Source organism: Lampetra planeri, chromosome 26 (genome assembly GCF_965212315.1).
Source record: "Lampetra planeri chromosome 26, kcLamPlan1.2.h2, whole genome shotgun sequence".
Lineage (NCBI taxonomy): Eukaryota > Metazoa > Chordata > Hyperoartia > Petromyzontiformes > Petromyzontidae > Lampetra > Lampetra planeri.
In genome coordinates, this window is record NC_136132.1 from 1,456,040 (window position 1) to 1,528,128 (window position 72,089).

Sequence of the window (72,089 nt, forward strand, 5' to 3'; positions counted from 1 at the left end):
ATCAATTCCATTCGTGTTCGATGTTGTGACTACTCATATTGCACGAGTGTGCTGTATTTCAAGTCTCAAGTCAAAGCTGTTACTTTGTTAACGTCATTAAACTTTCCCAGAGCACCACAATGCAAAGTGCTACCACCAACGACAATCAAATCAACTCCCCCCCACCCCCCCCCCCCGTCTTGAAATAGGATCGTTGGTCGAATCGTTATCTCGCTCTACGTCGTAATCGATCGTTATTCGTGCACGTGGTTTTGTTCTGTCTGATTCGTAGACATTGCAGGGACAACATTGACGGTAGCGAGGAGGGTAACGACCATGTATGTGCTGTTTGTTGAACTTCTTCCACACCGTACGTAACCAACCGTGCTAATCGGAGGTGGAACAACACACTAACCACAAAAAGCCGTTCTCAAGACATACGTTTTCAATCTAGATTATTCAAAAGTGCATAGCTCGAGTGGCTTCCTGATATCGGAAGGAAGAGCGTTCCAGACGGCCACAGAAGCGCATCTGAAAGGGCGCGATGCAGTGCTAATCCACGTGTTGATTCATTATTACGATTGTGCGAGTTTACATTATTTCCACTCAGGGTGAATGATGCAATCCAATCGAGTTGTACACGGGCATCTGTGTATCATGATAAATCCCAGGTGCTGGTGTAAAGTACCCAGACAAGATAGAGGTACGGCCTCGCAATGACTTGCTTACGGCACTGCTGGCGGAAGGGCTTCCACGAGAGAGCCCTCGAAGTCGACCCCTTTGGAAGGTATCGGGCTCACGATGGCCAGGACTCTTGGACGATGTGGAAATACCCACACGCTTCACCTCACCAAACACCACCTGGGGATCCACCAAACTGCGATGTACCCCACTCTTTGGTTCTTTCGGTAAAGTCGCGTAGGTAGAAATAGAATAAAACAAATCACGACGTTTCGATCGCAACACAAGCGGTCGTCATCAGGCGATGTAGCCGTTTACACTGCCGGGTGGATATAAACGAGTAAGATAAAAAACGGCGTGGCCATGATACTGGCATACTGATGTGGCCATCATCAACCAGGGTCAATCCACTGCTGGATGAAGGCCTCCTCAAGCCGCCGGCGGGATTCTGCGATGTGATAACAATCCAGCGAGCAACTCCACACCGATCTCATCGCTCCATCTCAGCGGCGTGCGCACTCTCCCCTCTCCGACGTGATGCGCTCATTGGCTGTCACTCAGTGATTATTCTTGACCATCGGTCATCATCCCGTCACGTGTCCTTCCCAAAGCCCACATAAATGTGCTTAACAATTTGAACCCAGCGTACGTTCGCTCAATCCACGCGCTCTTCTTCGCGTCTCTCAGTGTAAGTCCAAGTGCTGCACTCGCTCCCAATGCTTCTTCGGGGACCTCTCCCGCCGGTTTGTTCTACACGCGTCGCATCCATGACCCCGTTCCTCCGCCGCCTGTCACAGCCGCGAGGCGAGTACGCACACACTCACAGCGCTGTCAAATCCCGCATTCGAGTGATGCGACTCGGCCCATTCTGTCATCGGAGTGATTGTTCGGAAATGCCCCTCCCTTTGCGGACCGGTGCGGGGGGTGTGTAGGAGGAGAGGGGGTGGGTGGGTGGGTGGGGGGGCGTTCGGGGTATTCCTGTGGAGGTGTCGGCTGCGCGGGGTTACGTGTCAACACGTATTAGCGCCCGATTTGTTTCCCTTGTCAGCTCGCAACCTTTACCACCTCGGGAACTGTGAGCCGACGCTAAAAATAGCCGCGCGCTTATACATACGTGCTACATAGCAGCACGCTCTGCGCCATGCATATATCATTACACGTATGTGCACACGTATGAATGCACTGCGTGTGACCAATGCGTGTGTGTGTTTGGCGGGTTGCGTGTAGCGGTGGTGCAGAGGTTAGCGCACTGTGCTATGAACTCGGTTCCCAGAGTTCTATTCCCGCTCACGGCCAACACCGGGGACGCTTATCTCTGAACCAGTCCTGGGCCTCCCCTAGATCTACTCAGGCTCCAATGAGCACCCGATGCGATGTGTACAAATCGTCACTCTGCATATGGAGGCGGCTGGACGTGGTGTTGGCCTCCCATCCCTTCGTGTGCCATGCCGGCTTTTAGAAGCGCTCCCGAACAGCACTTGCCCCAACAGTATGTTCAGGCTCGATATATATACAGTATACGGATGAATGGCCTCCCCATTATGCGTCAACGATTGAGAGGGTTGGATGGAACATGCTTCACATCGCTGGTCACGTGCGGTTTGGGGAAGCGAGTGGGATACCCATGAGGACCGATCCAGGTATCACTCGCCACTGGTGTCAAATGTGGCCGGGAATCAAACGTGGGTAGTGTGAGCTGCAAGGGTTAATAGCGCAGTGCGCTAACCACCGCACCACCGCTCTCCGCTTTTAAAATGTACAGGTGAGAGCATTCATTTAAGTATGAGGATCTGCATTAAGCATTTAAATGCGCAATCACCTCAGAGCATTGTGGATATTACGTGGACATACAGATATGTAGTGTATACTCAAGAGTGCAGTGGCGCAGTGGTGAACCGACGATTGAAAGCCACGGCTAACATCAGTGATAAGTGATATCTGAACCGGTCCTGGGCTTCTTCCCCAACCATCCGTCCCCTTTCATAACCCCACACTGAATATCGCGGTGAAGTATGGTCAAACAAACCACACCCATAAGACGTGGAGAGATCTTCATCCAGCCGTGGATTGCCAAGGACTTGTATACATCACATGAGTTATCAACCGCCACTAGTATATATTCCCTAATGTTACATTACATCATCGAGCGGCTGATGCACGTGTGCCGTGCCGTGCCGGACCAGGACCGAAGCGTCCCTCGCCCCTGCGTGGAACAACTCGCCGTGCGCGCGAGGCACGCTGGTAGGGCACGGCGCCTTTGCTGCTGTAGGAGAAGCGCAGATGTGAAAGCATTCACTCTTTAAACGTCTGTAACAATTCCACAAAGACACACACACGAACACTCGAGCCTCCCATCTCACATACAGGACCAGACCCCCTCTTCCTCCCCTTATCCCTCCCTCCTTTCCTCCTTCCCCACCTCACCTTTGGAGCTCAACAGCCTCTGCGCTGGGCGAATGCTCTGACACTCTGACGAGTAACACCTCGTGACCGCCCCGCACGGCAGAGAAACCACGGGCCGGATCCACGTGAGGATGGACCGACGCGGCACCCGAGTGATCCCCCCTCGCACATTGTAATTGCAGTTGCACGGTCATCGATGCACGACTGCATCTGCACGCTACTTTATCTTCGCCATATGCGGCTCTGGCCACGTTCTATAAAATATAAATGAGCATATCCCGACTAATTCTGTTCTTTCTCATAGCCCACGAGTGAACGAGTCTCAATGCACACGCGCTCCGGTGACATATGCATGCGTAAATGATAACGGCCAAGTGCCTCACTGCCCCGAATTCTCAGTGTTCCGCCGACTGGGAACGCACGGTCTCGACCGATAGATACCTCGACCCCCCCCCCCCCCGCCACGTCCCTCGCTTATCTGAGTACTCGTGTCCAGTCTGGAGGCGTTAATAGCCCCCATTGCAAATTGGCTGCTGTGAAGGGAAAAAAAACCCCACACAGACACGCACGCGCGTGCAGTCACCGCGCGCAGTCACGGGCGGCTGCTGCAAATTCAGAGCAGCTGTATTTAGTTTTCTGTAGCTCATTTTGCCCCCTTGAACATCGCGCAGCAAGGCGTGCGAAGAAAACAAGCTGCAGCTAAAGGGACGGAGAGAGAGAGAGGGGAGCGAGAGAGAGCGAGAGGGGAGCGCGCACCGGCAGATCTGCGAAATTCGCGTCGCGTGCTTCAGCAATCGCCGTCGTCATCACTGATGATGTGGGCACGCCACGTGTGTTCGTTATTATGCGATGCTGACAGTGATGATGATGACAATTGCTACGTTGGTGTCGTGTACACATTTTGGACAATCATCCGAATACCCGCGCGTACGATGTAACGTATGCAGTACATTTGCCGTTGCGTGTGTGCGTGTGTGCGTGCGTAAAGCACAGTACCTCTGTTGCGAAATATACGAAAAAAAAATGTGCGAACTGCGCTCTGCTAATTGGAGAGCTGAATATTTGTCTCGGCGCAGCGCAAATCTTCTGTTACTAAGCGTTGGGTGAACACCGCGCGGGTGGTGTTCACTTCCCTCCTGGCGGTGTGACCGCCGCGAGTTCATCCGCTGCGTGCGGCGATCGACGAATGCGCTCGGCGTGACTCGCCCAGCATGAAGGCCGAGCGAGCTTCGTGGCTTTAACGGCGCCGTTGCGTCCACCACCACCGCCGCTACAACCGCCGCCGTCGCCGCCACCGCCATCATCATCATCGTCGTCGTCGTCGGGGTTTGCGCAGTCTTTCGTAGTCGTTGTCTTTGTTGCTATTGTGCCGGGGGTAACGCGTGCGAAGCTGTATCATTGTTTGTGTTGTTGTTGATGTTGTTGTTATTATTATTGTTGTCTTTGTTGTTTTAATCGCTTACCGCCGGCCGGCAAGTTGGTGTCTCTTGAATGCGCACTCCATCCCGTGTGTGTGCGTGTGTGTGCGTGTGTGTGTGCGTGTGTGTGTGTGCGTGCGTGTGTGTGCGTGCGCGTGTGTGTGCGTGCATGTGCGTGTACGTGTGTGTGTGTGCGTGCGTGTGTGTGTGTGCGCGTGTGCGTGCGTGTGTGTGCGTGCGTGTGCGTGCGTGTGTGTGCGTGTGTGTGCGTGCATGTGTGTGTGTGCGTGCGTGTGTGTGTGCGTGTGTGTGCGTGCGCGCATGTGGCGGCGCGTGTGCCCATGGATGGAAACGGGGTCGTGCGTTCGCACACAATACGCCAAGTGGGCGTTCAATGGGGCCGGCAATGCGGAAAGCACCGTTTTGTTCCGACACAAGGCTTCGGCCGTCTCGCATTGTCATCATCCGCCACGTGAGAACTGCGCTTTCTATTCGGCTCCAGTAAGCCATTTTATTGACCCTTAACAGCTTCCGACCCTTCATAGTTCACCCCCCACTTGTAGACTCCATCACCTTTTCTACCCCCCTCCACAACATCTGCATGCCCCCCCCCCGCCACCTCGGCCCCCATCAAACCACCACCCGCGCAACAATCCACCCACTCACGCACCCCCCCCCCCCAAGATAATAAACACTGACGCTTCGTCTTCCTCCTCATTGCGCACAAAGCTCCGGGTTCCATGCCGTGTGCGCGAAGTCGAGCTACCGTAGCGAGTTAACGCGTGCCGCGCGTAACCAGATGGCGTCATCACGACTGTGCCGTCAGCGTGCGCTCCGGGTTCTTGTGATGACCGCAAGCGGACACACGTTGTGTGGTCGCGTTCGTTGGTCTAAATTGTTGTTTTCGTGTCGCAGTTTTGTGTCCGCAGTTTCCCGCGTGCGTTGGTGCGTCGGCGGTGGTGACAGTGGCGTTTGAGTGCTGTCTAAATGTGTATCAGCTCTTGTAAATGTAAATACACTTGCATTTTGCTGATAAAGTCAGGCCTGTAAAACGTATCGCTCACGACAATTCCGCAACTCTCTTGTATACATTCGAATTAAACCTACATCTACACATACGGTATAGGCTACGTGAGCAAAGGCGGCCGAGCAATTGAGAAGTATTTATGTAATCCTGATTTGAAGCTTTCGTGACTGCAGGAATCCATACTCTTTTATTTATATTACATTGACAAATTTGATTAATACTTGTATTATTTGATATTCATAAAATAGCAACACAATCATAATCTCATACGGTCTGAACACACCATTGAATTCAAAGAAGCGAATCAAATATATTGGTGTAACGCTCATCTCTCATATATTAATATTCTGAAAAATGTTGCTTTGTATATAATAAAAGTACTCTTAACGTTAATAATAAGACATCGTGTAACCCATTGAGATGAATCGCGATGTTTATAATCATTCCATGTTTTATTTATAATATTACACACGAGTACATATTTGCTAAAACTCATAAACATTATATATATAGTTTTATTAATATTTAACGCCTAAGCGGATTAAACATCATTAAACAATTTAAGTTTGCATTTTTTCTCATTTTCGGCAACAAAGGTTTCAGACTTGTTTCTGCTATACTGCACGAGAGTACTGTAGTATACATTGTGGGTGTAAGTCATACATTTATTAAGCAATGCTTCTATACTTCTATGTTTGTGTATACGCGTAAGTAAACATAAATAAGCCTGTTGTGTATACAATCACACGAGAGATAATCAAAACCGGAATGTGATCAAGACACAAAATAATGAATGAAAATTAAAAGCAGCTTTTTCTTGCAATTCAACTTAATGGTTTAATTATATCATTGTAAGAGTACTCTTACAAATAACTGTTCAGGAAGACGACTGCAAAATGAAGTAGACTCATGATGAAAGCAATGTAATGTGTGCGAATCTATATACTCGATATCCTTATATACGTACACAGGTCAGAATGTATGTATGTGTGTGTGTATGTTGAACTTCTTCTGCACCGTACGCAGATAGCCGTTCTCATAGGAAGTGCGGGAGACAGACAAGACACTAAACACAAAGAACAACTCTAACAGCAGCAGAAAGCAGAATGTGGACGTGTTCTTTTTCAGCGGGTAAATACGAGAGCTCTTGAATCTGGAACATTACGAAAGATTCGTGTGTACGCTGATTTTAGTCATGGGTTTCCGAACACGAGCGCATGCGACAAGACGTTTAATATTTTATAACACGCACGCCAGATATCGATCCAGAATACAATAGCTGACGAACCCAAAAACAAACTAATTATGAATCTCAATATTGGTGGTGACATTCGACCGATAGAATTATCTTACAAAACATTAAACGAGTCGCCGTATTCACCACCGGGGGAGGGGGAGGGGTGTGGGGGCAATGTGGAGTGGTGGCGAAGTGGTGAGCGCCCTCCGTTGCGCTTCGAAGCCCGCAACACGAGTTCGATTCCCGACCACGGCTAACATCCGTGGCGAATAATACCTTAACGGGCCCTGTTCTTCACTCGGCACCCTTCGCCAACCCGCACTGGCCAGAGCAGAGTGAGTGAAATGTGCTCATTTAACCCCCAGGAACCCGCACGGCGTTCGTGTGGAGACCCCTCATGCAGCAGTGGATTGATACCCAGACTGTGCATGTGCATTCTCATGACAGATAGATTACCTTGTCCAAATATTTCGGAATTCCTTGAACTTAATTCGCAATTGTATATACTTTACTGATGTGCGTATCAAATTATATACTGTATATACATGACGTTTAAAACAATGCACGCTATATTTTTAAATGATTGCCGTGAGTTCAGGTATGTTTAAGATTATAAATATATATGTTTAACACCCGTGCAAATATTTACACATAAGACACAACTTCTAGGCAAGCCCTGGGAAGAACAGCCCTTGAAGATAACACACACGCGAGAGTTGGTGATACTGTCGTTATCTGAACCGGTCATGGGCCTCCCCTAGGTCGACTCAGCTTCAAATGAGTACGTTGTGCGCTGTGTAAACATCGCCACCAGGGGAGACAAAGGCGGTCGGGCGTGGGGCTGGCCACCAATCCCCTCGTGTACCGTTCGGGCCTTCATAGGTGCTCGCTAACAGCACTTGCCCCAACAGTCTATCGCAGGCTATACGGGGGATCTTTGTCTTTGTTGGCAAGTGGTGCACAAGCACAAATAACAACACAACCACGCATCACATCCTTCACTAACACTGCCCTAACATTCATATACATCTAAAATAGAATTATCCACGTGTAGGGCATTGGAACCTTCCTCATAGCACAGAGCCACATATATGTAGACACGCACACACATGTTAGCCGCGAGTTCCGGGGCCGTCTTGCAGGTTGAGTCTCCGTCGAGACAGAGAATCGTGAAGATTTGAAACCTTCCCGAGGGATGGCGTAGCCGTCGTGACGTCACCGCGGGGTGGTTTTGACGCTCCCCGCGAGCGCCGTCGTCACCGGAGCTCCCGTGATGGCTTTGAGAATCTCTCTCTCTCTCTCGTTTTTTAGGCTTCTCATGAACGGAGATCCCAATGATCGTTGTTACAGCCCCGGACATACAGCCTCTCTACACGTTTCCTACAGGATGAAGGTTGTTTGTTGGTGCCCGTGTTGAGTTGTGCACGTGATGTAAACATGTATATAACGTTTACCGCAGGCACAAAAGGGCCAGAACTCCAAAGCGGCCAGCAACACCCAGCACGAGTTAACGTGTAGCAGACACGGTCGTATTGACGTCTTTTTAATCGAGTCGTGTTAATAAGAGGGACTTGGACACGGTTCATGCGCTGCGAGTGAATTCCACAAGTCAGGCAGCGCCAGGGTATCTGCAGTGCGGTGGTTGAACGCGGCCGTGGATGGGGAGAAACAGCAGCCCGGCACGCCGAGTCCTCGACGTGGGCAGATAGATCATGGGACGAAGTTCATGGGGAAGAGTAAACCGTGATGGTGAAGGAGTTGTAATGGATACGAGCAATGGAACGGACACAAGAGGAGACGCCGCAGATGGAAAGGGGAGGAGAAGACGCGAGGCATGTGCGCATTGCGTGTGGCGTTTACATTCCGATTTGTTTTGATTTTCAGATCGGAAGATTGAAGATCCAGCATCGCGCACAAGCAAGGGACGAGACGAATTGACGCACCTTCAAATACTCAAGCCTTCGCAAAACAAATTAATTACAAAGTCCTCGAGGAGTGAGTGAGAGGGGGGGGGTTATCTGCTTTTGTTTATCCGAAGAGCGGACAAGTCCACGAGACGGATCGTGACATCTCATGGTCGTGAGAGAGACTGCGGCGAATTGGGGGATGCCTTCATCCAGCAGTGAATTGAGGGTTGCTGATACTGTTGATGATAATTCCACAAGTTGGCAAGAGGGCGTGGGGGGGGTTACTTTGGTTCCACGACTTCTACCCCTGGCATACATCGACTCGTTTCTTATTGCCAGATCCTCTTTGTCGTGTGCGTGAATTGAGGTCCTTCACGCGGACGATGAGCGCACCTATTCTAAGCCGTAAATGTTGCAGCCACTATCGATAACAATGCAATAGCATGCACACAGATGCGTGTACAATGGTATTGCATTGATAGCCGTCTTATAATTCAGCAACAACAAAAACGAATTGTTACCAAAGACAAGTTACCAAAAGCATCACACTCAACGTCGCACGTGGTGGCCAAGAGGGGGAAATTCGGCAGCTCACAAAAACCGAAACGTCTCTTCTCTTGCAAGGTAGCCCGCTATCTATAACATTCGCACCTCCGCTTAGCTTGGTTGGCTACGCACGGTGGCAAAGAGGTTATACACAAACTCGGCTGTGTCGCGGGTAGCTGCGTGGCACCCGTTCGAAGCGCCCTTCATCGTCGCCAAGAAGTCATGGTCATCTTCTTGGTTCTTTCGGTAAAGTCACGTAAAATGTAAATAATAAAATAATAAAAATAAAACATAATAAAATAATTCTCACGACGTTTCGGCCACAACGCAAGCAGCAGTCCTCAGGTGAACAACAGGTCTGTCAGAAAGAAAGAAAGACAGACCTGTTCTTCACCGGAGGACGGCTGCTTGCGTTGTGGCCGAAACGTCGTGATAATTATTTTATTATGTTTTATTTGTATTATTTTATTATTTCCATTCTACGTGATGTTTACCGAAAGAACCAAGAAGATGCATCTCTGCAGTCACGAAAGCTTTAAATCGAAATTTAAGTCATGGTCAACCCACTGCTGGATGAAGTCCTCCCCGAGTGTACTGGGAGACACAGATACAGCCCGCACGAGTTGTGTTTGTGTTGTTATCGCGACATCGCGCAGACGCCGCTCTTGCCCCGCGGCGTCGTCTCTTCATTGGCGTCGCGAGAGGAGCCACGCCTCGCCACACGGGGAGGGGAGCGCAGTCGCGCCGGACAGCTCTCGGCGTTGTTCCGAACGATATCTCCGAACTTTCTCTCTCTCTGTCTCTCTGTCTGTCTCACGGCCTCTGCAGGTGCAACCCGAGTGTACGTCGCAGAGCCTTGCACGCAAATCGCACGCGAGAACGGCGTCTTTCAATTGCGCTCCAATCGTGGTGAGTCTCACTGGGAGGCGGGGTGGAGACGGGGTCTTGGGTTGGCAGCACGGTCCATCAATCGGGGTGGGGGAGGGGGGTGAGCAGGCACAGAGCCAGAGAGAAAAACGTCGTTTTGATAGGGACGGACAAAACGACAACCAACGTTTGCCACCTTCCACACCGAGCGGTGCTCAGGTCACACAGCAAGCAAGCAGAGGGGTGTGTTTCTCTCCCGTGCTGTGTGTGTGTACTGTCTCGCGTGACAGTGGTGGCCTCGGCGTCTGCCAAGGGGGCTCCGATGAATGCCCTCGATGCGCAGTCATGAGGAAGAGGGATGAGCAAGAGGGATTGCTGCCTGGACTCCGAACGCATTTCCTTCCAACTCATCCTCCCCCCCCTACCCACTCAGCCGGCCTCTCCCCTCCCTGCCACGCGCCGGGTGCCGACTGGCGGCATCCCGACACGGACGAGCTCCGTGCCTCGCCGTGTTGTGTTCAGGTCGCTGTTGTCGAGTACGTGCAGACCCAGTACGCCATCACGGCCAGCGACACACGGCACCACCGAAGGTGCAATAGATGCGTCAATGCGTGTGTTGAGCTGGGGAAGATGATACGAAGTTGGTGACAGAGACGATGGGGGGATTATAAAGACGAGCAAATGCGAGGAAAAGAACAAAGCGAGAAGTGTTGTGACCCAAATTGAAAACTCATGTATTTCGTACCGATGTTTGTGTTCAGTTTGTTGTCCTTCCCCCGCACCTCCGAATTAGCACGGGTGGCTATGTGCGGTGCGAAAGAAGTTCTACGACCTCGTGTGGCGAGTAGACACTGTGGATGAGACGACACAATCCCTCCACACGGGTGGGGAGAGGGAAGCTCACGTTGAACGCGAACGAGGGCAGCAGCGACAGACGAGTGGCAGGGAGTCAACTGACCGCCGGGCAGCTATTGACCGGGGTGAGCCAGCGAGTGCGGGGTCATCACTCGACTGCTTGACGTTGCACGCATGCGTGCGTGCATGTCGACTTCTTTCGCACCGTACGTAGCCAACCGTGATCATCGGAGGTGCCAGGAAACCTGATCGTGGCAGCCTGCCCCATTGAGAAAGCCCCCTCCCCCCTAATGAGGCAACACGTGTGCACCTCACGCACGATTTGGAACAGAATGGATATGCCGCCGTCGAAACCCAATATCCATTTTCGCGTACAGGTATTAGAGAACGCGGCGCAGTTTCGTGAGCCACTCCCTCCGCGATGGCGCCCTTCTCGATGTCACAACGCTCAGGAGAGAACGCCTCTCGGTGCCGCGATGTGTCACGGAGCGGCCGAGGGTCCCTTACAAGCTTGCATTACCTTATCAAGGAAGTCTTGAGACTGGTGTGTCGATCAGCCTCCACCACGCGGCCCCGCCATGTGTAGTTACGCGATTAAGAACGGGTTTGTCTTGGGAGTTGGGTCTCCCTCGAAGCAACAAACACACGTGGACATTTCGGCCTTTGCATAATTTGATTGAATTGGTTCAGGGACATTGTGTGTGTGTGTGTATATGTGGCTTGATTGCAGACAATTCGACCTGAGCATTTGCATATGCTTCATTAACCGAGGTGCACGCGATGTGCATTCCAAGTTAACGTAACGCATGACACAGGGAGAGATGTTGGGTCGGTATGTTGGTTAAAAAATAAAATAACATTGCACATCCCATGAAAGTTACGAATACTGGACTGTAACCGTCAGTCAAGGCAACATTTTCACAAATCCGTAATTATAAATATTGTTAAATAAACGCACCATACCATTGGTACAGTACAATATTATTTGCGAGTATCATTTCAACAATTATAACGAAACCCGAACCTTTCTATCTTTACAAAATCACATGCACACAGATTACTAAAAGATGCAAATATTTATTTTACATTAAAAACAGAAGCATCTACACTAAACCATCGCTTGCATCTATAACCATACATGTCGAATGCGCACTTATTTTTTACAAACATTGACATGGGTTTATGGGGGGGGGGGCGGGGGACAGGAAGAACACGACACAAAACAACACAAAGATCAGCAAAAAAAAACTTGTCCATGGTCTAATGCCCCACACACATAGTCGACCAATGAGTAAATACAAAAATAATATGCATTGTATTCCGATGGAGAAACAAAAACAAAAAGCTCAACTAAGTCCAAACAACAGCACGATGTTGGTTGTTAGTGTGTGACATCTGTGTTTTTTTTTGTTTTGCCGAGATATTTACACGCGCCACGTAGGGTCAAACGCACGCAACATTCGCAGGGCGGCCCCAAACGGTGACTCCTGCGACAAGTGCACGCCCTGACCTGCGCGCCAAGAATTTGAACCACGGATTTAAAAAATAAAAGCGGTCGCAACATTAACCAGACCTCGCTGGAACATTGACGGCCTAAACACTCAACAGGAAGACATGCCATGCCAGCAGCGGAATAGTATTAAGGAAGAATGCGAATTGTAATTACAACCAAATAAAGATATTAAAAAAACACGACACGGCAGCACATGTGAAAGAAAAAATAACTTGATCAACAATTTACCTTTTTTTTTACTTTATCTACAGGGAGCCACCGGCCAGTTATGGGGGGGGGGGGAGGGGGTAAGGGGGCCACACCACGGAAGGGTTCGCGTGTGTGTGTGTAAGGTGGGGGGCAGGGTGAAGCCTTTATTATTACTCGTTGGTCAGCACCGGCCGTAATGGCCCAAAAAAAGTGACAGGTCAATTTACTTGTCTTCATGTAAGCTATGGTCAATACGTAATGAGCAAAGAGGCAGCTTTCCCACTTGCATCATCACTGGAATGTCCCCCCCCCAAACCCCCAAGCCTACCAACCCCGGCCCGACAATCCAGGATTTGACATTGATGGCAGTCCAGCTTGGGCCTCTCCCACCATGGGCATCATCACAAAATGAGGTAGAGTGACATCTCCATCGATACGCTACGAGAAGGGCCTGGCACATCCCAAAAACGAGACCCCCCCCCCTCCTAACCCTTCCCACCCACGCCCGCCCTTCGCCCACCCCCATCCCAACCGCTTTCATTTACATCTCGGACGGGTTAATGGAAAAAAAAGTGCCAAGCTGTACGATCAGAAATGTGTTTAATAATGTAGAACTGCAAAGGGCAATGGATGCAAGGGGGAAGGGGAGTTTCACGCATTACTCTTTCAATAATAAATTACATTTGTGCGGCATTCTAGAGCGGTAATTTAATACACAATTACACCTCCAAAACATTCACACACAAAGCTCTTAAGCCTCCTCCTGCTGCTGCTGCTGCTGCAAGCTTGCAAGGATATAAAAAGCAAAGGAAATTGAATGGCCTTGTTTGGCGTAAGTTTATGTGGAGAAGACAAATCAATCGGCCAGAAAGCACTGTCAATATGGTTAAAAATTGAGGTAATTTATATCCGTTTATGACTCTCTCTCCCTAAGCCCAATCTATAACCAGCAATAGAATTTCTCAGATGAGTTTACCTATTTAAAAAACGCATACAATTTTTCATTTGCTGGAAGGAAGCGCGCACACATTTTAAGACACGCACCGTATTGGGCAATTTACATGATCTGAAACCCTCATTACGATTCTGGCACCAATCTCTTTGCTAATTATCGACAAGAAGACGCCTAATGTCTGCTAAAGCATTCGATATTCCAAAATTTACATCAAGCGTTTTGACTGCCCGCTTTTGTCGGTGTCATCTAAAGTGTCCCAAGGACATTTTTATGTACCTCATATTTTAAATTAATGTATTGAAACTAATAACCTTGTATTGATGTCCACCGATTGCCGGGTCAGATAAATTAAGCTTGGTTCATCAGGTTTACATTTGTGCTGTTCTTTGCAATATCCTGCATCATTTGTTCAACGAGGAGTACGAGTTTCGTGTACTCGAGGGAGAACTTTTATTCCGCTAAAACAATAAACGCCTTGGGAGTTGTTGTTTTTCACCGTAGAATGAAACAAAATTAAATATACTAATGTGACTTGTCCAAACTCTCACACGTGTATATGAAGATTTGAATCTCTTCTTTAATTTGATTTTTTTTTTACTGGATCACATAAAAAAATATCACCAAAAGAGAGCAACACTTAAAAACATTCACTAGGAGTCAGATATACCGCCTATGTAAAATGGGACCCACAAAACAGCTCTTTGTGTAAGAACCACAACGTTATCAAACAAGTTCATTTTTTTCAGTTTTTTTCTTCATATTTTTTGATAAACAACAGACAAGTACGTGGTATGCTTGTTCCAATGACCAAGCATGCAATGGTACCGTATTAGGCATAAGACAGGTGTAGAAACAAATGTAATGCAGCTAAGTTACGCTAAATGTTAGGAAATTACAAAATAAGCCACAAATCCAGTTTTTTACGCAGCAATTTTAAGCCTCCTACAGTTGTGGTCTAAACTGCAGTTTCGTCAGCACCGTGGTACAAGTCTTCGGGTTACATCAAGTTCTGACTTTTACAGTGACACACACCATAATCGAATGGGCATGCTGTTCAGCGTAGACTGATTACCTAAAAACACTATCAAATTTGATGCATATTATACCTTTTACAAAACTCCTTCAGTAAAGCAGGCATAAAACTAACAAATAACGTACTACATATATTAAGACAAATATTTTAATTAATAAATTACCACCATGTTATATATGTTGGTACTGTTAATTTGTCTGGATAAGGGGGGACGGGCACAGGGGAAGAGCGGTGGGGGGGGGGGGTCAAGGGTCAAAGGGCAAGGGTGGGTCGAATGTGCCGAGGCCGAAAATAATCAGAATTCACACACATTCACAAAGGGAGTATAAGAAGTAACCTTCTTAAATATTTACAGTAATTCAAGCCTGAATTTCACAATAGGACTGCTGCCACTTCTGCACAGACTCGTCAATGAATGTTGCTAATGCCATTCTGAGGAACCAGTTCAGGAGCAAGTTACTGGAGTGTTTCCATTGTTTTTGTTTAATATACTTTTAAAAATCTTATTTTCATTTCTTTAATCATGACGAGATCTTCTTCTCAGTTGACTCCAAGCTCTTTATTGTCCTCCATAAAGCGGGCAAAGTGATGGTTTTGTTCGTTCTCTACTACGTTGGCCATCTTCTCGGACGCTGGAAGAACGGGACTTTCAGGTGGGCAAGCCTTCTCCATGACGCCAATGACGCCCGCCACCTGGGGGCTTCGGGGGCTCCGACCGCCCCCCACGCCCCCCCCTCCGAGAATCACGGGGATGGGCGGGATGCCGCCGTTCTGAATGACGGAGATCTCATTGGTCTTCATGGAGAGGCTATTAGTGAAAGCCACGGCATAGCGGTTCCAGAAGGCCGGATCGGAGTTCATGACACGGGCCGCTAGGTCCTTCTGAAAGACCTCTGAGAACTTGAGGGGGTCACCGCCCAAAAGGGCCATGGGGTTTTCCACAGAGAGGCGACGTCCCCGCCTAGCGGGTGCATTGTTCCACATGTGAGTGCCCATGTGCACCTGCAATGTGCGATAGACAAGAATAAACAGCAACAGCTCAGTACCCGCATGCAGTTGACTCGTGACCAATCTCTACAAATAGAAATATGTTTATAATGCGATGAACTATGCTTAATATCACAGCGGTGTGCTATCGCTGCCAGTCACATTTTTTATTTATTTAGGGAGATAATAAAAATGGGAGAAAAAGAGGCCTCGCTGTTGGGTTAAACTGTGGGGTTTTTTTTGCGCTGTTTTTTTTTTTGCGGTGGTTGTGCTGAACACAGCGCTCTCCGATGTGTTTTCAAGTCACCATCGCGTGCTGTCTCGGCACGATGTCCGACGTTTCACTCCATGCGCCCGGGAGCTTCTTCAGGATCTCATATTCTTGTTATGTTACCCGTATTGAATATTCAGTTGCGTTCGTCAATTCCACCAGAAGCTCCCAGAGCGTGCAGCAAAGCGGCAGACGTTGTGGCGATCACCACGCGGTAGAACCCAATCGCAAATCTTTGTGATGTTTATTATCTATACCACGCACTGGCCGCTCATTTAACACAGCTCAGTTATGTCCCACGTGCCAATTATTGTCACAGAACAGTGAAATATTGGTATGTAGCAATGTTGGTCTTATATCACGAAAGACAAACAGTGCAAGTTAAGTTATGAAACTGTGACGCATCATCCGTGCGATATTAAGCAAGTTCAACTTCGTTGTGTTTTACCAAGAATAAAAATCACAGCAATCAAAAGAACACACCTGCTAACCTAGCTAATAAAAATGAACTTGTTTGACTTTTTTTTTCTTTCACAAAGGTACAATAACCGGCAGGCACAAACATATGCTCAAGTTGCCACACGATAATTGTTTTCAGGGGAATTGTTTAAATTTAAGCTGTTTGAACACAAGTAGCCTCTTATCCAAACACCATCAGACCAAAACATGTTTTGGGCTGAATCTACACTTAAGGTTTATATCCAGTGGGATCAAACAATAACTGTTTGCGTCAAGAGAGTCAACAGTACCAAAAGCTGTAGGATATTTAATTGTTTTTGCTGGGCATTTGACAGAATAAGCAGAGCACAGTCATTAAAGTAAATTGTACTATTGATAGAGCGCTATTCATGCAAACGTGTTCTGTACACATCGGACGCTACGGCACTTAAAACAAATTCACATTTTACAGCAACGTGGGAAAGCCTTCAGCAACACTTCTAAGTATCTTTAACACACTTAAACACATTATATGTAAGGACATCCTAAGCGTAATACCACTTACGTTTGAATGGATTAATTAAATGCACTAATAATACAAAATCCGAATACATATATATTTCCTTTGTGGTTATAAATATTTGCATTTTACCAGAACTTAGTGGATTTTCTTTTTCGCTCTAAATGCCAGCAAATCACATTCTTCCCTTACATCCAGTAGCCTGGCCATTTGTTATAGCAGTGCTTACACTTTAGGACGCTCACCTTCAGGTTTCCTTTAGTGGTGAAGGCGCGGCCACAGATGTTGCAAGCAAAGGGTTTCTCTCCCGTGTGGGTCCTCTCGTGGATCTGCAGCGCGCTCGCCGACGAGAACGTCTTCCCACACGTGTGGCAAATGTGCTGCTTGGGCGTGCGCCGCGGTGGCGGCGGGGGCGGCTGCTGCTGGCTCAGGATCGACGGAAGAACGGGCATGGCGCTGAGCGAGGAGCCCACCGGCAAGCTGGCTCGCATCTCCGGGCGCTCGTTGGAGGAAATAAACTTGTTCCCGTCGAGCTCCGGCTTAATAAGGGGCATCACCGTGCCGGGCACCAAGCCAGGCATGTTGGGGTTCGGTCCCACGGCCGGGCCGCTCTCGAACATCTGATTGGGAAAGTCTATCTTGTGGGTCATCATGTGCTGCTTCAGATTGCCCCTGGTCGTGCACCTCCGGTTGCAGACGGAGCAGCTGTAAGGACGTTCTTTGGTGTGGCTACGATAATGGATCTCCAAGGCACTCTGGCACGCAAACATCTTGCCGCAGATATCACAAGTGGTCGTCTTCATCCGTTCACGCTCCCTGCTGGCAAAGAGCAGACTCATTTCTTCCAGTCTCAAGCCCACGGGACCATTATAAGGAGACGTCAGATCAAGCGCACCTCTGTTTTCTGGGTTCATAAACCTGTGATCTATGGGTTCGGTTTTAAAGTGTCCACCGTGCAACTCGTCGTAAGCAGCCTGCTCCGGGGACTTCAATTTGAGCTTATCGGAGTTCATGTTGTTGGGAGAAGGAATCTGCTGCATAGAGGAAGTTGACTCGGACATGGCAGGGCTTCCAACGCTCTGATTTTCCAAGTCGCCCGCAGACATGGAGTCATTTGTCATCTGGTCGGTTTCGCTCGAGCCGTGCTCACTGGACTTCAAGCTGGCCTGCAGCTGCTGACTCAAGCCAGAGTCGATCATTTTCATCTGGTTCTCTAGGGCTGCCAAGCTGGACATAGCCGACGGTGGGGGGGACATCTGCTGCTTGTCCTGATCGAGGATATGGTCTGCCTGTGGCATTACAGAGTCAGTGCTTTCGTTTTCCGGAGTTTCATTGTCGTCCATTTCATCGTCCATTTGGTCGTCCATCAGCTCATTCGCCATCGACTCCATGCTGTTCTCATCGAACATGCTTCCGTCCGAATCCATGGCTTCGGCGTCGGACGGCGGAGCGTTGGAGATCTGACCTCCCATGTGCATGCGGATGTGCTGCTGCAGCACGATCGCGTTCGTGAACTTCTTCTGGCAAATGGGGCACGAGTGCTGCACCCTCAGTGGCTGCATGGCGCGGTGGACCCCGAAGTGGGTCTTCAGGTTCCCCTTAGTGGTGAATGCGCGGCCGCACACCTTGCACTTGAACGGGCGCTCCCCCGTGTGGATGCGGTAGTGCATCTTGAGCGCGCTGTGGCAGCTTAGGATGCGGTGGCAGATACCGCACTCGTTGGGGTCCGTCGGCTTCCTGTCGATGCTCTCCACGAGCTGCTGCAGCTTGGACGTCTCGGACGTCTGCACGTTGTCGGGCAGGCCGCCGAACGGGAACTTGGCCTTCATCGACTCGCTCATCAGCGGGTGCAGCGGGCTCACGTCCGGCAAGTTTTCAAAGTGCAGCAAGTTGGGCGGCGCGCTGTTGGCCGAGCTCTCCGCCGTAGCCGGACCTTCCCGCTCGTCCCGCTGGGCATCCGGCTGGATGTCTTCCGGCTTGGGGTCCGGTTCCGGAGGCCCACAGTCATCCTCCTGCTTCTCTGGTGGCGGCAGCGACGGCGGCGGTGGCGGCGGGCTGCCCGCTTGGTTTGTGGGCAGGTTGCCGGTCGGGGTCGAGCTGCTCTTGGTGGAGCTTGGCGAGAGGGTGGGGCACTCGCTCATGGGGGCGGACAGGGGCTGTGGGGAGCTGTCGTAGAGAGACAGGCTGGAGACGGTCGGAGGGAGGTGGAATCCCGAGGACGACGTCAGAGTAGGGAGAACGGGTTTGCTGTCGAGCCAGGATGTCGCGGGCTTCTCCAGAGGGAGGGACATCCCATATGGAATTCCGGAGCTCGTGGGAACTCGGTCCAGGTGTTCTGGCACCGGGTAGGGATTCATTTGAATGTGGGGGTACTTATCCTTGTGGCGCTGGAAGTGGACCTTGAGGTTGCCCTTCGTGGAGAAGCGGTTGCCGCAGATGTTGCACTTGAACGGCCGCTCGCCCGTGTGGGATCGCAGGTGGATCTGAAGTGCGCTGTCGCTGCCAAACACCTTGGCGCAAAACCTGCACTTATGCTTGAAGAAGGTTTCTTCGGAGTTGCTTCTGCCGTCGGTCGAGGAGACGTTGGGAGGCTTGCCCTTCTTCTGCCTGGAAAGCGCAGAGAAAGGATCGACGGCTTCCGTGGTGGCGGCGATGCTCGCGAGCGGGTTTGGGAAGATAACGCTGCTGGAAGTGGATGATTGAGGTAAGAGTGGACTGTTCATGTTCGATCCACAGCCGAGCAGGCTGCTGACACTTGTGATGTTGGACGAAATCGGAAGTGGGAGGCTGACAGGTTCGGAGGCCTTTGTGTTGGTGTTAGATGATGAGCTTTCAGGAGCCTGAAGAGTAACTGGAGTAGAGTTAACAGGTGGTGGTTCACTGTTAACAGATGGGATTGGAGTGCTTTGGCTGATTTGAGGTAGTTTCTCTTGTTTCAAGCTGTTCAAACTGTTGTGCTGGCCCAGCACCGGAGCCGAGAGCCTTGGCACCGAGCAAACGGCCGTGATGGGAGGGAGCTGCGCGGGGCAAATTGGGTTGGGCAGCAAGCCGATGCCACGCGGATTAGCCGGGGAGTGGAATGTCGGAAAGAGAGACGAGTGCGGTGCTATCAGCAGAAGCTGACCCCGGATCTGCTCGATGAGCTGAAGCTGGTGGAGCTGCTGCTGCTGCAGCGCCGCGAGCTGCTCCATGATCATGGGCAGCGAGCTGGGGCCCAGCGTCATGTTGCTGCCAAATCCAGGGATGCCAAAGTTGCAGCCGCCAATGCCGCCAATACCGCCAATGCCGCCAATGCCGCCAATGCCGTGGCTGGTGGGTAGCTGCGAGAACTGAGCAACGGCCACCGTGGTGCTCTGCAGCGTCTCCAGCGTGACGTTGGTGTTTGGCATGCTGGTGCCGATGGTGGAAGCGATGGACTTCAAGTGAGGAGGTAGGCTGTTTGCGGTCGTCTCGCCGTTGTTCGAGGTACCTAGATCACTGCAGGATTCTTTTTCTGGAAGCTCTTCATCCATCTCGGGTTCCCCTCCCGGTTCTTCATCGAGCCTCCTCACCTTCGGAGAGGTGGGGCGTTCGGTGTCTTCCGGGGTGCCCGAGTTCTCCTCTCGAACGCCTGGTTCCTCCGTGCCCTCGCCGGGCGAGGCCGCGCTCGGGTACTCCTCCGGAGGGCTTGCCTCTTCGTCCTTGACGATCAAGACGACTCTCTTCTCCAGGCAGCACTTTTTGTGCTGGAGGAAGTCGCAGAGGTCGAAGAATTCAGCACAGCAATGGTCGCAAACGAGCCCTCCTCCATTCTGTCCACCTCCTTTATCCTGGTCTTGTTCCGGAGAGCCTGGGATGGAAGAGAGCGCAGGACAACAACAAAATAACTCGTCAGCTCCGAAAAGGCGCACAGAACAGACCCATTACAAACAGATGCACCTCTAATCAGCTACCACTTTCACTTACCAAGCTTGTTTGTGTCAAAAGATCAATTATTTCACAGTGGTCAAATTGCTCCAGTTAAGGCTCTCTCATGTCCCGTGCATGACTCCCTGTCGTTTTCTCTCCCAGAGCTAATCATTCCCTTTGCACTTTTCATCGAATTATGAGCCCACATCAACTGCAGATGTCACAGGCTAATGAAATTCTGCAGACACCATTGATTTCCAATATTTTCATACCGCTCACCGCAGCCTGGCCTGAAAGACACAAATCAAGGCTCCAAGTCATTAAGCGCCACATTTTACCAGCGGCTCTCTTCATTTCCTGATAAATTACGGTTGTCTCAGCAAGTTTACCTGGCAGCCCCAAAGTGACAGCCTTTCAGGGCCTAATCAGCAGTTGATGGTTTTAACGCAGAGTGCCTTCCACATCCCTGCAGCTTCCAAACAAACTGCATTTGTGACCTCTACCCCCGGATCTGCCACTTCCAATTGTACGGAAGCCCGAATTCACACTTTTGTTGAAACACGTGTTTAGTCTGTAACCGTTCCGAACGATGTTAATTGTGCACCGAGTCAATGACGAAGCTCGCTCAGAAAGTGGGGAAATCAACGTACGACGATGATATCAAAATGATCCCTTGATGGAGGCGTGGGCTGTCGTGCTGTAGTTACGTTGTGGGTTGCAGTGTCTTTAAGTTACTGTGAAAATACCGAACGGCCCGACAGTTTCGACACGTGAGCGCCACGGAATGTAAATCTCGACTACAAAAAAGCATATATTGGAGAAGCGTAAAAAGAGCACACGTGTGCGCTTGCCAAGGCTGTTGTATTAAGGATAGTCACCTGTTATTGAAGGCTCATGCTATTTTTGCGTTTCTTCTTGCTTTCTCATCACGTAAAAAGCTACTCTCATGAGTGTAGTTGTATAAAGATAGAATTTTTACAATAATGAATGCTTATATAAAATATATATTTGAGTGTGTGCCTCATGCACGCCACGAACACATTTACTATTAGAAAACTAAAAATCACTTAACAATTATTTCTCGCCACTGATATCACCGCGACGGTGATCTGTTGCACAGTTCGAGTAATTGGAATTCATGGAGATAAATCCGCGCGAGATGTAACAACGGCGCCGATTTGTGCGCCGTAAAAATGCTCGCAGTCTCACTAAAAGACATCTTAATTTTCACGTTTTTTGGGCAATGTGGAGATGGGGGTGGGACTATGGTAGTGGGGGTGGGGTGAGGCATGGGGGTTGGAAAACAGAATCAAATCTGCACCTGCTCAAACAAACGACAAGGTCCGGATGAATAAATCAATACAGCCTGTCATTCATCTCCCGGGGCATGCACATCCTCTCCCGTCGTCCAGGGGTACACTGGCCACAGATGTCACAATCCCATGTGTACGGTGGATAGATTTAGCGGCCTGCATTTCCAATCACATATACAACGGAGCTTCGCCTTTCATTCTTCATTAGCTTCCTATCTCCGCGCCGATTCCGACCGAATGTGTGAACGAGGGCCAATCTAAACTCTTCCCACCCCTAAACAGATGACGCAGCCTTGTGCCTGATACCAGCGGCGCGCCCGGAAAGCAACAAAAAAATATATAAATTTGGGAAGATTCGCTTCGACCAATACAAAGTCGCTCGCAGAAGGGTGGACAAACTGAATTGCGTGTAAATAACGTTTTATTTTTGTTCTTGTAATTATCTATTTGTAATTTTACGTTCATGAAAAAATAAGGTACATGCATGGTATTTGACGCAGCAGAAATTCACAACAGGGGGCAGTTGCCACTACCCCCCCTCCCCCTTTCTGGTAGCGCCTCTGCCCAATACGCCCAGAAACATCTCAACAAATACCCTTGGCACTCATTTGTTTTCAAGATTTGTTAATGTGGTTCTGCCAAAACGATAAATACAAATGATCCCTCTACACATTGCTTCAAGGGTAACCTTTATCTTTTGCAACATGCACTGCGTGTGCACATCGGCTCTTGGTTGATCACCGCCACAGTTTTCCTACTGTGGGCTTCCAACAACATGCCCGAATATATCTGATGAAACCATGTGTGTGTGTGCGCGCGCTGTCGCTGTTGCTCACAAAACACACCACACGTCTCTCGTGGTACAAGGCCAATTGCAAAATAACTATGAGCGGACAGTGTAATGGAGGGGAGCCGGTCAAACAGACACAATTTCTTTTTTACTTTTGTCAATCGAGGATTATGGCCTATTCACAGTGTGAGTCGGTCATGGAAGGTTGCGGTGGCCATACTTCACCGCGCCGGTTGATGTGGGTTTGTGAAGAAGGATTTCCAGAACCGGTACATATATTACCACTTGCCACTGATGCTAGCTGTGACCTGGAATCAAACCGAGATCACTGGATTCATAGTGCAGTTTGTTAACCATAGTTTGCTAACCACTGCACCATCAACCACCTCTACCCCCACTCCCTCCAACAGCCCACAGTTAATTGTTTACATTTTGGCAAATTCTGCAATGTGGATCCCAGTCATATCTCACGATAACTGAATTTCCAAACAACGCAATCGCAGCTCTCCCGGGGGCATGGACTGCAACGCATTTAAATATTAAAGTGGCAGATAAAAGCAACGCTAACAATGTCCCATACAAATCCCGGTTTTGTTCCTAAACCTGCAGCTATAATTTTTTTTCCTGGAACAAATTATTGTATCAGATGGTACATCATTACTCGCCCAGAGCCATTCAGCTGTGTCAAAAAAAATTGAAAACCCCGGATCTCTGATGATTCCAGGCTGTTTGGTACGATGGAGAAGTGGGGGTGGGTGGGTGGGGGGGGCACGGGGAGGGGCATCAACCCATGGTGGGCAATGCCTCTGACTCCTGATGTAGTGTTGTGTGCTTATGCTGCCCAGAGGATGAAAGCTGGGCGAGTGTCCGTGCGGTCCAGCTGGCCAGCTTAATCCCCACATTCCCAAGTGCTTGACTCATACCCTTACAAGCCGCCACCCGTGTACATACATTCCTTTAAAAATAAAAAAATTACACAAAAACATCTTGCTATTGGTTAACAATGCAACAGGAATTATTGTTATTATAGTAGGTATTATAATTATCGTACAGGTATTATTTGGTGAAGATTATAGCAATTGGCAAGAAGCTGGGGTAGAGTGGTGGCGGGGTGGTCAGGCACGCCGCTAACATCAGCGCCGAGTGACATCCACAAACCGGTCCCGGCTCCCGGCTCCACTTCATCGCCAATACGCAAATCGACCCGGCGTGGTGAAATATGGTCAAGCAACCGCCGCCGCCGCCGCACAGCTGACACACGGCGTTGGGGAGGCAGTCGTCCGGGAGTGGAGCGTATTATAATTATCATTACGTTTGACTGTAAAGACCACTTGCCTGTCTCGCAGGGAGAAACGAAAAATGCGGCTTGGTCTTCAGCACAATGAAGAACCGAGTGAATTCCTAATAGAGGCGGCACAGACTGTAATAAGTAACTACTCTGCAAAACTCTTACTTTCAAAGGCGCATCAACCATACATTCAGCCAGCTCGGAAGATCGAGGGGTCATCGCGTTAACTCTGCCTTCTACCATGACGTCTTCCCAACACTGTCTGCGCGCTTCTAACCGTGATGCCAAATTAATTCACCGACAGTGATAAAGTGTTTACAGGATAGATTACAATGGGCAACATACTCTCCAGTGGCATAGAACACTGAAGCTTCGTGGGAGTGCTTTGCATTCGGTTTGCGGCTGTCACGTAACTGTTGAGTGTGCAGGAGGTGCAACTGCACCCGAGACCACGTGCCGGAGGCATGGGGATGAAAGGTGGACAGGGGGGCCCTCCCATTTCATTCATTGCACCAGGGCCCATGCCAATCGCGCTACGCCACTGGTCTGCGGTGACTGAAATTCACCCTAAAACGTGCAACACACAGCAGGCTCTGTGGTAGGTAATGGGTTAAACAACGAAATTGATCAATTAGATACGACTTTTCGGACTGCGCTGCCAATCACCGGGAGTAGCTGCGTGACTGCAAAAATGACTCTGTGAAATCTGTAGTACCTGCAATTATGTTAAGACTGTAAAATTAAAACAGGTGTTTGCAGCGGACCGGCGTACTGCTTTGAGTGGTGGCAGAAAGGGAATTCTTGCGAGTACTCCTCGATGCCTTCACACGGCCTTGCGCTCGCTGCCCCTACCACTGTGCCTCTCTCTCTCTCTCCTCTCGACACCCCTCGGCCCCCACTCCACACAATCCACCAGCACTCCGCCCCTTCCCCAACCATCCATCCTCCAACTGCTCATTCATGCAAAAATAAGCTCCCCAAGGGGATATGGCAGCCTGACTGGGCCTCATTTGTTAAGCCAGGAGCTCTCCTCCCCCTAACCACTAGGCTTGATCTCACGTGGCACTTTTGCCAACAGCTCAGATCTGGGTCCACGCAGCTTCTGTATATACGCACTTCCTGACCTCCCACACGCGCACAAACACACGCACACATGTGCGTCCGAGCGCGAGCACGTCAGTGAATGTATATAATGATATTAATTATTGTGATTATACAGTAGGAACAACAATGCCCTTTTTTGTTTATCCAGAACAGCCTCACCGAGTGCCAATAATCTGTTTTTCAGGAGGGCTTCAGCTACATCCGGACGTTTGACCAATTCCATATTCATGAGTGTTTGGCTTCATATGGGAGGGAAGCGGAGTGTGCGGAGAAAGCCGGCAAAGCATACGATGAGGGGGGTTAACAACTAAACTCCGAAAAGATAGATTTGAGAAAATATTTTTGTACCGTCATCTATTGGACACCTTGCAGGCCAAGCCTATAGCATCTGTTATTCCCAGGTGGTCTCTCATACAAGTAACTAAGCAAACACAACCCTGCTTTGCCTCCGAGAGCCAATGGGATGGCGAGCATCTGGGGTGATTTGGTCATCGGATGCATCCACACACACACAAGCAAACTATCGAACTCGGACAATCAGCAGCCATGGCTCCTTCATCCCACTGCGCAAAAATGTGTCCAGCTCAATTCTCAAAGCCAACCACGGAAAATACATTCTCGTTTTTTTTTTTAAATAGATAACAAACATTACAAGCGGCATAATAATCAATTATATAAAGAGGGCCGTTACATTTCATTTTTATGACAATAAAATTACACATTTTTAATTACAGTAATAAAGACACAGCTGCCTGTCTTTTTAGAAACAGTTGTATTTATTTGCGATTTCCTGTCCCCCCCCTCGCCCCCCCCCCCCCACCAAGCCGCCTCCCCCCTCTCTCCACAGCGCTGCGCCACTTTAAGTCGTCGGTAGCCATGCAATTTTGCATGTTTACAGAACCAGAATCTGCTAAGTGGACGTCTGAGACTTGGGGACGCCTTCGAGTTTTTTTTGTTGGTAATGTTTGTTCAAGTAGCGGGCGGCCTTAAGCCGCGGACTCCTGTAGCCGCTCACGACGGAGCGTGGAGGACGACCACCGGAGCGCTTTCGAGTGGCGCTTCTCGGACGCTCGTGTCGTCGTTGGTCGGGTTGTCGTTAGCCTCACGGGAATACAAATGTTAAAGTCTCCAAAATGCCGAATTACAAACAGACAAACGTACCGCAAGAGATTGCTGCCAAGGGCATTCATTGTTGAGCAATTAGCAGCCAACAACATTTTTTTGGCGAATTATTTTGGGTGTTCGCTAAAAAAAAACAAATATTTGCCGCTTGTGAAATGAATGTTATCTGGTGCCTTCCGCAAATGGGACTACGAAATTTTGTTACGTGGAAATATCTATACGTTTGATTGTGGGCTATTGTTATTACTCCAAACTCACCAATGTATTTATACCAACAACTGGTAGATTGCGTTGCCCATCCCGGTGTCACACACAAACACAGGCAGATTACTTAGTTCGCTGATAATGAGGACAGTATATCTTTAAGTGTTTAGCATGTGACTTCAGGAAATGTTCGAACTGAAGGGCTGACCCTGCCCTACGAATCAAACAAATCAAGCTCTGGGCCGTAATTAGTGGACCCAAAAGTTGGCCATGCTTTTACCCATCAGATGCATCTAATAATAAGCACACTCTCAACAAAATTTCAGTCACATTTTCAGCTTAATATCACTTCTGGAACATCGTTTTAGAATTTACGTCCGCCACTCACAACCGTCTCTTGGACGTGGTAACTAAGTGAGTTCCATTCAAGTCGTCGTGTGCGCACACAAAGTCCCTCTCCATATCCACCCCCACACTCGTCCAAGTCTTCCTCTCCCAAGGCAACCTGCAATTTATTTTAAGCAGATAAAACGTAATCCTGCAGGAAAGGAATACATCAAAGGCCACTTCGCTTCAACGATTTGAGCTTTTACGAGGAGCCCGCCTTTTTAATAAAGGACAATCTTTGGAATAATGCAGGGGATATCGACCCTCCCTCCATGACAACGGCGCGAGGTCGGAACGGCAAATTCGCGTAATTCCACATCCAATAAAACTTTGCGGGATTAACGGACCGCGCTTCCACGGCTCACCTAAATATACGGGGGGCAACTGCATAAAGTCCCCTCCCTCCCCACCCACCAACCCTGCCGCCCCTTGCACAATCGCGTGCGTGGGAATATTTATACTTTAACATTGATACGCTGGCAGGTGGCCGGGCCGCGAGATGGTCGCGCGCGATACACCTGCTCAGGTGAGACGTCTCGCCAAAGGGGCTTCACAGATGCGAGTTCCTTTCACCACGCGGTGCAGCACATGGCGTTTTGCAAGTTTTGTATGATGAGCAAATTGTGAAGCTATAGTCGCGATCGTTTTTTTGCTGCTTTCATACCCGCGATACTCAACTTCCCATTCCTCTGCTGTTAGACTCGACGCGCTATCCCACGCAAGCTCGCACAACCACCCCCCCCCCCCCCCTTGAAAGAATGCATCCGCGCATAAATATTTTTTATCAAAAGGCACCGGCTGCGAGATGGAAACTTCGGCATTTAATAATAACGCCTCGTGGCGATGGGGCATAAGAGAGGAAGAACATCGTGCAGCTGTATTATTCTACAAAGAGGCCACGAGGATATTGAAAGTTTTGCTTTAAAGAGGGCGCATATGTAAATGCGACCACACACGCCAGGAGCCACTTCCTCCCGCCCATCCGCTAGCGGCATGTGCCCGCGAGAAGACACACGCAGCGCACGGCACACGCAGCGCCAGCACCTTGCTGCTGCTCGCCACCTGCCGTGCCACCGCCGCCGCACACCGCGATGTCATTGCCTGACGCGCCGCTCCAACTGCCCCCCCCCCCCAAAGCCTCGAGCTAGGGGATGTAGCCTCTCCCACTTCCTACTCCCATTACTCAGCCGCACCTCCTGCAAAAGATTAGCCCCTAAACGCACTTCTCCAGTTACGCTGTGCAGTGAGCACACCTCGGCGCAAAACGAGCGCGGCGCGCACACACGCACGTGCACACACACGCACGTGCACACACGTGCACACGCACGTGCGCACGCAATGCGCGCACCGAGTCTCACCTGCGCACGTGCGCAGACACTCGCTGGCTTTCGCTAAATGCCAGCGACGGGCCGAAGCCGGGCGATGTTAATAATTCAGCTCGTCCCCCCAAAACTCACTTAATTGCGTGAGCGGTGGGAGCGCACGAATAGTTAGCCGCTTTATTAACGACGAGCCTGCGACAGCATCTGCTGGCGATTTAGGGCAACAAAGCGAGGCGTGTCAACATAGCCATGCACCGCCGTCCTTGACAACGGTTTTTGATTATCCCAAGGTGCATTACGGCGCGCGTGCATTATGAGAAATGAGAACGCGCGACGCGGGCTATCAATTCGAGTTCGATGGCGCGCGGCGCGTGTGCGCTGGGGGGGGGGGGGCACATATGGGCGGCCGCTTTCGCAAAAAAACAAAGCCTCCCCCGTTTTAAAAATAACATTGAACATACTTGAACGTACAGTAAAAACAGTGACGAGATAAAACAAAACAAGCGGTGGGTGGGCGGGGGGGGGGTACGGGCCCATTAATCACGGTCCGCGCCAGCGCTCATCGTCACCGCGCTCATATCACGTCCATCCATCCCGCGCGTCGTTGCGCGGTGCTCAACAACGTTTGACCCCCGAGCTCTCGCGCTAACTACCTCACCCCCGCCTCCTACCCCCCCGCCCACACGCGCACGCACAGACACGCACAGACACGCACACACAGACACGCACGCGCACACACAGACACGCGCGCACACACAGACATCCCCGAGTGGGAACTGACAAGCGATGACAAGGAGGGGAAGGAGCTCCCGAGTCACTCTGTACACCGATAGCCGAGACTGTCATACAACCCCTATTATAAACGCGCGCTCGGCTCCCACTTTCAAACAGCCCCATGACATAATCACACCGGTTGCTGAGTTGACAGCTGAAATTTATCTCCCCTAAGCCCCCCCCCCTCTCTCACCACCAATCCCCCCCCCCCCCCCATTTGTTTCCATTCTTCTCCATCTCTTGCCTCGTGTGTGTGCCAAGAGGAGGATGAGGCTGACACGCGGGCACGCATCCCTGAAATCACCGCCGCGAAACAAGGGCTATTTAACGAATTCCGCACCCCATTAAGCTCCTCCTACAGCTAGATAAGCAATCGCAGGTTAGGGGGCACACACACACGCACACCCCCCGAGTGGCCGGGTTAGTGGACGTTTGCAGGCCCCTCGTGTTTGGTGGGTGGTCTTCCTGTCAGTCTTTGAGTGTCCTGTAAAACATTCCGCCCAATCCTCGCCCCCTTCCCGATTGCCAAACATCCACTTGTAACTTACACAAATGTCACGGAATGGGGGGGGGGTGCATGCGGTGGGGCGCAGTGGGTAGCAACAATGCTTTATGAAACCTGGTGACCCGAGTTGGGTCCCTAGCCACGGCTAACATCAGAGGGAAAATGATAACTCAAACGGTCCTGTGATTTCGTCTCCCACCCCACACCTCCCGCTCCTACCAATCCCGCACTGACCGACGTGACGAAATGTCCAAACGACACTCCTCCCCCACCCCCACCACCACATGGCTGACACATCATGGGGAAGACCTCCATCCAGCAGTGAATAGACAAAGGGCTGTAAAGTATATTATTTCACACATCGCAGACAGATCGTCAGTGGCACGTGTATTCTCGGAACTTTGCGACGACTCGTTTGAGGTCCTGGGGCTTGGCGTGTTGTGGAAGCTTTCATGGGACAGCTCGGACCGTGGTGGTGTTCAGCACTGGGACGTTTGCCCAGCGCACTGATAATTACAACGCCGACAGCAAGGCACCCACATGACGGACCCTCAAAACGCCGACCAGCAGCTTTTGTGTTGAGCAGAAAATAGCAACTGCTGCATAATTGGGCAGATAAGACCAGCCCTTGCTCAATGCACACTGTTCCTTGCGCATTAACTTTACACGGAAATTCAACTCTATTTAGTACCATTCAAACGGCCAAATAAAGAAATGCAATTGCCATTGCTTTATCGTATTGAATCGGTAACCACTTTTAAATTTGGTTGTTGAGATTCGAGGTGTACAAAAGTTAACCCGAGGCACATTACGTACGTTCACGTTTCGCCCGTTATCTTTTGAACAGGCGCTGACCGCAATTGTGCAATGCACAGATAAATAGCGTGCTCGGGAAGGCAAAAATAAACATAGTTGGGATTTCATAATAAAAGACACTTTTCGCTTCAAAAGTATTTTGCTATGCTCTGTGCACTTGGGCGCCCTTGGAAGTAAACAGACACTCGCTGCTCAAGTGCACTTCTTCTCGCGTTACCATCATTAGTAGTTGTTGCCTTCAGAAAGAGGGGGGGAAACCCGCTGGAGATAACCATCCATCGTCGCAAACGAGAAAGGGGGGGGGGGGGGCTGACCCCCTCCGCTTGTGGCCCCGATTAGCCCCGCGGCGCAGCGCTAAGCTGGCGGCGCGGTAGCCGAGGCGCACGCCCCTCGCCCGGGCCGAGTGACAGACACGTGAGAGTGCAACGGGCAAAACAATCGACAGCCCAGGTCAATGGCGAGGAGGGCTAAAGGCCCCCGCCAAACATCGGCAATGTTAAAACCCCAACACCGGCCGATAAGGAGGTGGAGAGGCAGCCAAAGGTTAAAACAGCAGGTCTTTTCCTAATGTAACTTCTCACCACCCAGCGTCTATCCCAGCCCACCCCGGGGAGGGGGGGGCAGTGGAGGGGGGGGTGACAGGCAGATTTGAGACCAACTCCCACCACCTCCACCCCCTACCACCACTTTCCCCTCCTCGCATGCGGAGTACAAACACACACGCGCGCGCACACTCGCACGTGGTCGCTCCGACACACGCAGACGACGCACGCGAGCAGACACAGATGCACAGACGCGCTCACACGCGCGCACACACACATGCGGTCGTCTCTCCCTCTGTGTTCGCCCTCACATACACAAACAAACGCAAACACAAATACACCACGAACACGTGTGTGCTGCCCCACACTCGCACCGTTGCTCTGCGCCGATTTGACACTCGCATGCACAAATACAACCGCACGCGAATGCGCGCGTGCACGTGTGCACGCGCGCGCACGCAGTCACTCGTGCGCACACTCAGACGTGCACACGAGCGCACACAACCTCTAAAGATAACGAAGTAGAATTGTTGAGGTTGTTTTTAGTGAGGGAGTGGTGGTGCAGTGGCATACGAGTATGGGTAACCCAAGTTCGAATTCCAGCCGTGGCTCACAATCATGGGCAAGTGCTGTCTGATCAAGCCCTAGGCATCCCCACCTTTGACCAAGTAGCACTGACCAGTGTGGCGAAGTATGGTCAAACAGCCCTCCTCATCATGACCGACACCGCTTGGGGAAGGTTTTCATACAGCAGTGGACTGACAAAGGGCTTGTACGTTTAATTATTTGTCATATAAATACCGTTATAAATTGATATCTATTGGACCATTTTTTGCCGGTATCAAGATTATGAACAAAGAATAGGCCTCTAACCTGTCCGGCTACAACAACATTAATGTATCAATAATATTAATACTATTGCCGGAAAGTGCAAAAGCCGATTTTCATCGTCATCAATTTAGTTGATAGGACACATACGGTCACTTGTATTCGTCAAAAACCGAGTCTCTTCCGACTCCCCAAGTCTCGACAGTGACGACGTTTTCCGGCCAGCATCCCACGGCGGCACACGCCGGCACGCTCAGCGGAAGCGCGGGCTCGTACAACCGTGGGGGCCACGCCTAGGACCAGGAAAATGAATCAAGATGACAAAACAACCTCCCCCCCCCTGGCATACGGGTTTATGGAAAAGACTAAAATAATGTCAATTAATTTTTGTTTTTGCACAAAAGTTTTTAATCACAATTAAACGAGTGTAAACAACCTGTGTCTCCGAATGTAAACATTTTAGCTTTGTTTGCAGACCCCTTGATGAGGTTATTCCAGATATAGCACGCATGTTGATATAAATAACACCGTGAAATGTGTTGGGTTTTTTAATTATTATTGTTAAATAATGAAATATAAAAAAACGGGAGTGGTGGAGATGGCTGACACATTTGGCTTCTGCTGCGGGCCATGGCAGCATGTTTTAATTGACGAAGACCACGAAGAAATGTGAACAACAACTGTCCCCAAATTGTATTCCGTCGCACTTTGAAGGTGGCAATTGCCCACTAAACTCACAGCGCCACACAACGAGGCTGGTGTCATCATAACCCCTTTTGCGCTTCCACATCACCGGCAGGATAGAAACTTATCACAAAATGTTCAGTGGGGGCAATGATCCTCTACTTGTAAAATTTACTACTCTAAAGCACTTTGGCAGACAACTTCTGCCAGCCACAGGCTTCTTCACATGCCAAGTGCACAGACTGGTGGAGGCTTTGATTCAGGCCTTCATTAAAAAGGTGAACTGCCAACTCTTTTTACTGTCCCAATTTTACGCGCCAAATGTTTGCGTTATTATTGTTATGATTACGAGGAGGGCACAGTTACGGCCAGTTTTCTCATTCTTTAATGTTTTTTTTAACTACCCGTCGGACGCAAGTTAATGCGTTGGTTTAAAATTACTCAGTGAGGCTTCGTTTTTTTTACCCTTTACGTAACAGCGGTGAGACTACAGCGTACCACCGCGTCCTCCTCTCTGCAATGACAGCTCGTTCGCAAGTGCAGCCGAACGTTGGGTATGCAGCCGAGGATTGGTTTTACTTATTTGAGCTCTAACAAACGATCACGACTGGCAGCAGTTCTTACAAAACATTTTTTTTCCGGCGAAAAAAAATTGGAAAACATATCCCCCATCATCAACAACCCACCCAACATGTCCGCACTTGAACTGTAATTGAGCAATTTAATCAGAAAACTCTGGACGGACGCTTCAAGGAACATCGTGACGATGATGCCACGATGCCGAAGCAATCAGCAAAATGTGCACCCAAGAGAGATACCGATCGATAAATGTGCAATTACTGATTGACGAAAACAACTGTTTTCTCAGCAAATATAATATTGCCTTGGATTAATTGAGGTTTAATATCTTTATTGCTACGCTTAAATAATACACCCAAATATGTAGTGTTTTTAATGTTGTTTAATTTAATATATATTCCACAATGCATTTGACAAGGAAAGAATATGGCAGTGTATACGTATAGCTACTCACGCTGGTATACAAAAGATAGTCGTAAAGTTTTGAGAATTACATACTAGAATATACCCACGAATGTTAACGTTGGATCTTTACTGAAAACCCATGTGTATCTCATATCTATATATTTTACAAGACGCGATGGTGTTAAAAGATAGCTTCATACTGGGTGATGTGTGAATGTATCACATTTTGTAAGCTTCACTGTTGCCCAGTGTTTGTAAGTAAACGATGCAAGCCAGTATCGAAGTCCATAGAATTTCCACTTCGGCCACAGAAAGTGTTTGAACTTAAATAGACATCTAAAATATTAAGAAATATATATACACCTTGCCACGGTACTATTTCACAATCCCACCACGAGGATAAGCAATAAAAGAAATGTGTTTTTCTGTTTGCAAAAATAGGACACTTGACTACCAACAGCAGGAAAATAATTTCTGAGACAAATGAAAACAATGCAGACGAATAAAAAGCCATGAAGATGTTTTTGTTATCTTTACTTATGTATATATTTTTCGGAATTTTTTAAAACCCCAAAGCCACCAATGTACCGTGCGGCACTTCGTGCAGAATATATCGCACGGCGGAAGAGTGTGCACCAAGTGGTGAGCGGTGAAGTCTTAATTATATACACCCGTGCAAAGTGGGAGGTTGCTGTGCGTGCCTCCAAATGAAATGAAATGTATTGAATGTTCATGCATTGCCGGCCGGGACAGGGCAACTAAAAGTGATAAAAGCTTCGTAAACAAAAGGACCGCCACCAGCGGCACCAGCCAGGCAAACTCCTCTCTCTCAATGCACTGCTATCAAAGACCCCCGAATGGGTCACCAACCCCCCCCCACCACCAACCCCTCGCCACATTCCCGGAGCATTCAGATGTTTTAAAGGGATGCACGTGATGCACAAAATGTACAAATGAAAGCAAAATGTCGCCCCGACTTAACTGCACCCATTGGGGGCGGGCGGGGGGGGTGAAGTTGTGGTTAACTGTGCAACCTGCCTAGAGGATTATTAACATATACACCTACAGGAGTGCAAAATATCTGCATTAATGTTAAAAAGTGCTTTTACGTGAAGCCTACCTCGGGTAATGATTAAAAGATGTATGGTTACAAAACACATCAACACTGCTATGGACATAACATTAACAGCATTTGGTTGTAATTATTGTAATTCATAATTATAATCGTGATTGTCATCATCAGCCATGGTCAATCCACTGCTGGATGAAGGCCTCCCTCCTCCAAGCTGCTGTCATCCTCAAAGTTATTGTTATGATAACGCTATCACCCAACTGCAAAGGAATATATGCTGTATTATACCAATAACAAAACAATGACCCCTTGTAATTATTGTAATTATGGAGCCCTTTTATAACTGCCGTCTTATCTTGTAAAGTGTATCATCATAGGCTAAAGGGATTACACGTATTTACAAACGTGTACGTTTACACACGACGCGCGTACAGAAATACACGCATTTCACTATCTGTAACGTAACAAAATCACACGTTACACACACACAAACGTGTTTGTACAAACATGCGATATACACGGGGCAAACACCACGCACATTCGCGTAGAACAATGATCATCAAGTACACGTGAATATTATAAATCCACCGCCTCTTGTGCCGCGTCTTAGTCCACGTGATATGTTGCGGGTGTATTATTGTTGCGGGTGTATTATTGTTGCGGGTGTATTATTGTTCCGTGCCATCTTAAAAGTGCTCAAAAACGCCAACGAGATAGAAACAAAATTGCGTCTCCAATCAGGACAAAAAAAATCAACGCATCATTTTAAAAAGTCGGGACGCGTGAATGTATTTAGGTGATACATGAAGCAACTTCCTATATTGTGATGTACAGGTCACACACACACACACATGAGTAAAGGATGCTATTTTCGAGTGAGATTAAACACCACACAAACTTGCAAGATATTAATTGGTCATAAAATAATATATGATACGTATATGATGCATCACCAACCCGCGGTAGCGTGTGGAACGCACGTGCATTGATTGCGTGCGGCGATTGTGTTTTTGACATACAACTGTGATAAGTTTGGCAATGTTATATTACGTTATATCTATATTACAAACAAACGTGTAATTTTAATTTTATACCATCGAAGAACATATCATTACAATTACATCACCACAAATAAGTTGACGGTTGAATTTAAATACATTTGCATTTGGAGTGGGTGTCCGCAGAAGATTTAACATTATTTGTAAAAAAAAATCAAACGGGTTCAATCGAACGGACCTTACGTTTAAATACCCGCACATTACGTGAGACATCGTTCAATGTTACCTAGAATAGTATTTATATAGATAACGGTTGTTTGATAAGACGTACAATGCAAAGCGAATTCCACTAATTATATCAAACAGCTTTGCGTTTGGCGTCCGCTTACCTCAGGAGATTCAAATGCCGTTGTAATGCCCATTTTTTGTTGTTTTATTGTTTAGCAGACAGCACCGTTCAACAACAATAAAATAAACAAATTTACAGTCAACGACAATTACCCGGACGCCTTAACCTACAAGTCAGCACTTGACGAACCATAGCATGCAACGCGTGGACACGTCGCACCAACGTTCAATCGTTGTAATGTACCACACACACACACATGCATGCCCGTATATAAACACAAACATAGAACATTAGCGAGCGACGAGTTCCAAAACGTGAATCACGATCGTCTCTACCAAGCAGCGAAACCATGTGTACAGACGGGGGGGGGGGGGTGGCTCGCACGAGGTAGCAAGCCTTGGTCCAAGACGAGTCACGGACCACGTTCTACCTCGGTCATGCCGGTTGGAGTACCGACCCGGGCCGCTCCGCCCTCGCGAGTCCGACGACTGCCGAGACGCCACCGCCACGCTGCCTTCCCAGCGGCCTTGGGGGCCACGAGACGGTCGAGACGGCGGGATGTGGTGTGCCATCAACACTTGCCGTGGCCACGATCGCCGCAACTTACTACTCTATTAAGCTAAATGAAACGGCGGCAAGAGTGCGTGACGAGAGGAGGCGATGGTAGGCGGGGGGGGGGTTGGAAGGGGGTGGTGGTTGTTGCGTGTGTAAAGTATGCGTACAAGAGCTTTGTAGCCCATCGGCTTTCACCGGTGTCAATAAATATTCTGGTTTTGTGTGTACATGATCAGAGGTACAACTGAAAGAGCTTTCCCCGTGGAAGATACGCAAAACGGGAAAGCGTGATGGGGATTAAGTATTGTGCCGTCACTCCTCACCGAACAATCACCGCGACTTAACTTACTCATTACACTAAAAATGAAACGGCCGAAAGGGCGAGGGGCGGGAGGGTTGAGATGGGTGCCATGTGTGTGTGTGTGCATGCTCACATATGTCATTGCCGAGATCTTGCTCGCGATGTGAGATGCGCGCGAAACGGGGACACAACGAGAAGACCTCCCCATACTTTTCTTCTGCTCTCAAGAGTCTCAACGGTTTGGCGGAGTTCGTTTCCACGTCTTATTTCGCGATATCGCAGAGATAGCCGCGGTGGCGGTGACAATAACCACACGCAGCAGCAGCAGCAGCCGCCGCAGTGAGAGACTTTAAACAAAACAAGGGCGTAGGATGTTTCAATTGATGCATTCTTACACCCTGGAACGCCAGCAGAAGAAGAATGAATAGACCGTCCTTAGCGGCGCTAATGACTCGAGTCGTAAGGAAAACAATAGCTTTGGGCTACAAGTTGTGGTTTCTGTGCCGAGTCGCCTTCAGAGGCCCTGACATACTCATAAGATAGACCCGTCCATTGTCCCGAAGAAGTTATAAACATTATACGTGCAACTACCCATTCACGTATTTACACAAAATTGCCAGCCACGAGTCATTAAACGTTTCATTGTGGAAAAAAATAACTTACAGCTGACTTCTCACAGAATAAGACGCACACATAAGTTGAACGCATCATGCACTCAACACAATGCTGTTATTGTCTCTTCAGAGCGAAAGCAAAGCATAATCATTATTAAAAAACATGAAATAATCTCCTTATCATATTGAGAAAAAGCGCTGCCTAGAACGTAATAATATTTTCGGTTTTGTATGTGTACACACACAGGGATGACTTACTTCATCGAAACGGTGGCGGTAGTTGTGGCGTTAAAGCTACAGGGATAGTGGAGCAGAATCAACGGCGAAATATTTACAAAACTCGCAAAGTGTTTGGCCAGATTCAACGGCCGGCAGATCTCAGCAGGTCTTTGCCATCGTAATAACGCATTTATAAAGCAAAAGAGAGACAGGTATGCGAAACGTTGGCATTCCACAGGTGTATTCTGGCAACGAATACGTCTTATTAAGTTGATCGGCCAAAGGGGAAGTTAACGCGCTCCGAAATGAACCTGTTGCAAAATGTTATTATAGGCGTGAGTCATAGGAACGGTGCTTTTATCCGGAGTCAGTTATTTGGTTAAGCGTCTAAAGAATGAGTCGACTAAATTAAACAATATATATTATATTTACCTACGTGACTTTACCGAAAGACCCAAAGAATATGAAATACTGCAGCCACGAAAGCTTTCAGTCGAGATTTAAACAAGAGTTACATCCGAGACGTAATGTAGGTGCGACGTGACAAATCCGCCATTCATTTCGCATCACTCCTAGCATCACTCCTAGCATCACTCCTAGCATCAAACCAACCTCACCCGGCGAACCCCCCCCCCCCTCCTCGAACCGCACAGGTAAGTTCGCACACGAATATACGCAGAGTTGCACATGAGCAGCGTTGAACGAGATACACGTGGTAAACACCATGCACGCGTTCACTGCTACGCGCCGAATTGTGAAGCTACTCCACTAAAGCGGCCGATGTGGATGGTGGCGATGTAGCACGAAGACAAACACAGTCGCACATTCGCGACGAGGCTGCCAACATTTGGACGAAGTCGGCCCTGGTGTGTCTTCCTCGATCCACGCGCACTCACGGCCTCGCCACGCAAACCCAAACACGTCCGTTCACAGCTAAAAGCGTCGTAGTTTTCTAAATCTAACGATTCGTTTCGCGTCTTCGCTCGCATCACTTTGCGCGGCGATGGCATTCAAAGATCCGAGTCGTTTCGTTCGTTCAATTCTCAAAAACAACAAAAACCGTGACAACACCGCCACCGCCAACCAAACAAATCCCTCCCGACACGCCGCCGCCGCCTCCTCTCCATCTTTAATCCGTACAAGTTAGCGGCTGGGCTCTTTAAACAACGCCAACAACAATGGGGAAACGAATCCTGCTTATTCCCACACATATTGTTGGTATCTTTAATAAGACTTTATTAACGCGAGGCCGGGCCCACGAGAACACGTGGAAACTCTTGGCCGTATACACGACGACAACAACAATCCGTGTGTGCCACGCTTCTCAAGCCCCGCACAGCTGGGAGAAGAAACAACAGCAAGGCGCAAGCCATCGGCGTGGCTAAATGTGCGAGAACCCCCAAACAACGTGTACACAAAGTTAGGGCTTCCCCTATCAAAGCAAGAGACAAGCCCGTCCCTCCTGCTAAGGATCCCGTGTGTCTGTCGGGCACGGACGTCGCGATTGTTTGCACTTCGCTAAAGTTTCCCCGTCGCTTCTCGAGGCTAATGTTTAACCCGAGGACTCAGCCACCCGGCGAGTGCCGCTTTGCCTCGCATCGCCACGCCACATACAGTGCAGCAGCAGTCGCTGCTGCGAAGTACGACAGCACGAACACCACCACCATCATCACCATCACCACCATCGCGCTTCACGCGGTACGGAACACGGGACCCGCGCCGGGGATGATCGACCCTCGGGCGCCTGCCGCGGACTTCACGACGCCGGCTGCAGCCTCCGCCACTCGTGCCGCAACTTCTCTCCCCGCCCCCATCTCGACAACGCCGAGACGACGAGCAGGGGAGAGAAGTTTGCCGAGTCCTGCTCGTCCGGTCGAGCGGCCCGGGGTATCGCGGTGCCGGGCTAGCAGGAACTTTGTCTGCCTCGGCCGCTGTGCCCCCTTCGCGCCGGACAATGAGCGCAGAGACCGCACGCCGCAGCGAAAACAAATAACTTGCTTCGCTCGCTCGCTGTCAGCCGCTCTAACACGCTCGCTCCTCGCTTACTGGGACACAAGAACACCCGCACAAGTCCGCGTTGTTCGTGCCCGCTGGGGCACCGGGACGGGCCCGAGTGCGCGGCTCGGCGAGCGACTTTTTAAATGGCCTCACGAGTTGCCGAATCTTTATTTTGTGCGCCGGGGCCCCCCGAGTGTTTTCGTGACCTTGGTCTCTGTGCCGCGGCACTTCTGGTCAGGCAGCGCACATTGCTCTGGGTATACTCATCGGAGAGAGAGAGAGAGAGGAGAAGAAGAGAGGAGAAGAGAGAGGAACGAGACGACGAGAGCGAACGACCCCCGTCGCCTGCCCCAGAAAACAGCGACTTCTTCAGCCGGCACCCCGCGAGCCCGCGAGCGCGCAGCGGCGCACCCGTCGACAACAGAAGCGACCCCGATAGGGACAAACTCACCATTTTCCGAAAGTAGCGGCGGATCTTGGTCCGTCTTGAGCTGCTGCGGCTTAGCCTGCTTGCGGCGCGACATGGCAGATACATCAGCGGCGAATAAAAAAAATACAAATTCTCGAGTTGCAAAATTACGGAAATTAACGCGCGGCGCCACCGCGCATGCCCGGGCAATTATGATTATCAATAATGCATGGCGATTAATCATCCAAGGGCCGCGACGGCTGATTGGCTGCCTTCCAGGGACGCCGCCTGATTATTCAAAAGAGCGGCGCTTCGCGGTTCGCTGTCGCCGTGTGTGGCGGGGCAACCCCAGCGTGAGCGAGTGTGGACGCAATAACCGACACAGAGATAGGGGATGCAGAAGACGAGAGCAAGAGGAGGTGGTGGTGGGTGTGTGTGGGGGGAGAGAGAGACGAGAAAAGAGAGGGGGGAGCGAGCGAGCGAGAGGGAGTGGAGTGCGAAGGGGAGAGGAGAGAGAGATGGAACTGGCGGAGAAAAGGAACGCTTTGGAGGGAGTATGAGTGAGAGAGTATGAGCGAGTGACAGAGAGAGTCGGAGAGACGCAGAGTTAGATAGACGATAGATACAGGAGGGAGAGGAGAGTTTTAGCCAGAGCCCACAGAATCGCGGAAAGGGAAGTTGGGGAGCTTTTGTTGTGTGCTCGCTCGAGTCGCCGGCCTCGAATCGACACCGAGAGGAGCACGCGTCCAGCAACACGCGCTCGGCAGTAGAGCAGCAGCAGCAGCCACGACTCTGCTGCAGTCGTGGGCTGCAGTAGCCCACGACTCGTCAGTAGCCACGACTCTTCAGTAGCAGCAGCAGTAGCCACGACTCGACAGTAGCCCACGACTCGGTTGTCAGTCTCGAACGGGGCGTCGCGTATTCGATGGCCATCAGCCAGCGCCGCGCACGGCAAGCGGAGGGTCCCACTCTTATCGGGCATCCCTGTATACGAGTACAGTCTACCTATATGTATACAAATACACGCTTAAGTATATACATGTGTATAAGTGTATATGTGTGTGCGAGTGTGTGCGGGCGACTATTTATAACGTAGTTTATCCAGTCGTGGGTGATGTGTCCGTGTTATGCGTTCGCGCGTCTACGAGCTCCGATTGCTGTTCTTTACATCGCGTTGTTTAGCCTCTATCCCTTATACAATTGCGCGCGTGTGTATGCACCTAAGTGTATACGTGTGTGTGTATATTTGTGGGCGCTCCTGTGAATAAGTCGAGCACGGGGAGAAACAACGGTGTCGGTGCGATATAAGTCGGCAGGGTTTACCATACCGCCCCCCACCGCAAACCCTCCCATCACCACCATCCCCTCCAACCCCGCCACATCGCAACGCTACCGCGTCCCACGATCGAGGTCCCAAGTCGGGTCCGTGTTGGGCGCGCCGCTAGGCAGCAGCAGCTACATCAGCTACGGCTGTAGCCTTTGGAGAGTGGCCTGGGGTGTCCCGTGCGTGGGATCACGCAGAGAGCGACAAAGTGCCGTTTTGTCGGGATTAAGCCGGGCCCCTTGTACCCAGCGTGACAATAATTAGTCCCAAACGCCGCGCGATACGCCGTGTTAAATAACGGAGGCAGAACAGAAAGGGAGGGAAAATAGAGGGGGGGGGGGGGGGGCAAGGCGGAAAGTTGCGTGCGACCGGTGGTAACGATTGTCTCCGAGTTGTCTTCTCGAGCTGTTGACTTGGGGAACTTTGCCGCGTGTAGGTGCGCAGCTAAAGGGGACACTCGCCCCCTTTGCTGGCGTGGTTACGCGCGCGGAGCCGTGCACAACAGGCAGACTTAGCAAGCAGCAGCGATGCTAAACTCGAGCGATTGACGAAGATTCCTTCAACGCAAGCTCGGTCCGAACTCTTTTTGTTTAGTTTTTGTCATTGTGCGCGACCATCGGACCCTCTCCATACAGTTGGGGGTTGTTGGCCGTTCACGCACGGACCCACTGACGCGATGGAGAATTACTCGCCTCTGCAATTTAGGTCGGCGAAGTGCTACCAGATTCATGGAAACAAACACAGCCTAAGCGACATCGTAATACCCCCCCCCCGTCCTTTTTTCCGTTGAAAATTTAAATACTTTTGCAACGTGAAAGGCGTCTTGATCAAAACTAATAAACACACGCGGACGCGCGCGCGCGCCCCGGCACCGATCCGTAATCGTGCGCACAGATACAGAACGGACAATAATGCGTAGCAAGCGCGCAAGCATTATTTTGCAATGTCTCAACAACAACAACAACAAAACACGACATTACCACCGCTCATTCTTCCCATTTCCAGCTAAACTCGGCGCGCTTAACTACAGGATTGGAACACACCATGAAAGTTGAGGTCTTTCAAGTGGGCGCCCATCTGTGCATATTCCGTTTACAAAGCGTGCGGGTATTTGTCACAGCACGGAATGTTGCAATTCTGACGTGAATTCAAACTCAGTGGCGTGGTCCTTTCGCCTGTACCGCCCATACACACAAACACACGCACGCGCGCGCGCGCAAAGACACAAAGACAAAGATCCCCCGTATGGCCTTAACGGACTGTTGGGGCAAGCGCTGTTAGCGAGCACCTATGAAGGCCGGAACGGCACACGAAGGAGTGGGTGGCCAGCACCACGCCCGACCGCCTTTGACACCCCAGTGGCGATGTTTACACACCGCTCCAGGTACTCATTTGAGGCTCAGTTGACCTAGGGGAGGCCCAGGACCGCATATACATACATACATCCATAGATTCACACGTGCACAGACACCCACAAAGACACAGGTACGAACACACACAGGTAAAGACACCAATACACATACGAACACACGTAGACATACCAACACATAGACGTACTAACATCCGTACGTATACGCACACAAAAACAGACACGGACACACGGACAGACACACATACACACAGACACACAGGCATATACACACATACGTTCTTGTGAGACACGTTCTTGGACAATCGTGATATTCACTGCAATTACATGACCGACTCTTTGCCACGATACCGTTGGCGACTTTTCCGTGGATTTTTGGCAAATCTTTTGTTTGAAATTGCGAGGCAGTCCAATTCGGACGAATCCACTTATATCAACTCGTATGGAGGAGAAACAAATATCATAGCGTGCATATCAGACATTTAAATGCTGTATAATTATTGTTAATTACAGTCCAATATGGATAACTTTAAAAGTATGTTTGTGGAATTCACGCCATTGCTTGGTTTGCGAGATGTGTATCTATTCTATACCCCGCGGGTTCAAGTGGACTCGATAACGGAAGGAGCATGCTGATAAATGAAAATGTTTTTGCATCATACAAAATGTTTGCATAATAGGATCGAAAATTAATGTTTTTGTTGCAATATTTTTCCCTATAAAAAAAATCAACAACACTGTCGCTGCTGGGCGATATTGTTTCCCGACGTATCAAGTGCACCAAGCAGTGTGTTACTATTACACTATATATATCTTGCTTTTGTAAGTGTATCAATCCCATATTACGAATTACGTTGTCGCCAATGAACACCCTTTCATTCATTAAGCCGACAGTTCATCGCACACGTGAATGTCGTCGTGGATTAAGCGTTTCCCACAATTAGAAGTTTCTTCTTACGAATATTATTCCCTTCTTACAAAAACGTTCGCCATTCGTGTCTACTTTTGAAAGCAACAACTTAAAAACTACAAAAAAAAAATCACGCTTTCCGGGCTAAAACATAATGCCATGCTTCATGTGCTTTTTGTCTTCTCGCGAGCTGGGGGCAATGAATAGCGCTTCGTCAATTATAACTCGGACAGCCAATTAAGAACTCCACTGATTTATGCAGTAACAATCAATGTAAGGTGAAAGACAGTACCACCGATTCATCCTTCTGCTTATAGCCAATGCTGCAATACTTGTGCCTTCAGACTGGCGAATGAATCGCGTTTGTGTTCGCTTCTCTTCCTCAACAGTCGCGAGCTTCTCAACTTTGTTGTTGTTGGCGCAACTTATCAAGATGCGCATTCGGTATCATTATCATCATCATTGGCAGCAACTGAGCTCCACAAGTCCCGTGGCTATCCCTTCGACTGAGACGGAGGTTGACGCTTTATTGTTTTTTGTGTTTCCGAATTTAACTGTCATCAAATGTTAACCGAGGGGTGAATTCATTTCAGACATCGCGTTAGTCAACAGCACGCTGAACACGGTAAGCGTCACTTAATGTTCCCGAAAACGAAACGTATGCAGTAGACTGACTTGTAGCCCTCACTCAGATCAATGCCTGGTATTCAGAGCCGAAAGATAAGGGTCATATCCCGAAACGTTATGTACTTTTAAGTTATAAGGCTGTGTTAATGTTCTAAGTACTGTATTGTTTTTCTAGTGGTGATTGTGTATTCGAATCACTGTTAACAGGAGTCCTTTCTTTGTTGTTGTTGTGTGATGTTGTTGTTTGTTGTTGTTTGATGTTGTTATCCACTCAGCCACTGGAATATCACGAAACTCCGAATGGAAGGGCGCAAAATGACCACCACCAGGACTACCACCACCACCACCAACCACCACACGTCATGAGTTGTGAGCACAGCCATCGAGCTTATCAATGCAACACCACCAACACAACCAACACCACCACCAACACCACCAACACAACCAACACCACCACCACCACCAACAACACTTACACAACCAACACCAACACCACCAACAACACCACCAACGTCACCACCAACACCACCAACACCACCACCAACACAACCACCAACACAACCAACACCACCACCAACACAACCAACACCACGAACATCACCAACAACACCACCAACGTCACCACCAACACCACCAACACCACCAACACAACAACCAACACGAACATCACCACCACCAACACCACCAACAACACCACCAACACCACGAACACCACCAACAACGCCACCAACACCACGAACACCACCAACACCACCAACAACACCACAAACACCACCACCAACAACTCCACCACCAAAAACAACACCACAACCATCGCCAGAATGACCACCACGAACAACAAACACGTCAAATGTCCACTCAATTTGCATGACAATTGGATCGGCGCGAGTCTTTGCGCATGGCGAGGACTCAGCGCGATGATCAATCGGTGGCGCATGGAGGGCGCAAGCAGCAGGGGAGGTGTTGGAGGGTGGGGGGGGGAGGGGTGTGTACGGGGGAGGGGGGTGCGAGGGGGTGCGACGGGGGTGGTTGCGGGGGTCGTGCCCGACTCGGCGGGGGTCCGCAGTTCCGTGACCGCCAGCCCCTTCTGCGGCCGGGAAGGGGCTGACAGATGGCCGCTCGGTTCGGCTCCGCGTGCTCATGAAAAACACGTAATCATCATCATCATCATACGCCATAATCAATCCACTGCTGGATAGAGATATCCCAAAGTCCCCTTCTTCTAGAATACACCTTCGTTGAAATAGTTCCAACTAGCACCTGCACGCGAATCTCATCGCTCCATCTCTTTGCTGTAGGTCCTCTCGGACGCTTTCCATTGCTTGACCGCTACTTCGTCCACGATTCGTGACCACTGCAGGCCACCGTCCCTTTCGCGTCGCGTCGTGTCCATGTCCTCCTTGCTCTACCCAATAGTTTCAGGTATAAATTAAAGCCCGGGTACGTTCTCGCTATGCAAATACACACGGGGGGGGCTTAATTGCAGCTTGGGTCTGTCCGGTTGGGCTCCTCGGTAATTATTTCGGCATCCGACGCACCCCATCCAGTAAATCTCTCGCTCGGGTTGCGGCAACGTCACCAAGTCGCCTGCCACCGGCTCTCGTCGACCGGCGATCCGGGAAAAAAAAATCTGTGACAAATTAACCCCTTCACACGATGTATGCACGTGTTGCATACATGTGTACATACATGCGTACATACATGTGTACATACATGCGTACATACATGCGTACATACATGCGTACATACATGTGTACATACATGTGTACATACATGTGTACGCACATACATACACGGCCCTCGCTGGCAGGCTCTGCCCTAAGACCCCGGCATATGACCGTCGTTACATATCTCTGCACCTGGCCACCACATCCAGTATACATACTTCTTGAAATGCGCACGGAGTTCCCGTGTCCGCGTGCCCGTTTACGTGTGTGTGTGTGTTTTATGTTGCGTATTGTAACGCACATGGATTTATTTTAAATATCTACTAAGCGGCGGTGACATCGCTACGACTCTTGTGCCATGCTAGGTGCACCTTGAGTATATCATGTGAAGTGTCGAAGGCTCGCTGCTGCTGACAGGAGGTCACGGGATAGACCCAGGTGTTATGGGGTTGACTCAATGAGATGACGACTGGCATATGCACCACCACTTGTGCCCCCCCCCCACCTCCGCTGTTACTTTGGGGGCGACCGCCTTCCTCAGCTCTGCCCAGTAGCCTCCTGCGCGCACCTCCTGCACGAACCTCCTGCACGTACGTACAACATACAAACGCCATGCGTACAACATACAAACGCCATGCGTACAGCATACGAACGCCATGCGTACAACATGCAAACGCACGCGTGTAGCGCACACGGTCTCGACCCCCGTCCACACGGCGCGCTGCCCCGCAGGACGAGAATGCTGCAGCGAAACGCAGCGGCGGCTCGATTGGGGAGGCTGGCGAAGCGCTCAACGTGGCCGAGGTTTATTGACCACCACCGGGACGAGTTGTACAGTGCCAGTCCTTTAAGGCGTGTTCAGTGCCCGTGGAGGCGGTGGAGAGAGAGAGAAGGGCTCGCTCCAGCGTGAAGAGAGCGCTCCTTAAGAAAGGGAACCCCGTGGAAGAATGGCTGACCACTCGCCCCCCCCCCCCATTAATGGAGCGAGTCTCGTTAATTCGCCAGAGTTTTGTGCGAAGATTTGCCCCCGTCCCTCTCTCTCCGATTATTTCCCCCCCCCCCCCCCCGCGTGCTGCGAATGCGCTTCATGAGTGCCATGCCTCTCTCTCGCTCGGCGTGTTGTTGTGTGCGCGCGTGTATTGTGATTCGTGCAATCAGGCGCTTAAAAAAAAAACTCAAAACAATGTTACATACCCTACCTACCACTTGAACCCATCACCTGTGTCACGTAGGTATTGTTCCAAAAATGACAAAGAAACAAATTTAGCTGTGCTTGCACAGTATCAAAGTAATTGGTAATAAGGATGCACCTTATGTCCGTCCAATTAGTGGTGTGTGTGTATTTTGCGTGCCCTGGTGTGCTGTTACATTTTAGAAGCCTTTGTGTTTTGTTGTTGTTTAAATATTAGAGTTTCATCTTCGGCGTACGCAGGCTCCTATCGGTCCGGTCTCCTCTGTGTACCTACGTTCATTTGGCTCATCTTGCAATCTGTCGTCTCCCTCTCTCTCTTCATTTACACGTCCACACAACAGCGGATCAGCATAAAAATGAGTGGGGATGGCACTGGAAATAAACCAAACAAACAAAAGACATATATATAAAAACAACCACACACAACAGGCCATTTGTTCTTCCAGCGATTAATGTAAATAGGTTTGAGGCAGGTCTTACGTTTGAACTGGGTTATAAAGCAAGCAATGGTAAATACAAAATGACTCCTTTGCACAATTTAAATAATGGTATTTTTAAAACCCACGAAAACAACATGGGGTCTCAGACAAACATCCAACCTCTACATAAAACACATGAATACACTCATAGTCATAAAAATAAAGCACTTTTGTTTCTACTGCTTGCCTCCCAGCAGGGCAGGGCAATGTTGCTGCAGCAAGATACCATTATATTCATTGGAGCAAATCAAAGTTTTAATTCTCAAACAACAGGAAGCTTTTATTACACGTTTCCAATGGCGTTAAACTCACATCTGGGAACAAACTGCTGATCACCCCAAAATAAAGTTCATTTGCGAATTTATTTTTTTAAACTCAAATTAAGCGCTTTGTGCGCACCAATTATACACGTTTACTCTTCCGACGACTTCACGTGGATTTTTGTTTTGTTCGCGCGTGAGATGTTTGGGAACAATCTAGCCGCAATTGTGCTCGTCATTTATTTTATTTTATACCTACGTGACTTTACCGAAAGAACCAAATAATATTTTAAAAGGAGTTAACGTGCTCTCTGATTACAAATGCGTGGTACACGTCACGTCTGTCGGACAAAAACGTCGGTATCTCATTCTCATAACCTGTGGTGGTGGGGGTGGGGGTGGTGGGGTGGGGGTATTGATTTTCAAAAGAAAACGCAAGAGCCGCATTAATTGTTCATATGAAGCCAGTTGCGAGATGACTCATTCCGCACCGGTTCATGGCACATGCTACGAAAGAAAGTTGACACAAACCTCAGCGACATCATTATATGGACTTCTCGGTTTTCACTCTTTAAGGTGACGTGTAGCAGTTGCCAAAGGATAAAATGTAAAAAGAAAACAGTGTATTAACATATCTGTGTCTATTATCTGACAGTGCCAACACTGCATGAAAGAGTGATTATTTGGCCAAATCTTGCCCTGGGCTTATTGGACCTTCCCTGGTTTAGCCACGGAGGGGAGTCATGGTGTAATGGAGTGCACACAGCAATTATGAGAACATCAGGGTGGTTACATATGACCACCACCATCATCAGCTATTGCCAATTCACTGCTGGATGAAGGCCTCCCCAAGCTTTTCTTCACTGCGCGATGCAGCAATCCACCCAGCACCTGCACACGAACTGATTTCACTGCTCATTCTCCCCAAATGCGTTCTCTTCCTTTAACTGCCATTCTACCATCACTTCTTACTATCGGCCAGCGTCGCTTGTATGTATGTATGTTGAACTGTACGTGTGTACGTTGAACTTCTTTCGCACCATACGCAGCCGATCGTGCTAGTCGGAGGTGCGGGGGATGGATAACAAAACTTAACGCAAATAAATTAGTTTTCAATCTAGATTTAGAAGTGCAGAGCTCCAGTGGCTTCCTAATGCCGGAAGGAAGAGCGTTCCAGACGGCCGCAGAAGCCTCTCTGAAAGCGCAGCGCGATGCAGTGACCGTCTTTGTTGGATGTGCTGGTCGATCCCACTTAAATTTATGAAAAATGCGAATGATGTCATGAACCCTGCGTGTGCTCTCGAATCCACGTGTTCCTCTTTATGTCTTTCACTGTCATTCAAGCACGCGTCTCTTCATACTTTGTTGCCCACATTTCAGTTTTTGTTCCTTTATTTTTGTTAATATTCGTGCTTTTGAACCATGTGTCATAGCAGGTGGGAGTACACACACATTGAATATTCCATTTTGTTAGGCATGTCGGTATGTGACGTTTCACAATCGAGTTCAGAATTCTAAAGGCAGTCCAACCAAAAATATGAATCGTTCAACATTCTTACTCGGTGATGTATTAAATTAAAAACAGTCCTCATGTTCACCAGTGGGTCAGCTTGCATTTGTATTTCGACAAATATCGTTTGTTGTTGTAAGATTTTCCATGTGCTTGAATAAGGGCGTATTAATAATAATTAATTAAAACAGTGAACTTCTGTAAGAGTGATTTGAGCATAAATCCAGGGTTGGGTAATGGCTTTAGATGCATAATCCATATTAGATATCCAACAACAAACAGTGAACATGTGACAATGAAACACAGAGGTGTGCATGTGTGTGACATCTCTGTGTACATGTGTGGATTTTGATCATTTGTACATATTATTTTACGAAGGACAGGGTTTGTGATCAACCGGATTGCATTCAAATAAATCAAATATATTGTTCTAAGTCTACAAAAACTAGGTACTGTATAATGGAATTTGAGATTCACTTGTTCTGATGGATAGTATGTAAGTGGTCAACGGTTAAAACCCTTCTTTCCAAATCCAGCTTGAACGCACGATTGGTTGGCCGTGAGGTTTATTCAAAACGACATTAGAAGATATCGTCGTAAAATCGCACGAGATAAATAACTGCGTAAGCTTCCATGAACGGAGTAAGTTATAACCCGCGTCAGATTTGCCGATGACGCAGTCAGTACGATGACCAATCGAAATGAAATCCAGGAAATGAAGAACTTTACAAAGAAGAGCGTGACTTGAGGCCAAAGATAAATGTCACCGAAACAAACGTCCCTAACAACAAGTTCGCTCCAACAAAGAGAGCCATCTGTTGGGAGGGACGCAACTGAAAAACACCACACATAGTATGCGTACCTGGGGCAAGTACTAGGACCAGGATGAAACTGATGAACAAAATGAATGAGCAGGCAGAAGATTGGTGTGGGTTTGGAAAATGTGACCTGCTCATGAAAGGCAACGTGCCGATGTGCCTAAATATGAGAGTTTTCAAATGAAGCACATTTCCTGCTATGACACGTGCGACATAAACATGGAGGCTGCGTGACAAAAACAACGTGGAAGGAAAACTGAAACGTATACAGAGAAGAAGCTAGCGGGGGGGAGGGGTGTTGGGAATTACAAATGAGAGCCAGAAATAGGAACACTTGGATCAGAGAACAAATGCAAATCAGTGACATCGTATTGACCGTCGCGAACAGTAAGTGCGCTTGGACAGGACACCGCCGCTGTAAGAGTGTGATGGCCAACGCACAGAACTGATGGGAGAATGGCAGCCAGAAGAGTGAAAGAGGCCACGAAGATGGGCACCGCGGATACGGAGCGATTTGAACAGTTCATTGATTATGGCAATGCAAGACCGTGATGTGGGGAGGCCTTCACCCAGCAGTGGATTGATCACAGCTCTTGTTAGTGTTATGATAGCTGAACTGAGGTTCATTCATCATATTTTCACACTTTTGGGGAATTAAAATATAAAATTGCATACGTTGGCCTGTTTAAGAATACCATTGATAACATTTCTCTGGCAAATGTAATTACATGGAATGATCATGTTCCGCTATTATATTTGATGAATACGAATACTTAATATGATTTTAAGCAGCAGCAAGTTGTCCATTAAACTTTGTAAATTAATGTCCCTTTGGTTAATCCAAGCGTGCACAGCATTTGGTGGCATGACCCCAGAGTTACCCAGGCCTCTGCAGCTGCAATAAATGTTCTCTTTTCATTGAAGATATATTAAACATTCACACACACAAAAACTGGGATAGAGAATCATTGCTCAAATTACGCTAATAAGGGCTATGTCACCCTTGACAAACGGTAAAAAAGGAATAAAGTCTAAACACATTCAACGACACCACTGTGGCCGTTAAGATAGAAAGTACGCAGTCGGTGACATGTGGGGCAATGACTCTTCTTCACAGCACAGGGAGGGCAGTGAAGTAGGACCATTGCATGAAACGTCGCCTTTAATATACTTGTTCTCGTTAAGGCCACAGTGTTGACAAATGCGTTGAGCTGTATTGTTATTTGTGCTTGTGTACCATTGCCAATGCAGACTCAACAAATAACCTCTTTAAAACAATGCCAAAGGCACATTTTTTTATTTGACAAAGCAAGTCACTGACCAAATCTCCTGGACTGCTTCTGATTCTAACAGGTATCAGAAACTAAGCAGGGTTGAGCCTGGATAGTTGTTTGGATGGGCAACCGCCACGCGTAAAGCAGATGTCCGTACCCTTTTGCGATGCGGTGAGGGTAAGCAAGAGGGCAGTGCAGTAATAGCAATTGTATTGTACTTCTATGTTCCCCACCTTCACCCAGCCGCACTCACGAGGATGGTGAAGCATGGTGAGAAAGAAAAGCCTCTCGTGGGGTAACAAAAAAGGGTGGTACACGCCCGCACGTGCACATTAAGCAAAGCCCTTTTGAGCAGCCAGCCGTTTGCTGGAAGGACAGCTGGGCTTGTGAAATATTTGGCTAGCGATGGTCACCTGTTTCCCGCAGTACAGCGTTACAGATATGAATCACCTAAGTTGTTTGTCAATGCTCAAAGGGTCAATACAGGGTGTTGCAATGATGAATGGTGGCAATGACAAGGTGCAGCATTTCATCATTACCTTAAGTATTCAAGGAAACTCAAAGTAAAATGGACATTTGCTCCAATATCCTAAGGTCAGGCAATAACATGTATTTGCGTAATATCTTCTGCAAGGCTTGGCCAACAGTTTTTTTTATTTTCCACTGATAAGGAATGCTGTCGTAACTTTGTGATGCACGCATATTTACCTGTTTAAAAAAAGCGATGTGTCAACACCTTGGTAGTGTCGGTACCAAGACACAGAGACCACGAGGCCTAGGTCACCAAGGTGTATATATGTCAATAAAACAATAAAATGTATTTCACCGATAGTGTGGTTCGCTGTATAAATATAGCTACTGATCTGGCCTTGATCCAAACAATACGCAGGTGGAACATAAAAGCAAGTTTGTACAAATAATGTAATTTCACACTGACGGGTGCAATGAATGTTCAGAGCAATAAAATACAATGACACTTGTCCTCAAATAACTCTATTTCCGCGCAGTTTTCTCAGTTCATTTTCCACATCTCGGTGAGGTCCCAGTGCCTATTTACAGTGAGAGAAGAAAAAAATGGGCTTTGATGTGCAATGGAAGGACGTCCTGCTATCAGTCCAGCGCTGGGACAGCACATGCAGCCGTGAAGCCAGCGCCAGATGTAGAGCACCTGACATCACAGTCAAGTTGGACCTGGGAAAGATGCTGGTCTACACCCCCCCCACTCCATTCTCGACCGCCCCCTCCTCCGTCCCGTCCCCCCCTTCATCCCAATCATAACCATGCCTCCACAGCCCTGCCCACCCAATTCTTCCCATCTCGTTTTTGCTTCACACGACAGACAATTTCCCAAACAGCCTTTACAGACTGTTTCGGGGGGCGGGGGGGCAGGTTCTGTTAGCAAGCACTTACGATGGGGGTGGTGTAGCTCCCACCACGCTCAGTCACCTTTGTATCCCAAGTGATGATGTTAACACCCCGCAGCGGGTACTCATTTAAGGCTGAGTCGATGTAGGGGAGGCCCAGAATCTGGTTACTATATTTGTCACCCAATGTTGGCTATTCGAAGGGTGGCCGGGTGAGTAGCCCAGTGCCATAACTACTGCACTTCTGTTCCCCACTCTACACTCACGCGCACTCGTTCTTCCACGCGTCTCGCTTTAAGTACTTTCTTTGCCGTACACGTGTTGAGGCATGCGCCCCACGAACCGTGGATGTGACCTGGATGCCTTGTTCCTAAAGCGCGATTATGTTCATTGCTTTTATCTGTTTCCCTGGTCATTCAACGAACGCTCGTCTACAAAAATGCAAATGTGCAAGCGCTCAAAAAGAACTCGAGCAATTAACATCTGCAATTAATTCAGAATCTGAAGAACAAATGTTGCTATGAGACAAATTATCCAATGGGGATTTTGAAAAATAGAAACGTTAAAATGATTTTTTTTAATTAATCCTTTGACAGGTGTGCGAGAAAACCACTCACAATCAAAGTGTGATTGTCTATTTTCACATAAATTGTATTTTAAAAAACAATTATACTTTCAAAGATATAATTAAATATTTTTTTCTGTAAACAAATATACCAGCAGCAGAATTATATAAACACACACACACGCGCATACACAATCACATTAACAAAGTCAAGGTGAAATATCGCTATGCTTAGGTGGCCGGCAATAATAATTAGAGTGTATGATTTAATCATCCAAACAATGCAATCCATTCTTCCTACCCAAGCTCAGAAATGTAAACATCATACGGGGGAGGGGGGGGGGCTCGAGTCGATTTCCCTCTGTAATTACCCGCAATGATTTGGAAAATATGATAGTAAATCACGTGCGGAATCAGGCTCTCGCACCCAACTGTGAGGCCCTGATAACTCGCGGATCAATATTTACCATTTAGTTTTTAATGGAAAACAAAACACGGGAGCCGAGCTACATGAAACCCACGACCCGGCAATAAATCTCCCTAATTTTTTTTTATCAGCCAGCACTTGACATCCCATGAGTGTACGTGGCTCTGAGCCACGCTGCTACGTTTGGCTTACGCGCGATGGGAAGAAAGCAGCAGCGATGTTCTCGCTCAACGTAGTCGGGGGGAACTTTAATCCGCGCTCAAAAAATGTTTTGTCCAAAATTCCGTGATGCCAGACGGAGATATTTCGCTTTTTGCCTGTTACCACCTGATGTCGAAAAACGATCCTGTAGTTTCGCAGTTCTTTACGTGACCAATAACCGTGAGTTATGTGATTATTTCAAATGAGTGGGGGTTATCAAATAAGTCACTCGTGTTAGCCATTTAATAATATTGGTACTCGTATAATGTTGCTGCTGCAGTAGGTGGTACCGATTTCTGCTGTGGCGCATGGACTACCAAAGACGTGTATGCTAATTTCCTCAAAGTGGTGGGGCCCTCTTGAGATGCATCAGGGTGACTTGCACTTGTGTTTTATTGTATTAGCGGCTCGGTGGATTATTGCATCACGGGGTCGTATCAGGTGGCAACGGTGGCATTGGTTTGGGGAGGTCTTAATCCAACAGTGACTTTCCATGGTTGATAATAATTAATTGTATTTAAATGTACATTTTATATCATGCCCACATTTTCACAGATTCACATGTGCATATCTTTCACGTATTTGTGATGTACACTTCAGGGAAAATCATGCTCAACAAAACTGCGGTGCGTATAAATATTACGGCGAACCATTTCAGCGATTATCAACGTCATATTTGAAACCATTTGAGTGACATTTTTTGGTCAGTAAAAATTTCCACGAATTAATCACCTGAACCTGCGTGCGTCTTCCCACTCCCCCCCCCCCCCCCCCTCTGGAAGAATATTCAACTCAAGAATCTTTGATCAAAGTTGGCCGCAGTCCGCGTGTGCAGGCATGCAGCGAATGAGCAGCATACAAACACGAGAAATGCGTTTTGCCTAATCGCGCACGTTTGTTCTGTCCGCGGTTGTTTTCGTTTTAGATATTGAAAACGATAGAGCACAGAGCAGCATTTAACTTCATCGGTTCTCAACTAATGGAGCGTGATGGCTTACATAGCGCCGTACAGTTCCTGACTCACACTGTGCTTTCAAACGTTACGCAACCAGTCCCGTTAAGAGTGTTGATCTGCCGATCATTTTTCAGGACACCCGCACATTCTATTCGTGCTAAAAGAGAAAGAACGGCCATCGATCTGTTTTTGGCGTGTTCGTGATGTCTATTAAAGGGCGAGCTGACGTGTAGCAATGGCATTGTTTATCAATAGGCTTTGAAAAGTTCGCTGGGACTGCAGTTGGGGTGTCTTGGCATCGCACATGACACGACACTGTAGACAGGAACGCCCAGGTGATCTTGGGTTACAGGAAATGACTCAGTCGGCGGTCGGTTTATTGCCGTTATGAGTAATAATGTATAATGCATGAGCGGCCCCCCTGTTATGGCCACCGTGAAGGGGTAAGTTAGAGATTAATGCGCCTCCGTTGTCATGGGCTGCCCACTTAAAATCCATCTGTCAGCCTGGCAAGGACGTCAGAACACAAATATTTTCCGAGGCATATGAAAACCCTGAACCCTGTCCAATAAATCACCCCCTCAACGCCGCGTTGTCTTGTTAGCACAAAAAGCACCCCTCCTCCTCCTCCGTATCATCTCTAGCTGGCAGCGCATGCAATGCTCGTTGTGTTATTGCACAAAAGACGATGCTTATTCCAATAGAAACCGAGCCTCGGTGCAGTTTCTGAAAGTTGACCCAAGCTCGATGCTTTGTCTTTCCTTTTTCTTTCTTGCAAGTGGCCGCTTTGGGGGGGGGGGCAGGTGGCATGCAGCGAGGCGACTGGTGGCGCTCACCAACAACAGCGACAAACCCGAAGGCACCCAGAAGGGCGGGCAGCGGTGATCAGAGGAGACATGGGCTGCTGGTCCGCTCTTGATCAAGCCCGACTCTGTAGGACGGGTGCAGGCTTGGTCTGCCCCCCCCCCACCCCACCCCCAGTACTGAATGGCTTCGAGTCATTTTCCCAGGTGAAAATCTGCACCCACGGCGATTCGATTGTCACGCATCACGGTCGCCATTCACTTCCAAGATTTTTTTGGTCTTTGTATTTTTTTTGGTTATAGCCCATTGAGCTGTTTTTTGTTGTATACTTTCTGACTCACGTGTACAGTTCTGTTTTATTCCATTAGTTCTTAATGTGACATATGTGTAATTATTGTATAGCTTTGCGTGAATAATAAATAATAGATTTTCGACATGGGTACAATTCAATTAACGGACCGTCCGTGTGCTAAAGGAGGGAACGCACCCGAAATAATTCCCGCCTTGGAAATGGAATTAAATCGGCTCGTGCGCAGGACAATCGGATGTATTGTTGCTTCACAAGAACGTGAGAGATGGCGAGACGGAGTGGGAAGGCCTTCACCAAGCAGTGGATAAGATCGTCGCTGCTGATGGCGACGATCGTGTATAGTGATTAATCTATGCATCTTTACGTGGCTACCGGTTAAGGCTCTAACACGAGAGTGTTTTTAATGAACACGGCATGACACACGGACAGCCATCGACAGGACATATATTGTGACCCAACAGGTCTGGGCAGCTAATTGGAAGCTGGCTTCAATTCAGCTGCCAATGTTCTATTTTACTTTGTGGCACAGCCACCAATGCCAGTTTATTACCCCGATCCACTTGAGGTTGTTATAAAATGAGACACCTGAAGACGTCTACGTGCTGTCGGGAATGTTTCATATCCAGAACGAATGTTATGTTACAAAGAGGTAAAGGTGTGGCCCTGAAATGTCTTGCTCACGCCAATGTTGGCAGAATGGCCTCCAGTAGAGGGGAGCTCAATGGAGCTCCTCTCGAGGAAATTTGGCCTACTCTTCCATACTCACCAGATGTTTTAGAAGAGGCGGACATACGCTGCGTTCATGCTGCGGCTGGGTGGATAGAGGTGACGGGGGCGGGGGGGTAGTGGGAGATTCCAGAAACTTGCTTCATTCTTTAAACTGACAAACCAGGAGATAGACTCGAACCGGCACCCCCTGGATGCCAAGTCGATTGCGCTGCACCATTACGCCACTGTGGTAGCATCCCGGACGGAAGGGTGATGTGTAAACCCGCATTAATGGAGTTGCCCAAACATATGACTATAGGATCGCAGAGCTCGGACAATTGTTGATCGATTCATTGTGGTGTACACATTTATTCTGCTGATTGGACAGAGGCAGGGGGGTTTAAGAAAAACTATTTCTGTCACTCCTGGAGATGGAAACGAACCTGCGTCCTCTGGATTGCAAGTCCGTTGTGCTCGTTTTTACATCACGGCGGCATCCCGATCATCAACATATTAACCATTATCTATTCAGAAATAGCGTCTGAAAGTGATATACATTGCATTGTTTAGTATTAATTTCTTTGGAATTGTGCTATGAATGTTCGCTTAATATGTATGCATTGTACGTATCATTTATTTATTTGAAGTATTTTTTAAATTAATTTCGTGGAGTAGGTCACATTGTGATTAGTAAACTGCACCATGACCCCAGAAAACTGAGTTTGTTTCCTCGTCACAGTTAACGTCAGTGTCGAGTGACACCTGGCGAAGTATGGTCAAACAACCCCGATGACCAACGTGGCATGGGAAGGCTTTCCCCAGCAGTGGATTGACAGAAGGTTAAGTAAAATTTATATCGCAAACTCCTCTCTCATTCACCACACTGTTTCCCAGTAACACCCATACGACTTGGGACATAAAAACCACTTTCAGCAATTGTTTACGTCTGATTTACAAGGAACAAACCATCGCTGTAGAATATTAAAAGGTGTCGCCCTTAGTGTGGATAAATAAGTAGATTGAAGTAATTTTCAGAAGTCGCGATGTGATGTCACCTTCCAGGCAAATTTATCTTGCACAGTGCGACGCACTGCTCACTGCTGCGTCATTACTTGAGGACGAACAAAGCCCTTTTGGACTCTCATTGAGGAAAAACACAAAGCACAATTCACAATCCCGTTTATGACTCAAAAATGCGGCTTATTCATGTAAATTGTCAATAGTGACGCGTACGCAAAACGAATACACCACCACCATCATCATCTTCATCCCAGCGTGGATGAAGATGTCCGTTTGTTTGAGTCGATCCCTGGTCGTGGCGTTTCGTGAGCAATTTCTCCATCACCAAGAAAGGTGAACACATTCCTATCTTGATTACAGTGCTGTTTAGTTGAAATGTTATGCCGATGTAAAAAAAATTACCCAACAACTTTACGATTAAAATAATGCTTCAGGAATATCTGAAATATTCGCTCGAAATTGTGGAATCACCTCCCCCTCCCCCCCAAAAAGGCGTTTATAACGGTAAAAATCGGTGATGAACAGGAACGAAATGTGGCGAGAGAAACGGGGTGCACCGCGGAACAGAGAGAGCGAGAAGCAGGCCGAGAAAGAGGCGGTTGCAGGAGGTGGCCCGGGACACAAAGGACCGTGGAGTGGACGTGGATACAATGACACAGGACAGACCGTGAGTGGGGGGTAAGAGAACCAGGAAAGTGGGGAGTCGGGGTGCAGAGAAGAATAAAAAATAAATGTAATCGTTTTTACCGTGCTGACGGCCGGTTAGCCACAGCTTGCTGTAGTTACCGGCACACATTGCGTGCGAGTTGTGAAACAAGGGACCCTGCTTGCGCTCTGTGCCTGTACACCCCGGGCTATACATGACCATTATGGTGTCTTGGGCAGCCAGGCGAGCCCTAATCATACGACTCGTCTCGCGCTGCATCAAACGCGCTCCGTCGCAATATGAGAAACACATCCCCCTCTCGTCGGCCGCGGCGTTGTGCCATAAAAATTTACCAACGAGCGTTGAGAGTGGAAAATGGAAACATTTTGCAGAAGTGAACGCAGGCAGATATTGAACAGCAACAAAAAACGTTCATGTACTTTCCTAGATTTTATTAAATGTCTAAAAAAATCAATAGAGACCCAAATTTGCTCGTGGTTTATTCACAGTCACGTGTCCCACAACACCCTTGTGCTGTCCATCTTTGTTTCGTCTTTCTCCGTCATGTCTTCAGACAAAGTAACCAATCGGAGCTCTCACAAAGCTGTGCAACTCTTAGTGTTCGAGAACGGGCCGTGGAAGCGAATACCACAGAGTTACCCCCGAGATCCATTCACGTGACCTCTGGTCCAACACAGTAGGGGCAGCACTTTCCCATCCGCGATGCCACTGAGAGCAATGTTCAAACGCGTGACAGTCAAATTGATACTTGCAATTCTCGTAGCTGCCATTTAGCCAAGTTAAGCGCAAAACGAAATTTTACGTGATGGGGTTTTTTTTGTGCGTTCATTGGTGACCGGGCTAAGACCATGAACTCGCTAGACTTGAGAGCCCGGTTTAATCAGAGGCAGCTGTGATCACTGAGCCACCCGGCCACCTCGTGTGTTGTACTTTCATAAATGGAACAGGGATCCAAATGTACTCATGGTTTAGTGGCATGTTTGTGTGTGCCAAGACTCCTACAAAGACAAGGCCAGCCCCAGAATGGGGATTGTAAAACTTGGCACAATCCCTGTAGTGGATCGGGCACTGACAGCACGACGTCCGTGGGCTTTGGTAGAATGCAGTTAATAAGTTCACAATCACAGGAAAACAAACGTGTGCACTTCAAAGCAGTGCTTCTTGAACAGCAGTTCATTTAACTTAAATATATATGCCAAGGAGGAGCAGTGGCTCCATTGTGAGTATAGACATTTAATCCTGGCCATGGCTGACGTTATTTAGCAGTGACATCTTAGCCAGGTACCACACGCCCTCTTCAGCAAGTGTAACTGACCAGCGTGGTGAAGTATGTCAAACAACCCCCATGATGGGCACACCATGAAGAGGCCTTCACGCACCAGTCGATTCATTAGAAGCACCATCTCTAGTTATCCTAGAAGAGTTCGATGAGCTCTGAATATTTTTTCACAGTTGTCCAGTAACAATGGGCTTTGATCATTATGCATACATTATTATGTATGCAGTGATGCATTGATTCAACTCTAAAAATGCATTTCTATGTTAAAGATACACAGATCGAATCATGTGCTCGAGAATCGATTATTTATAATTATTTTAGTAAATGATAGTTGGATGCTGATGTTACACTTTTGGTCAACAAAGTGAACAAAACAAAAAAACAGATTTAAAAAAAAAAAAGCAACGTTAAAAAGTTGGCAAGAAAGAGGTGAGCATTATTCATCCTTGAATCTTGACAATTCATCAAACTCTTGGGGGAAGGAGTGAGTCGATAGGAGGTGAATTACAACGTGCCCAATATGTACATATGTATTCACATTAATAAACAAAGTGAAACCATAAATACTGACGCACTGGACATTTGAGCGAACCAGATGCATAGTTACAACCGTACGTGACGCGATCCTAAACACGCAACACGACCCAATGCTAAACATTCAGAAATATGCACAGCAATCGCTTCATTATTGAACCACTAGCGTGTTTACGCAGTCGACACGAATGCCATTAATGCACAATGCGTTTAAGTTATCTGGTCTTTGCAATGGCTTTAGATTAAAGCTGTCGTAGTGCGCTGCGATGTTTTAAGGGGACATTTATGCAAGCGGGTGTATTTCTGCGTGACCCAAAGCAGCCGGCGATTTTGAAAGACAAGATACCGGGATATTTATTTGCTCTAGAAAGTGCAATAATTGTCACCTGCATGCAAAACAGATGAGTTTTTTTTTCTTTGAGAGGCAGTGCCTGCAGAAGCAGTGCCCGATTTATGATTTGCTATTTAATGGCCTTGATATAAAATAACGCCACTTGTATTGAAGCCACTTTTCTTCAATAGTTATATTGCTATGGCCTATTTCTCACGTGTGAGTAAGTGGCCTCTGGGATAGTTTATGTATTTAAGTTGCAAACAGGTTTACAACATGTTGGCAGTTAATAATTGACCTTACTTTATGGCAGTGTTTACAAGAAATGTTTGGCCGCAATAACATGAAGTGTAATTACACCATACAATAGCTGAAATGAACAGGTACGGGTGGGGGTGCCTACATGGCCATGTGTTCGTGTGCGTGGTTACAAGACCCATTACATAAAACCAATTAAAATTCACGTCAAGGTGAGAATCGGGCTAAACGTAACACGCTTATGCCGGTCCTCGAATAATTAGCCGTACATTTTTTCCGAACAAGACATTAAGCAAGTCATTACATCTCATTACAGCCAGCGACACATGTAATAAGCTGCTTTTGCTTAGCCCCACTTCTCTTGTCCTTTCCCCGTTCCGAGACTCGGGGCAAGGACATTCTGAATGTCACGCAGAACGCCAGAGTTATCGGAGTGCAACAATCACATTGCAGAAGGCACGGGAGGTTACGTGATCCGTTTTTTTCTATTTCTTAAGAATACTTATCCTCCGATTAAACTAGTTGAAGCTTGCCGGAGTCGGATGTTATATTTTATTGACTTAGTGGCCTTGCTTTTAACAGGTGCACCTTGGAACTGCGGACTATAGCTCGCATGATTGATTTGACCAGCCAATGCTCAACTTTAAGATGAAGATACAAAGTGTAGCTTTTCCTGCCTGTAATTTTTTGTAGTCTTCACATGTTTTGCAACGTCGCATGTAAAGTCCAACAATACAACCTTCTTTGTTTCTGTTTTGCAACACGTCTGCATACCACTGAGCCATTCAACTAAATCATGGCCCATGTTTATTTTTTTTAAACCCAACAAGAACCTGGCGTTTTTGAGAAGGTAACACAATCTCTAATTTAAAAAGGATGAACCTACCATTTATATTTAACATCTCCATCCCATCATAAGAATACACAATTCAGCTATGTTGGATTTTGCATTTCCATGACGGTCATGTGACCTGCGTGTTGCGTGTGCAACCATCACGATATTTAAAAGACGGTGAACAGAATTTCTCCGTGTTGCAAAGTCAAGCGCAACTTTTATTTCCAACATTGTTGCAGCCTATGCTGCGTGGAAACAAGCGACATTCTTCTAGAAAGATTTAACTATAATTGGACCGCACGACAATGACTATAAATTAATATATCCACCTAAGCAGCACTGCAGACTCCACAATAATTCAATTGAACATTTCAATGTTATTCCTAGATCATCATCGGCCATGACCAATCCACTGTTGGTTTAATGCAAACCAAACTAACACAAATCCATTTTCAACCTGCCAAGGTTATAAGCCACCAAGCACCTGCACACGACGAGCTCATTTCATCGCTCAATCTCCTCGGTAGAAGTCCTCAATGGACGCGTTCCATGCCTTGGCTGCCACTCCGTCATCTTTCTTGACCAAAGGCCAGAATCACATCTTAGCGACCACGCGTCCTGCCCAAGCCCACTTGCTTTTCTTCACGGTTTCAATGACACAATTCACCTGCATAAATTCTCTTAATCCATGCATTCGTGTTTCTGTCCCTCAGTGTAACTTAACGCGTGCATCTCACCATGTTTCATTGCACACTTTTCAGTTGTTGTTTCCATATTTGTTTTGCGAGTGATCGTGTTTCCAAACCGTAAGTCAAAGCAGGAATTGCGCACCTATTCAACGCTTTTACAGACATTTGGCACAGACCGCGAGCTGGAGGAAGACAAGTACGCCGATGTGAGATCGTGAACAAAGGGTGCCCCATTTATACTCGATGTGCAATGCAGCCAACAGTCACAGAGATTAACATACATTTACATGCGTGTTATTTACACGACCAGAAAGTGTTGTTTACAGAATAGTGTACCACACCAATTTGTAAAACGTTTTGCAACGCAAAAAAAAACCCCCACAAGTGCACACACAGACAAAAATGACACGCTCTGGAAAGTATGAGTTTCATTTGTGCACAAGCTGAAGACTCACGCAGACACTAAACAAACAACTTATATGGGTTGATCCACAGATAATTTTAATGCAGAGAAACCATCAGCCATTAAAGCAATAAACCAGTTGAGCAGTTTCCGAACCAGAAAAAATAAACTTTAAGATAAGTGCTGTCGAACAACAACATTGTTGAGATAATTCATGCAGGTGGTTGCGGGAAAACATTCTTAGCTGTGGCCGTTCATGATCACTGTTGGATGAAGGCCTCCCCAAACCGTCACCAACTCTCGTACCTGCGATGGAAACATCCACCTCGTGCCTGCACATGAGTTTGTGAGAAATATGCTACGCTGGGTTGAGTGAGGATTCTTTACTTCATAAAAAAAGCACACCGGGCTTGAAATCCACAAATCGAACAAAGGCGGTGGTCACCGCATCGCGCTGCGCTTTCAGATGCGCTTCTGCGGCCGTCTGGAACGCTCTTTCTTCCGATATTGGGAAGCCACTGGAGGTTTACACTGTTAAATATAGGTTTAAAAAACTTTCTTTAGAACAACTTTTTTGCGTTTAGTTTATTGTCCTTCCGATCACCATGGCTGGCTACATAGGTTGCGAAAGAAGTTCAACATACGTACACAAATCACTGGTTCGATTTCATCTCGCGGCATGGCAGTTACAACCAATCGGCAAGTTCCTTAATTGCGCTCAGCCGGCAGTATAAATGGGGATGCTTCAATTAGTGTATCAGCAGGTCACATGTCGTGGGGAACAGTGAGGGTACTCGTGCCGTCTGGACAGTGTAGAAGAGTAGGCCAAACGCCATCGAGAGTGGCTGTCTAGAGCTCCCTCTGGTGGAGGCCCTTCCGTGAGTGAGTCATTGCAGGGCTGCACCTTTACCTGAACAGCTTTGGCTACTTTTGTTTGTGAGAGAAAAAAATGTGTATAAAATAAGGAAGTAATCTTACATTCCGAACAATAACCTACATTTATGTATGGAGATGATTGCTCAATATTGCCCTTTGTGCATGATTTATTTATATTTTTACGTGATCATATGATTCACTTGTTCACACACAATATGTATATTAGACACATTCCTGTTATTTAAAAAAACTATCATCTAATTTCAAACTTTCTTACGAGGGAAAAACAAAGAATCCTGATCAAATGTACGACTGCGCCTACTTAATTTGCTCGAATTATATTTAAGCAGAGAAGTTATCGGCAATGCCCCCGTTGTTACTGGATATGCAAAGAAACGATGAGCTTTTGAATGGTTTGGGGGCGACAGCTGCTTGACGTTTTAATTACTCTAGGCCGCTAACCTGGGCTGTGCAACCCAGCCACTGGGGGCATATGAGGAGAACGTTTCGAGATGAAGTCCCCTCCGACTTTCACTCTTTGTTTACACTTAGTGCATTAAATCATAGCACAATGAAGCCCAAGAGGCACAGTGATTTCCTGCTCCAATAGGAAATGAGGCGGAGCTTATCTGCCGTTTACGCCAATGGTGTACATTCCACATTTCTACGGCGGGCGCACGAATCTATCCAGAGGACAACCGCTGTGGATTTCTGCGCAAAGTGATGCTCTTTTTGGCGACCGTCTGTGGAGGGATGGTGGGTTGGGTCAGGACTTCCAATTGCGAGCCGCTCACTCTACCAGCCGAGCCGCTCACTCTACCAGCCGAGCCGCTCACTCTACCAGCCGAGCCGCTCACTCTACCAGCAGAGCCGCTCACTCTACCAGCCGAGCCGCTCACTCTACCAGCCGAGCCGCTCACTCTACCAGCCGAGCCGCTCACTCTACCAGCCGAGCCGCTCACTCTACCAGCCGAGCCGCTCACTCTACCAGCCGAGCCGCTCACTCTACCAGCCGAGCCGCTCACTCTACCAGCCGAGCCGCTCACTCTACCAGCAGAGCCGCTCACTCTACCAGCAGAGCCGCTCACTCTACCAGCCGAGCCGCTCACTCTACCAGCCGAGCCGCTCACTCTACCAGCCGAGCCGCTCACTCTACCAGCCGAGCCGCTCACTCTACCAGCCGAGCCGCTCACTCTACCAGCCGAGCCGCTCACTCTACCAGCCGAGCCGCTCACTCTACCAGCCGAGCCGCTCACTCTACCAGCCGAGCCGCTCACTCTACCAGCAGAGCCGCTCACTCTACCAGCAGAGCCGCTCACTCTACCAGCCGAGCCGCTCACTCTACCAGCCGAGCCGCTCACTCTACCAGCCGAGCCGCTCACTCTACCAGCCGAGCCGCTCACTCTACCAGCCGAGCCGCTCACTCTACCAACTGAGCCTTGCAGTTGTGTTCTCGTGCCACTGCTGGTGAGAGGGTATCCACTGAAGGGAGCTCCAGGAAAGCCCTATCGAGTCCTACTGTTCTCGTACTCGCCAGGGATCTTGAGAGTGGTGGGAGCACCCACACCTAACCCCACTACACGCGAAATGCCGATTGACTACGGTATTCCCATACACTGGTGGGCAGTGGGGGGGGAGGGGTTAAAAAAAAACTTGCGCCCATTGTTTCAACTAGCAAGCCATGAGCTCTAATAAAACTGGTGACCTCTGGATTGCAAGTCCGTTGTGCCAAGCATTACGCCACGACGGCATCTGATAGCAGTGCATGAATCATACGATATGATTCATATCATAATTAAGGTACTCGTTAATCATCGCCGTTGAACTCCTGCGTACGACACCATTAACCCACACAATACTTTCAGAGGCATGTGTTTCTTCGATTAGAGAAAATAATTGACGATGGAAAAAAGTATATATTGCCTGCCGAGTGGTGTTTCCTCTTGATAAATCTGTTTTAATAATTGCTTTTGATAGAACAATAATTTTAAAAGCAATGTTAAATCTTTAGACTAATGAATTCAGGGCAAATATTAACTTTCATTATTGATCTACGGCCATCATTCGACATACTAATTTCCTTTCGCGCTACTTTCTTTACATATATTTCTTTAAAAAAAACATGCGAATAACATGCGGTATTACTTGAAGATGTGATTTGCAGATGGAAAGTAGAGCCAAAGTGTGTATATATGTAAACAACAAAGATCCCCCTTCTAGCCTTAACACACTGTAGGAGCAAGTGCTGATCGCGAGCACCTATGAAGGCCGGTACGGCACACGAGGTGGTGGGTGGCCAGCACCATGCCCGGCCGCCTTTGTCTCCCTAGTGGCGATGTTTACACACCGCACCAGGCACTCATTTCAGACTGAGTCCCCCTAGGGGAGGCCCAAGACCAGTCACTGGTGGGCGTGAATCGAACTCGGGTCGCTAGGTTCATAGCACGCCGAGCTAACCACGACACTACGGTGTGTGTGTGTATATATACACGCACACAAAATCAACAGTGTGTCTCCAGTGTCTTAATAAGGGAACTGTGAAGAGAATAACATCTGGTGCCGATGTCTTTTCGACTGTAATACCATATTTGTGACTCCTCTGAGCGGGCGACCTGTCCAAGCGTCAGGCCGTTGCACTGAGAAGCAAACGGAGAGAGCCCATTAGAGATCCCACGACACTCCATGCAAGAGGGGGCCCTATTGTGTCCCTGCATTCCCGCCAAAATTATCCCAAACAGCCGTGAAGTCACAAGCCGCTTTCGAAAAATCTGGTGTACTCCCTGGGAAGCAGTGTAATGTTGGCCACTAAACTCCGCTAATTGTGCCAAACAAGCCTCAAATGGACCAACTCATGGCTTTGCCTGGACACGCAACAAAGCGATGATAGACTGACGACGTGGGACTCGAACAGGAATCTATCCAAGTTGCAGACACATTTTTTTGGTTTACTGTCGTTTTTTGTGCAAAATAAACATTTACCATTTTTTACTTTGAAAAAAAAAAGAAAACGTTGTAGCACATATCCCTCTTAAAAAATGTTGAATGTTGAAGGCTCGAATAAGATATCAGAGCAACAGTACATTTTATAACATTACGTAGAAAACATAAAGCATAACACAACATATTGTTTTCCACCTACACGCACCGGGATGTATGCATTTAAGATAGCATTGCATGTGCTAAGTGTAGGTTATTGGTATAAAAAACCCAGATTAATTTGGAACTAGGGGTTACAAAAATCACCTAAGCATATTTTTTTACAATTCATTTCTTGGATTTTCAAGCGTATCCCATGAAAATAACTAATAGAGTTATTTTGTTTGCTTGGTAAATATTTCTTTGCCACAGGGGGAGTCTAAATGGTGACTGGAAAATGTTTGCATAATAAAGTGCGTTCTGACTGTCAGTTCAGCTAGTGCATTGCTGCGGTAATGACTAACGCAGCTTAATAGCAAACTTAAAGCAGTTTTATAATGAGTTTTTTTTCGGAAAGAAATTTGCTTTTTAAATTAATGAATCCCCATCTTGCTCGGGAAAAAAACAACTTACGGCCATAGCCATAATGGAGAATTTATGAAGTGTAAAGAAATAAAAATTCAGTGTATATTAACTCATGATACGGCACTACAATAAAACGACGTGAAGTTGATTAGAGCAATTTGCGGTGATGATTTCAATTTTTGCCGGGTTATACATTGTTTACACTGAACATAACTCGCCCCATGAAGCCTAAGTGTTACATTTGATTTTTATTGCCCAGCGAAGACATTTCACCATGCACTGGCGATGCAGAATGAAAAGTCTATTATCTTTAATAGCTCATGCTACTTAATCACAGGAAAAAGAAAGCCCAAATATGGAGAAACGCAAACATTTATTACACAAAGAACCACCATTTAAAAACATCTGCAGACAGATATTGTGATTTCTTTTGACGTTTACTCAGGCTATGTCCCTCCATCCTTTGAGGCAGCTTAACATTGTTTTAGTTTTCAATACCATTGTGGCCATCTTTTAATTTTGTTAACGTTGTAATTCGTGAGGCGTGGTGGTGCATTGGCCGATGCACTGCGCTAAGAAACCAACTACCTCAGTTCGATTCCCAGCCACAGCCATCATCAGTGGGCGAGCTTAACATTGTTTTAGTTTTCAATACCATTGTGGCCATCTTTTAATTTTGTTAACATTGTAATTCGTGAGGCGTGGTGGTGCATTGGCCGATGCACTGCGCTAAGAAACCAACTACCTCAGTTCGATTCCCAGCCACAGCCATCATCAGTGGGCGAGTGATATTAGAACCGATCCTGGTCTACTCCCTCCCTTCGCCAGCACTCATTGACCACACATGGTGAGGTATGGTCATCTCCCCCCCCCCCCAACTGACATAATGTGGGGAGGCCTTCATCCATCAGTGGACTGACAAAGGGCTTAAAATGATTATAATTTTAATGAGATAAAGTGTAATGAAATCGGAATAATGTCGGCATGAGTGTTAACCGGGATACCTGCTACCAGAATACCTGCTACTGCAGCCGCGTTGGGAGCTCTTCCGGAAAGCAGCCTTATCTCCTGTCATCCCGTGGCGTTCACCCATGCGGAATGCAGGCCACGTGGACTAACCCCCAATGAGTGGAAATTGACGAAGACTGGCAAATCAATATAAATGCCCCCAAACAGTTACACGAATATCCATAATGTTTTTTTAATTAAAATTTGTAATGTTATTAATTTAAAGCGATACTGTAACATTAATGGCCACAATAGTAATATGATAAAAAAAACAATTCATCATCAGTCACTGCTAGATGAAGTCGTTGCCATCTCTTACAGCCCTGCCATGTAATATTACACGATTAGTGCTCCTTATTCAGCGGTTAACATTTATACGTCGATGTTAACTCGGCGAACGCAATGCACGTTTGGCTCGCATCAAACCCGGAGGTGGAGAAAAATGGGCAAACACGGAATGGGCTAATGTAGTTTAATCGTATTTAAGACAGTTGTCAAGCGAATTAAAAACCGTAATTGCGTGTGGAAGACTGCATGGCATTTCATGGTGCCGCATTGCTTAATCCCCACTAAAATATGCATGAAATGCAGAAAGCATGAACGCCGCTGTCAGGACGAAATCAATACCGCTGGAAGCGCGGAAGATGGATCTCCGCAGTGCGTGTCTCCAGCGACGGCCAATATGACAGTTACTCTTCAAACAATACAGATGCAGGGTTTGTCCCCGTGATGTGGGCAGCCTGGCACACCTTTCAGTTCGTTGGGTTTTTTGTTGTTGCGGACACGATATTTAATTATTGCACGATGCTAATGTGGCACGGGCAGCAGGTCACCCCGCATCTGTGGGGCAGGTTAATCCACGCAGATCAACACGCAGCTGACGCTTTGGCCAGGAATGTTAAAAGTAAATAATTTCTGCTCCTCTGAATGCTGTCTCTTGCCCTCTCTCTGGCGCTCAGGACCAAAAACAATATAAACTGTTCTAATATTCTGCGAACGACTTAGGCGCTAATACGGAAAGTTGTTAACGAAAATAAATGCGGTAAGAGCTCAGCGCTGTGGACTGCAAACTGCCGAGACACACCGAGCTGGTTTGATGCGAAAAATCAAGCACCACAATGTTTTTGACTGCAATTATTATCATGAGCCACAATCCATCCACTGCTGGATGAAGGCCTCCTTGAACCGTCGGCATCGTCTCGTGATATCACGATGCATGAACCCAGCTGGCACCGACACACGAGTGGATTTCATCGCTCCGTTCTTTCAGTTGATGTTCTCTCCCTCACTCGTCTCGACCACCGGCCCTCATATCTCTTCTCGTCAAGGGTTTAGCCCAAGCCCACTTACTTTTCTTAACAGTCAATGTCAATCAGGCTATGTTACAATTATGATATATTATATAAAGACAAAGATCCCCTGTATAGCCTTTTACAGATGTTTGGGCAAGTGCGAATAGCGAGCACCTATGAAGGCCGGAATGGCACACGAGAGAGTGGGTGGCCAGCACCATGCCCCGACCACCTTTGTCTCCCACGTGGCGATGTTTATACATCGCACCAGGAACTCATTTAAGACTGAGTCGACCTAGGGGAGGGCCAGGACCGGCTCAGATAATCGTCACTGGTGTTGTCCGTGAGCGGGAATCGAACCCGGGTTTCTGGGTTCGTAGCGCAGCGCGCTCGCACACACACACACACCGAGAATGGACAAAATGTGACCAGTGCATAATGTTCTACAATCATGTAAAAAAAGAAAATGTTGGCAACATCCAGTGCTTACGGTTGCGAATAAGGCATTAGAGATAAGGGGCAGGCTTTGGCACTTTGTCAACGAGCCTCTTTCTGAAAACAACAACCTATGCCCACCCCATCAGTATCCCCTGTAACACATGAGCAGGTGTTCAATTCATGTAATCACTTAATCCAGAATGGGTTATGAAAACTGTAGCAGTCCTTTTTTAGTCTTATTTTGAACGAATATCTCATCCTTTTAAGATTTCATTGGACAGCGGCATGGTGCAGTGGTTAGCGTCACTGCACCAAGCGACCCGAGTTCAATCCCCAGCCACAGCTAACAGAAATGATATCTAAATGTGGTGGTGTCAATCACCATGGCTGGGAATAAAAAATGAATTAAGTATTTAAAGTTTTAAACGATGTTATTTCAGTTAACCTCATTAGGAAGTGTATATCTAACGTTTGTTTTTAAATTGTGAATTCTCAAATATCTGTAATTGTTTGTTGTTCGAGTGGTAAGTCAAGGAGTATTGGAGTCTGTGCCCTCTGGTTGCCTGGGTGAAAAGTGGAGGAGTTGTGTCCGTGTCCAATCCTGGCCCAGCCTGGCTCCAAAACCCAAGAAATGGAAACGTAAAAAAACCACTCAGACCACCTGGTTCACGAACACAATGGCCTAACCACTACGCCATCCATCTACCTGAACATTATAATTATTGAGATTTCAGTGCCAAATATAAATAAGCATGTAACATGCTTATAAAAACAATATTCCATCAATCAACACTCACCCTGCGAACATGGTATTTGCAACCTACTTTGTCCATTTGTAAAATGGATTTGTGGGTGGTGACGGACGAAAAGACAAAAAAACCCACACAAAGCCCTCCCTTTCGCATTATGATTTCATATCCTCTATTATCTGCCATCCTATTTAAAGCGTGTAGCCGTCTATAGCTCCCACCTGTGCACGTACGCAATTCACTGAAAATCAGAAGCTTCATTACAGTAATGGGTCCTCTGGAGGATTTCCAGAGAGTCATTGAAAAGCAGGAGCATCCTGGTTTACCTGCTCGGTGCGGGTGGAGAGGGGGGGGAGGGTTAAGTGGATATGCACAATGATGGCAATCTCGGGCAATGCACAAAGAGAGACCTCTGTTTTATTTCAAAGTATTAATTGCAAACAAAACAGAAACGCCGTGGCGTACCGCTGTTCGAGTTACACTTTACAGCGTCGTTGTCTTGTGGCCGACAGTCCGTCCCCTGTGTTTACCGGCGTCTACCGGTGTCTGTAGGGAAAGTCCCTGGAAGCCTCTTTGGCTGTGGAAGCATTTTATTGCAAGCATCTGTAGCTGGCACAAGGCGTTGCAACAACAACAGCAACACAACGATGAAAGGAACAATCGCAGACGTGTAATCATACGTGTAAAAAAAACGAACCATTGTGCAAATACACAAAGCGAAAACATTTTTTTTCACGGATGTAAATCAAGTTTTGCAATGTGCTCATTGGCAAACTTCCACGTTTTTTTAATAACAAAACGTGTCGCAGAATTCGATTCGCGAAATGTTTTATCGCTGTATATTTAAGTTTCATAAACGGACTTTTTTTCTCTCTCCCACGTAGAGTGTGCAGTGTTCCGCGGTCTACGCGCAAATAAAATTGGGAGCCTGCTTCGCGAGTGGCGAATAATATGACCTCTTTGGCGTTCTGCAGTCGAGGGATAACTTTTCACGCCATTGTTAGCCGCCTCCAGGAGAAACAAAGACGGCTCTGCTTCCCAGAGACCGCGAAAAGAAATGTAATTCAGTGAAACCATTTTGGATTCTTGACTGACTGCATCAACCATGCCACTGTTCGGTGCACATTTGTTATTCCAGGGTTTGTGAAGGCATATTCCCAGCCATGCAGGCCAAGCTGATGTAGGCATTCTATTCAGATGCTGCTTGAGAAGCATACCATTCATCTCCGCATGCCCTCTGACAAAAGGCCCAATTCAGTATTGTGTACTTTTTGCCATTTGGTCCTCAGGCACAGTCCAAGTTATTTGTTTCAAAACTGCCAGGAATGGAGAGGGGGGGGGCGGGAAATAAGTTTATATTATTGTAAAATTTCATATTTAATCTTTTTTTACTTGGGAAAAAAATCGCTTACATTGTACTCTGCTGAGTGAAGGAAATTACATTTTCGGTCAAAATATTGTTTGCACTTGTACAGGTATCAAAAAAAAAGCGGGTCACAATGCCGCTTGATTTAATGGCATTGTGCGTTTGCATTTTAACACAAAAGCAGAGA

The 72,089-nt window shown here is 47.8% G+C and overlaps 1 protein-coding gene across 2 annotated transcripts; it reads right to left on the reverse strand.

The window, feature by feature from the left end:
• Window positions 1–11,977: 11,977 nt before the first annotated feature.
• LOC144727552 (sal-like protein 1) lies at window positions 11,978–41,852 on the reverse strand. Of its 2 annotated transcripts, none has more exons than XM_078606422.1 (3): window positions 39,935–41,852; window positions 17,072–20,655; window positions 11,978–15,612 (listed from the first exon to the last, which is right to left on the reverse strand). In XM_078606422.1, exons 1-3 carry the CDS (start codon window positions 40,134–40,136, stop codon window positions 15,151–15,153), a joined length of 4,248 nt encoding a protein of 1,415 aa, XP_078462548.1. In that variant the 5' UTR covers window positions 40,137–41,852; the 3' UTR covers window positions 11,978–15,150. The 2 variants fall into 2 exon arrangements, with proteins under 2 accessions (XP_078462548.1, XP_078462549.1); XM_078606423.1 differs by lacking the exon at window positions 39,935–41,852 and adding an exon at window positions 36,227–39,851.
• Between the last annotated feature and the right edge of the window lie 30,237 nt (window positions 41,853–72,089).

What these genes read in the sequence shown, in the direction of transcription:
- LOC144727552 (XM_078606422.1), bottom strand. Translation starts at nt 40,136, where the DNA reads ATGATTAATCGCCATGCATTATTGATAATCATAATTGCCCGGGCATGC. An exon ending in GCCGCTACTTTCGGAAAATG is followed by an intron (nt 20,656 to 39,934) that starts GTGAGTTTGTCC and finishes CTTCCATCCCAG; the next exon opens with GCTCTCCGGAACAAGACCAG. An exon ending in CCACTAAAGGAAACCTGAAG is followed by an intron (nt 15,613 to 17,071) that starts GTGAGCGTCCTA and finishes CGCACATTGCAG; the next exon opens with GTGCACATGGGCACTCACAT.